This window comes from Polypterus senegalus, chromosome 14 (assembly GCF_016835505.1).
Source record: "Polypterus senegalus isolate Bchr_013 chromosome 14, ASM1683550v1, whole genome shotgun sequence".
Lineage (NCBI taxonomy): Eukaryota > Metazoa > Chordata > Cladistia > Polypteriformes > Polypteridae > Polypterus > Polypterus senegalus.
This window is the reverse complement of record NC_053167.1, coordinates 9,820,226-9,892,314: the sequence shown is the minus strand read 5'-3', so window position 1 is coordinate 9,892,314 and position 72,089 is coordinate 9,820,226. Positions and strand designations below refer to the sequence as shown.

Genomic DNA, 72,089 nt, shown 5'->3' with positions numbered 1-72,089 from the left:
ATCGAAATTCTACGCGTAATGGTCATAACTGGAAGCAGTTTTTCTCCATTTACTGTAATGGAGATGAGCTTCAACGCCGTGGGGGCGGAGTTTCGTGTGACATCATCACGCCTCCCACGTAATCACGCAGTACATAGAAAACCAGGAAGACCTCAAAAAGCGCTGAAGAAAACATGCATTATATAATTGAGAAGGCAGCGAAACAATAAGAAGCGAAGCGAAAGTGACATATACAACCATATTCATGAGTTCTGCTACTTGAAACAAAGCACGATGTAAACCTACACTTTAAATTAAGTTCATAGACAGGCTGCGCTGGCGTTTGTAATTTAGTGCCTGCCCATATAAGGCCGTCCGTCAGCGGCAATCCAATAGCAAACTCCACTAAATATTCACGGGTTAAGGACTGTGCTTATGGAGAGGAAGATGAGATGGTCAGGGTGGTGTTTGACACAAACTCAGCGAAACTGCGAGAGAAAGTTTTAAGTGCCAGGACTAAGGTAACATTAAATACAGCCACGGACATAGCACGAGATGGCACCAGCACAGCTGGGAACCTTCGATGCATGTACACCGAGCGGCTCACGTGAACTGACGCAGTGCAGAGATAAAAGGCAACAGTTCCAAAGAGCTGAACAAAACCGAATTACACAATTGAAAAGGCAGCAAAAATATGAAGCGCCTGATAAGCATATTCATAAATCCAGCTACTGCGGAAACAAAGCACACGGTGGAAAAAGTCAATGTCCCGCTAAAGGAAGACAGTGTAAAAAAAACCGTGCATGCAGTGTGTCAGGTCTCAGATAAAGAAGAAGACGAGCTGTTTATTGATGCAGTAAGAAACGAATCGATGAAAGAAACCTGTCATCTTTACAACGATTGACAAACACGGAATGTAACTTGAACACAACACATCCTACAAATACGAGCCTGATTGAAAGAAATAATGATAATCAAATCCTTGATGACAGCAACACTCAGTAACACTCACAAAACAAATACTGTATATTGACAGTCATGTTACGTTATTTTTAAAATGTTCCCTTTTCTTTTCTAGCTTTTTAACACACTACTTCTCCGCTGCGATACGCTGGTATATATATATGTATATATATATTCCGATCTACATACTCGAATAATGGATACTTTATTCGCCATCAATGATTGTTTTGGTAAAGCCATACTCAGTGTATTCATTAGATGAACGGTAAAAAGTAAGAGCGAGGGGAGGATGCAGGCTGTAGTCTTGCGTCAACTCTATCTGAATTGCGCGATCACATTTCAAAAATATATCTTTTCAAGTTCTATTTAGTCCATATTTGTCAAACTCAAGGGCCACGGGCCACATCCGCACGGCGTAATTATATCCGCCCGAGATCATTTTATATACTGTATTATTGTTATTAATGGCCCAGGTATATGAAGCGCTGGTAACACAATAAACTACAGATCCCATAATGCAGCGCTTCAGCTGCCTTGCCGAACACTTATTGCGAAGCTAGCTCACGCGATGCTGGAGAGAAAAGTTCATTCTGAAAATAGAGCCTTTAAAAGCGATGGGAGGCTGAGTATATGTTTACTGAACCCGTGTGTCTCATTTGTGGAGCTAATGTGGCTGTAATTACAGAATTTAATCTAAGACGGCACTATGAGACAAAACATCAGGGTAACCTGAATGCAATGCAGAAGATACAGAAAGCAGAATAATTAAATAAGAATCTGACACTTCAGCGGACGTTTTACCCGTGCACAATCACAAAGTGATTTCAAGTGAAGTTGCTTTTATTGGAGACACAACCACTTGCCCCACTTTCCCTTTTGCCAAGTAATGTTAAACCAAGTCGTCACTACGGTGTTCCCAAATCGCACTTTGCTGATAAACTGAGCGCACTGAGTTTGCACGGCGCTTTGGTGACTTTGAAGAACAAAAAGTCCGTCTACATGCGGCTCGAACCTTGTGCATGTTTGGTAGCACATATCTGTGTGAGAAGCTCTTCTCAGTGATAAAGACTAACAAAACAGCACACAGGAGTCGCCTCACTGATGAGCACCTGCAATCCATCCTGAGAATCTCCACAACACAGAACCTCACACCAAACAGAAACGAACCTGTGGCCAAAAAAAGATGCCAGGCGTCCAGCTCTAAAATGACATATGAGCAAAGACAACTGAATGATTTGATTTGTTATTGCTGAAAGGAACACATTTTATTTATATTTCCAGGTTTTGTTATGCAGCATGTTCATATTTGAATTTGTATAATTTTGACAGGATATATTTTTATGGAGAGCAAAATCTTTTGGGATATTTAAAATCTAAGTTTATTTTTATATAAAATTACATAAGAGTAAAGAAATTTGAATGTTTGTTCTTTTAATGTTTACTTTATTTCTAACTTGTATAATTTAGACAGGATATATTTTTATGGAGAGCAAAATATTATAAGTTGTTTAAGGTTTGAGTTGATTTATTCAGGAATAATATTCCTGTCTGTTTTTACCATTCCTACCAAAGATATTTCTGTCGACTAAATAAAAATTCCTTCTATTTAAAATTTAAATAGAACTTGAACAAATACGATAGTTCATAATATCCACGCAGACTTGCACGTAAGAGCGGAGTTATCCATTTTAACAAGCAGCGTATTGCACTGATCTGAAATAGCTGTGTGTGTATATATGTAGATATGTATGTATATGTATATATATGTTTATATATGTGTGTGTGTATGTATATATATATGTATTTGTGTGTATATATGTGTGTGTATGTATGTATGTGTGTATGTATTTATGTGTGTGTGTATATGTATGTGTATATATGTAGATATATATGTATGTATATATGTATATATGTATAGATATGTATATATATATGTTTATGTGTGTGTGTGTAAATATATATATATGACAACAACACTCATCACTCACAACAGTGACAAAACAATTACATTGACAATCATGTTACGTTATTTTCAAAATGTTTCCTTTTCTTTTCATTGCTTCTTTAACACACTACTTCTCCTCTGCCTTGGTATTTTGCTAGTATGTATATATGTGTGTGTGTGTATATATATATATATATATATATAATATGTGTGTATATGTGTATATATGTATATATAAGTATATACTGTATATATATATGTGTATATATGTGTATATATATATGAAGCATGAAGTTGGGTTGTTGTGTTACATGACAAAAACCACCATGCTCCACACTTTCAAATCTCACCGAGTACGCTAAATAGAAGCATGCATGATGGGGAGGCAGGGGGGTGCATTGCTGACTGCTACTGCAGCCTCATGGCTCCAGAGAGCCAAGTACAAATAGCCTGGTCATTGATCTACAATTTTGTATGGGTGCTCCACTTTCCTCCCACATTCTTAAGACCTGTCCGTTTTATGTCAGTGTAACTGAGCAATTTGTTGAGTAGCTTCCTTATATGGAAAGCAGAACAAGAAAATACATGAAATGGACTCTTAAGAATTGGGCAATGTGTCAGACTAAGTGGCAGTAGTTTGAAGAAAAGGAGATCATCAGAAGGCTTGCTGTGTTCCACTTACCTGAGAGTAGTGATGATTGAACTCCACTGAAAGCACTGCACCTCCAGGTCGGTAAAATCTTAGGAAATGTTCAGCAAAATGCATTGAAGTCAATGGGGAAGGAGAAACTAAAGTGGTTTTGAGTGGACTGTAATAGTACAACAGTGTTTGAAATATTGCAAGCTATGCGCCTTCAACACCATCCAACCTCTGCTCCTTAGGGACAAGCTGACAGAGATGGGAGTAGATTCATACCTGGTGGCATGGATCGTGGACTATCTTACAGACAGACCTCAGTATGTGTGTCTCGGGAACTGCAGGTCTGACATTGTGGTCAGCAACACAGGAGCGCCGCAGGGCACTGTACTTTCTCCGGTCCTGTTCAGCCTATATACATCAGACTTCCAATACAACTCGGAGTCCTGCCACATGCAAAAGTTCGCTGACGACACTGCTATCGTGGGCTGCATTAGGAGTGGGCAGGAGGAGGAGTATAGGAACCTAATCAAGGACTTTGTTAAATGGTGCGACTCAAACCACTTACACCTGAACACCAGCAAAACCAAGGAGCTGGTGGTGGATTTTAGGAGGACCAGGCCCCTCATGGACCCCGGAATCATCAGAGGTGACTGTGTGCAGCGGGTACAAACCTATAAATACCTGGGAGTGCAGCTGGATGATAAATTGGACTGGACTGCCAATACTGATGCTCTGTGCAAGAGAGGACAGAGCCGACTATACTTCCTTAGAAGACTGGCGTCCTTCAACATCGGCAATAAAATGCTGTAGATGTTCTATCAGACGGTTGTGGTGAGCGCCCTTTTCTACGCGGTGGTGTGCTGGGGAGGCAGCATAAAGAAGAAAGACGCCTCACGCCTGGACAAACTGGTGAGGAAGGCAGGCTCTATTGTAGGCACGAAGTTGGACAGTTTGACATCCGTGGCAGAGTGACGGGGGCTGAGCAGACTCCTGTCAATCATGAAGAATCCACTGCATCCACTGAACAGGATCATCTCCAGACAGAGGAGCAGCTTAAGTGACAGACTACTGTCACCGTCCTGCTCCACTGACAGACTGAGGAGATCGTTCCTCTGCCACACTATGCGACTCTTCAATTCCACCGGGGGGTAAACATTGACATTATACAAAGTTACTGTCTGTTTTACCTTCATTGTTATCACTCTTTAATTTAATGTTGTTTTTTATCAGTATGCTGCTGCTGGAGCATGTGAATTTTCCCTTGGGATTAATAAAGTATCTATCTATCTATCTATTATATATTACTATTCATATCCTATCTATCTATCTATCTATCTATCTATCTATCTATCTATCTATCTATCTATCTATCTATCTATCTATCTATCTATCTATCTATGTTGGACTGATGATCATTGAGACCAAAAATGTGACCTGAGCTGTGAGGCAGCAGTGCTAACCACTGCATCACTGTGCTTTCCCGAGATAACATTAATAGAATTAAATATAAGAACTGTGCAGTTTCTTGCAGACAGGAAGCACAAACTCACTAAGGCTTGCCATTCACAGATTTGATAGCAACTACTCATCTCTCTCAAACTAAAAAGTAGTTTGTTTGTTTTTTTTGTGTGCTGCTTTTATCCAATCACTGCCATTTGCCATCAAATGCACAACACTGAAGCACATGGATTCTTCAGTCATTCTGTTTGCATCAACTGCACAGTACTCTGGGTATTACTATTAAAAGGGGCAGGCAAATATATTATACACAGGTCACCCACAAGTCCATGCGAAAAGACATTACCTTTAAGGCACAAATACACCGACACATTTTCAGTTTACTTCTGCATGTGTTTAAATGTGTTTTCCACTAATTGTTAGCTCACTGTTAGGATCAGTATTACGGTATATACTTGGGGGGCTGTCCCATCCAACATTTGCTGCTATAGCTCTGTGATGCAATAATGGCCTCACAAAGCATCACTGGGTGCTAGGGAAAAGTGTTCATCTAAGTTGGTCACACGGCAAAATTCCTGGAAAATCTTTGGCAAACAACGTCAACAGCGAACACAGTATACTTGCTTCGAAAAGCCCTTTGGTGAGGTTAGTTGATCAGCACTACTTGAGACTTTTCATAGCTGTGTGGTCTTAGGGGCCAGATATTAAATATTACATTTATCTTGACTTGTCCACCCCACCCAGGGATGGTTTCACCTTTGTAACTGATATAATTGTGATAGTATTCTTTAAATGTGCCAAGCTTGTTCAAAAGAAATAGATAGATAGGTCCACAGAAGTCTAATCTACAGTTGCGCTTGAAAGTTTGTGAACCCTTTAGAATTTTCTATATTTCTGCATAAATATGACCTAAAACATCATCAGATTTTCACTCAAGTCCTAAAAGTAGATAAAGAGAAACCAGTTAAACAAATGACACAAAAATATACTTTGTCATTTATTTATTGAGGAAAATGATCGAATATTACATATTTGTGAGTGGCAAAAGAATGTGAACCTCTAGGATTAGCAGTTAGTTTGAAGGTGAAATTCGAGTCCGGTGTTTTCAATCAATGGGATGCCAATCAGGTGTGAGTGGGCACCCTGTGTTATTTAAAGAACAGGATCTATCAAAGTCTGCTCTTCATAACACATGTTTGTGGAAGTGTATCATGGCACGAACAAAGGAGATTTCTGAGGACCTCAGAAAAAGAGTTGTTGATGCTCATCAGGCTGGAAAAGGTTACCAAACCATCTCTAAAGAGTTTGGACTCCACCAATCCACAGTCAGACAGATTGTGTACAAATGGAGGAAATTCAAGACCATTGTTACCCTCCCCAGGAGTGGTCGACCAACAAAGATCACTCCAAGAGCAAGGCGTGTAATAGTCAGCGAGGTCACAAAGGACCCCAGGGTAACTTCTAAGCAACTGAAGGCCTCTCTCACATTGGCTAATGTTCATGTTCATGAGTCCACCATCAGGAGAACACTGAACAACAATGGTATGCATGGCAGGGTTGCAAGGAGAAAGTCAGTGCTCTTCAAAAAAATCATTGCTGCTCATCTGCAGTTTGCTAAACACCACGTGGACAAACCAGAAGGCTATTGGAAGAATGTTTTGTGGACGGATGAGACTAAAATAGAACTTCTTGGTTTAAATGAAAAATGTTATGTTTGGAGAAAGGAAAACACTGCATTCCAGCATAAGAACCTTATCCCATCTGTGAAACATGGTGGTGGTAGTATCATGGTTTGGGCCTGTTTTGCTGCATCTGGGCCAGGACGGCTTGCCTTCATTGATGGAACAATGAATTCTGAATTATATCAGAGAATTCTAAAGGAAAATGTCAGGACATCTGTCCATGAACTGAGTCTCAAGAGAAGGTGGGTCATGCAGCAAGACAATGACCCTAAGCACACAAGTCGTTCTACCAAAGAATGGTTAAAGAAGAATAAAGTTAATGTTTTGGAATGGCCAAGTCAAAGTCCTGACCTTAATCCAATCGAAATGTTGTGGAAGGACCTGAAGCGAGCAGTTAATGTGAGGAAACCCACCAACATCCCAGAGTTGAAGCTGTTCTGTATGGAGGAATGGGCTAAAATTCCTCCAAGCCGGTGTGCAGGAATGATCAAAAGTTACCGGAAACATTTAGTTGCAGTTATTGCTGCAAAGGGGGGTCACACCAGATACTGAAAGCAAAGGTTCACATACTTTTGCCACTCACAAATGTGTAATATTTGATCATTTTCCTTAATAAATAAATGTGCAAGTATAATATTTTTATCTCATTTGTTTAACTGGTTTCTCTTTATCTACTTTTAGGACCTGAGTGAAAATCTGATGATGTTTTAGGTCATATTTATACAGAAATATAGAAAATTCTAAAGGGTTCACAAACTTTCAAGCACAACAGTACACTGGAGAGCACAGTAACACAACACATAGGGTGCCTTCATGTAGGCTTCATTTTGCTCATGTGGCTTTCCTCCAAGGACTTAAAGTGTTTTCCCTCAGTAAAACAATTTGATGTCATATCTGTTGTGGAGATGAAATAGCCTTGATTTGAGTGCTTTGCAATGAAAAATCATATAACCTAAAAGACAAAATGTGAGAGAAGACAGGAAGAAAATGCAACTTCCAGAAGTGACCAGGCCTAGTTTAGAGCCCAGGAGTCTGGAGTTGTGAGGCAGTCATGCCAGCCAAGAGTAGTGAAATATTTACAGCGAATTCAGATTAGAAGTACACCTTTGCATGCCAAAATTTACAATAATTAAATACACATTTACCGTAGGCCCAGTGCAGAAATGGGACATTTATTTTAACAAGTGGGACCTGGCATCTAGCACCCCACACAGCCTGCTTCCTTAATAAATGCTGCCTCACACGTTCTGCTGCTAACTCAGACTTGTCTCCCCTGAGTTTCCCTCATCCATGTTGCCAACACCTCTCTCTGTCAGGCACACTCAGTCTTTGATTGCCCACCTTTGCCCTGCTGATGACACACTTTTCTTTCATCCTGAACAAACAGATATGAGTTTGTGCTATCAGTCTTACATAACTTGTTGTTAGTGTAATTAAAATGGTACTTTCTCCTTTAACCTTTAGACACCTTTCTGTGATCTATCCAGTTTAATCCATTCCAAACCAGGTGGGTCTGGTTTTGGGCTTCCAGTACATGTTATCCGGTCTATGGAGAAGAAGACAGGCGTTAAAAGATAATTTAGAATGAGAGATGGCGGCAAGTATGGTGGCTACTAGACACACTGATTTGTCTGTCGACTGCTCCATTGTGAGTGAGTTTCCTGTTGCAGTGTGAATGGTGTCCCATTTAGTTGAAAAAAAAAACATCCTGAGTTAACTTAACTGGGCCAGTTACTTGACACCGTCTGGCCTCAGACTGAATGCCATCTGCTCAGCAGACCAACAGGCTGGCTGGCTGGCTCTGAATGAATGACATTTATTGTAATTGTAATGTATAGAGATGCGCTGTATATATCTATATCTATATATATATCTATATATATATATATATATCTATATATCTATCTATATATATATATATATATACTGTATATATCTATATCTACATATCTATATATCTATCTATATATATATATATATATATATATATATATATATATAAACAGCTCAAAAAAATTAAAGGTACTCATTGAAAACACATCAGATCTCAATGGGAAAAGAAATCCTGCTGGCTATCTCTACTGATATGGACTGATATGGTAATGTGTTAGGAATGAAAGTACGCCACATCGTTTGATGGAAATGAAAATTATCAACCTACAGAGGGCTGAATTCAAAGCCACCCCGAAAATCAAAGGGAAAAAATTATGTGGCAGGCAGGTTAGTCCATTTGGCCGAAATTTCATTGCAGCAACTCCAAATCGCACTCAGTAGTTTGTGTGGCCCCCACGTGCTTGTATGCAGGCCTGACAACATCCTAATGAGATGACAGATGGTGTCCTGAGGGATCTCCTTGCAGATCTCGACCAGGGCATCACTGAGCTCGTGGACAGTCTGAGGTGCAACCTGGCAGCGTTGGATGGACAGAAAAATAATGTCCCAGAGGTGTTGTATTGGATTTGGGTCAGGCAAGTGGGCATGGGGGCCAGTCAATGGTATCAATTCCTACATCCTCCAGGAACTGCCTGCATACTCTCACCACATGAGCCCGGGCATTGTCGTGCACCAGGAGGAACTCAGGACCCACTGCACCAGCACAGGGTCTGACAATGGGTCCAAGGATTTCATCCCGATACCTAATGGCAGTCAAGCTGCCATTTTATAGCCTGTAGAGGTCTGTGCGTCCCCAGACCATCACTGACCCACCACCAAACTGGTCATGCTGAATGATGTTACAGGCAGCATAACGTTCTCCACGGTTTCTCCAGACCCTTTCATGTCTGTCACATGTGCTCAGGGTGAACCTGTTCTTATCTGTGAAAAGCACAGAGCGCCAGTGGTTGACCTGCCAATTCTGGTATTCTATGGCAAATGCCAAACAAGCTCCATGGTGCCAGGTGGGCAGTGAGCACAGGACCCAATAGAGGATGTCGGGCCCTCAGGCCACCCTCATGAAGTCTGTTTCTGATTGTTTGGTCAGAGACATTCACACCAGTGACATGCTGGATGACATTTTGTAGGCTCTGGCAGTGCTCGACCTGTTCCTCCTTGAGCAAAGGAGCAGATACCAGTCCTGCTGATGGGTTAAGGACCTTCTACAGCCTGGTACAGCTCTCCTAGAGTAACTGGCTATCTCCTTGGAATCTCCTCCATGCCCCCGAGACTGTGCTGGGAGACACAGCAAACCTTCTGACAATGGTGCGTATTGATGTGCCATCCTGGAGATGTTGGACTACCTGGGCAACCTCTGTAGGGTCCAGGAATGGCTTCATGCTACCAATAGTGACACTGACTGTAGCCAAATGCAAAAAAAAATGAAAAAACAGATGAGCAGGGAAGCATGTCAGTGGCCTCCATCTGTTAAACCATTCTGGTTTTGGAGGTTGTCTCATTGTTGCCCCTCTAGTGCGCCTGTTGTTAATTTCATTAACACCAAAGCAGCTGAAACTGATTAACAAACCCCCCTGCTCATTAAAAAGTTTTCCTTTAATTTTTTTGAACAGAATATATATATACTGTATAAAAAAAAGATTGCATAAAAATATGAGGCAACTAAATCATTTCTTAACACAATCCCTTCATTTCAGGGGCTCAAAAGTAATTGGACAAATTAAATAACTGGAAATAAAATGTTCATTTCTAACGCTTAGCTGAAAACCCTTTGCTGGCAATGACAGCCTGAAGTCTTGAACTCCTGGACATCACCAGATGCTGGGTTTCCTCCTTTTTAATGCTCTGCCAGGCCTTTACTGCAGCGGCTTTACTTTCAGTTGCTGTTTGTTTGTGGGCCTTTCTGTCCGAAGTTGAGTCTTCAACAAGTGAAATGCATGCTCAACTGGGTTAAGATCAGGCGACTGACTTGGCCATTCAAGAATTTTCCACTACTTTGCTTTAATAAACTCCTGGGTTGCTTTGACTGTATGTTTTGGGTCATTGTCAATCTGTATCATGAAACGCCGCCCAATCAATTTGACGTCATTTAGCTGGATTTGAGCAGACAGTATGTCTCTGAACACCTCAGAATTCATTTGGCTGCTTCTGTCCTGTGTCACATCATCAATAAACACTAGTGTCCCAGTGCCACTGGCAGCCATGCATGCCCAAGCCATCACACTGCCTCCACCGTGTTTTACAGATGATGTGGTGTGCTTTGGATAATGAGCTGTTCCATGCCTTCTCCATACTTTTTTCTTGCCATCATTCTGGTAGAGGTTGATCTTGGTTTCATCTGTCCAAAGAATGTTTTTCCAGATCTGTGCTGGCTTTTTCAGATGTTCTTTAGCAAAGTCCAATCTAGCCTTTCTATTATTGAGGCTTATGAGTGGCTTGCACCTTGCAGTGCACCCTCTGTATTTACTTTCATGCAGTCTTCTCTTTATGGTAGACTTGGATATCGATACGCCGACCCCCTGGAGAGTGTTGTTCACTTGGTTGGCTGTTGTGAGGGGGTTTCTCTTCACCATGGAAATGATTCTGTGATCATCCACCACTGTTGTCTTCCGTGGACGTCCAGGTCTTTTTGCGTTGCTGGGTTCACCAGTGCTTTCTTTCTTTCTCGGGATGTGCCAAACTGTAGATTTTGCCACTTGTAATATTGTAGCAATTTCTCGGATGGGTTTTTTCTGTTTTCACAGCTTAAGGATGGCTTCTTTCACCTGCATGGAGAGCTCCTTTGACCACATGTTGTCTGTTCACAGCAAAATCTTCCACATGCAAGCACCAGACCTCAAATCAACACCAGGCCTTTTATCTAGGACATAACAACCGACTTGCCCACACCTGCCCATGAAATAGCCTTTGAGTCAATTGTCCAATTACTTTTGAACTCCTGAAATGAAGGGATTGTGTTAAGAAATGATTTAGTTGCCTCACATTTTTATGTAATCTTTTTGTTCAACCCACTGAATTAAAGCTGAAAGTCTGCACTTCAATTGCATCTGAGTTGTTTCATTTCAAATTCATTGTGGTAATGTACAGAACCAAAATTAGAAAAGAGTTGTCTCTGTCCAAATATTTATGGACGTAACTGTATATACTATATATACTACTCAAACATTAAGTGAACACTCAATCATCAGAGTCTAACACCAAGTCAATGAAGCTTAAGGGGTATCAATCTGTCCATTTAATAACCATAAGTGATTGTGAATCAGCTTCACCTGCTTTAGTGCAAATGAAAATAACAACAGGTACACCGGAGAGGCAACGGTAAGACAGCCCCCAAAAGGCTGTTTAAAAGGTTCAGGCCATGCACATCTGATCATATGAGATTGCGGATAGTAAAAAACAAATTATTTTTGTTGGTGTGTGCTTTGATTTAACAATTCTGTTAATGATCCTTTGCTTTGATTTTTTAACTAAGATTTATGGTTAGCATTAGTGTTTTGACAGCAGGTAGGACTGACTTGGTTTAGAACTTTTTGTTCAAAATTTAACTACATTTTTCTTCTGATTGTTATTATTTCTATTAGCTTTTCAGGTCTGTTAGTATGCACTCTACTCTGATGAATACAAAACATTATTTCTTTTGTGTTATGTGCAATATGATAGTTTATGGTGGATCCGTTTTGCGAAGTTTTTGAACTTCCCTTCTATTTATGTGGACAAAGTTTAATTTTATTTTTGACATTACCGTCTTTTGTTTATGGGACACACAGTTATGTGTCAGTGACCACAAGTGGTGCTTTAATGGCCAGTGTGGAAGTTTTGCTATTAATTCGTCAGATCAGAAATGTATCTTCATTCTGTGGTGAATGATTATCAAGTAGGCCTAGGGCTAGGGTTCATTTAGTTTTTTTTTTACTTCCTTCTGTTCCTGACTTCTCTTTCGATTTGCCTTCATGTTTTATTTGCTGATTATTTACAATATTTTCAGTTCTGACCTTTGTTTGTCCCTTATTGCAACTCAGCTTAATGTGACCTGTCCTGGTCTTCTTGTTCCACACAATTATTTCTGGGAATGCTCTCTCTGTGCTTATATTTAGTATTATATGTACAGTAAATGGTAATTGTGTTTGATGGATTGTCGCGGATTGTGCCCTACTGGGAGACCTGGAGGAACAGAGAACCAGGAGGAGGGCAATTTATATCCCGGGACATGAGAGAGCAGCCCCCCTGGGTTGCATCGGGGCCATGAGCTTGGATCACTGAAGCTCAAACCTGTTGGGGTCCGTGGCCACTGCCAGGGGGCACCTGGACAGCTCCAGAAACAAGATCTGCAGCACTTCGCCACACCCAGAAGTGCTGCCGGAGATTCATCGGGAAGCACCTGAAGCATTTCCAGGTGCAGTATAAAAGGGGCCGCCTGACTCCATTTGTCAAGCTAGAGTCGGGAGGCAGAGGACAGAGCTTGCAAGAGAGGAGTGGAGGCGGCAGAACAGAAGGGAGAAGAAAAGAAAAAGAAGAAGAAAAGGACTGTGTATAGTGGTGATTGGTACACCCTGTGTGCTGTAAAAAGAAAATGAAAATAAACGTATGTGCTTGGGGACAATTGGTGTCCGTGTCTGTCTGTGTCTGGGGTTCAAGTTCACACGTGGTATTCAATTGCTGTCTCACAAAGCAATTTCAACTGGACCATCAATCAATGTTCTCTATTTTTATTAAAGCATCTAATAAAATCTCATCCTGAAGATATTTAAGTTTAAGCTGTTTTCAAGTAGAATGCACGCATAGGACTACTTGTAGCACAGAACCTCCGGCATCATTTCAAACATACTGATAAATCAGATGGCTGCAGGGACTGCAAGTGCTAGTTGAAAAAGTGACCACGTGTCACACACATTTAGGAGTTACTACTGTTTATATTCCTGACAGATTTAAAAGGGGAGAATGCTGTCCTTCACTGTGATGTCGCTGACACTGCTATTAAAAGAGAACTTTCTACAATGGAGGAGGAACTGCCTTTCAGTCTCTTCAAGAATTTCTAGACATGGTGTGACAAGATCAAAATCCCAGGTGAAGTGCTCTTATTTGTCCAAAATTTTTTTCCCTGTTGCTGCTATCAGCACATGCCCAACTGCAGCCAAGACAGGTGTCACCCAGTATTGATGAGGCGTCATTCCAGCTGGACATGATTCAGTTACAGAGCAGCATTGGGATCAAAGCCAAGTTCAATGAGGAGGAACTGTGCACGTTTTGGACGCAGTCTGCATTGCAGGACATGAATTGCAACAGACTTGGCACTAACATTTTAATCACGTTCAAGTCTACTTACGTCTGTGAGTCGGGCTTTTCAGCTATGAATCCCATTAAAAATCTGAAGAGCATCATATATGAAGAGGAGCATTGAAACCAATGCATTCTCATTGCTCTGAGCTTTTAAAAGTCTGCCTTCAGCAAACACACCACAGCTCTGCAATGTTACTCAACTTACTAACAGGGTAGACCTGTAACACTCATTATGTTAAAGCCAATAATTACTGTTGCTTATTCCTCTTTCCCGATATATGTTTAAAAATGCTAAATTAAAATTTGAACTTGATGAACTATAAACTAAACAAATAGAAAAAATGACTGATGTTAAGCAGTATTTACAAGTAGCATCTAGGCTGCCAACCCCTGGCCCACCATTACTTTCCAGAAGTGGCCCTCAGGGTCAGGACTTTTGAGGAGCAGTGCCATCCTTTACCTGACATCAAGTGCCCTTCACTTCCATTGGTCTGTCTTCTAGTTCTTACCCGTAAGCGGAGTCAGGAATGTGCATTGACGTTGGTACTGTTTCATAAGACATTTGAATTTACTCTAAGATCAACATTTGTATGTATGCCTAGTGGGTGTGTGTGAAGTCTCAGTAGTGAGTGTGGTGGGTGCTTTCTCAGGTCTGTGACCTGTGAGTGGGAGTCTGTGAAGGGCCATGCTCTGAATTTTCACCTGTGATTCTTTTACTGTGCCACCAAATACAGATTCTTCCTTTGACCTATAACAGTCAGGCTGTTATAACAAATTGAGACATTTTGGACGGTCAGTCTCCTGATATGTCTAATTTTTATATAATTCGAGCGTGTATTATCCGTGGAAATTAAACAAGACCTTCTGTTCCTGTGAGAAAGAAAGGCTCTCTTATGGTGATGTCTTATCTCGTTTAGTGTTCTACTTGTGCTCGTACCGTATTTTGTGTCTTACCGCTTTAAGAAACAGCATTTCGTCGCTTGGCTGGCGTTACTACATGTCATGTATTTCTCGGGGCAGTCTTGCCTAATTTTGGTGTCCTGATTTATTTATTTACTTAATGATTGATTGATTGATTGATTGTCCCGTATTTTAAACAAGACTCATTTTTCAGTTCATAGAATGAGACGTATACATATCACTGTAGAAAGGGCAGTTTGGGGCGTACACGTGCTTTAAAAATCACCAATCATTTCAATTCCATGCAAAAGATGTAATGTCAGGCCAATCAGATGCTCTGTATTTATGAAACAAAGCTTGCGAAGAACTGCGCAAGTGCGAGTATCAAAGCGTTTCGAAGGCTGCTTGGTTGCTTTAGCCCCTTGCTCAGTCTGTCAGTATTTGTGCTCCTTTAACATTTTAACGGTTTAGCATTTGCGCTCGTTTAACGAAGAACGTCAGCGATAATGCAGATTTCTGAAAAAAAAATAATTTGCTTCTGAGAACAACAAACTTAAATGCCAAATATGTGGAGGTAGATATCAAATTGCCAGTTATTACTCAGCATATCGGTACCAAGAAGCAACATAATTCGCCAAAAAGAGACCTCGCCTACCCGCTCCTGAGTTTTGTATAAATCTGTGACATGGTATTGGGGAGGCTAAGCCCTTCTGAATGACCACCGAGCCGAGCCAGGCCGCCAAAAGAAATATTCAAAATGTAGGAGGCGTTGAGCGACCAGATTGTCCATGAAATAAAAATGGAACAGCCCCTCTGGGGAAGTAAGGGTTTACTGGGGATCGGGGACTTGGGGTATTGAAATTTTATAATGATGTATACAAACATATGTATTATGAACTCAAGATCTCTAAAGAATAGATCCACACAAAGACACTTTTCAAAGACAATTACGTAATAAGTTACTTGATTACTCGTGTACTTTACACCTAATTTACTTGATGGAGACGTTTTTCTATTTTATAAACATTTGACACTACTTGCACTTAAGATAACTCAGATCGTACTTGATTTATTTGCTGAATGATACTGTATACGACCACCAGCCCAACGCTTGCATAAATCGCACCTGTCTCATGTCTTGGCCTTCCTGGCACACTTACTTCCGGACTGTGACTTAATTTTTGACTTTCTCTTGTACGATTTTAATCTCTTTCTTTGTCAACTGATCATAGTTCATCAATTAATTAATAGATATTGCTGGGTTCCTTTTATGTTTAATCAGTTCTAACTTATTCTTCGTGTTTTTTTATTTAACAAATCTGCATATACGTATTTTTACTGAGAATTATTCACAGCGCTCTGCTCTTGCACTTAGTGAAGAGTGCTATACAAAAAGAAGTTGTTTTGTATAAGTTGTATGTCACCCACCCACACTGTCTGGCTTGACCGACACGTCGAATGAGTCAACAAGGCAATCGCTCAAACTGCAATCTATTGTCATATAAATTTTTTACATTACGAAATAATGAATAATAAAAAAATAAGTGTGAAACTTAGAGATTATATAATCATCCATTACCTTATTCACATATTGTGATAAATCCCTTCATTTTAAAAATGTAAAAAATCGCAGTACGAACTTGCAACATTTTGCCGCACGCCAGCGTCCGAGAAATCTAATCGGCGCGTGCGCATTTCGAAGCCCAGGACCGTATAATCAAGGCATTGTCGTTTGTTTTCCATATTTTTACATATAGCTCTCTGACAATTATTATTATTATTATTATTATTATTATTATTATTATTATTATTATTGTTGTTGTTGCATTTTGAATTATTATTATTATTATTATTGTTTTAGGGCGGCACGGTGGCACAGTGGCTAGCGTTGCTGCCGCGCAGTTAGGAGGCCTGGGTTCGATTCCCGTGTCCTCCCTGCGTGGAGTTTGCATGTTCTCCGCGGGTCTCCTCCAAGACATGCAGGTCAGGTGCATTGGCAATTCTAAATTCTGTTTGTGTGTGTGCGCCCTGCCTGGGGTTTGTTTCCTGCCTTGCGACCTGTGTTGGCTGGGATTGGCTCCAGCAGACCCCCGTGATCCTGTAGTTAGGATATAGCGGGTCGATGGATGGATTATTATTTTAATTAATAGTAGTATATTATCTACGTAGCAACCTATATTTTTTGCTCCCACGCTGCAATGTTTATGACAGGTTTTTACTGAGGCATACCGCGTTGTGTATATATAGTACTGATGGTGTCCTTTAGTGATATTTTGTGATTTTTTTAAATTTATTTTTAATCTGTTTAAGGTTTTAGCTAGTGTCTGTTAAGTTTCTTCAGTTCTCACCCCGCGTGTTTACGGTTGGCACTTTTTTGGTTTACATCATCGGTATTGTATTTGAAGTAGCAACGTGATGGAGGAGCAACACAGCCCCTCACGTTTGATATCGCAAAGCCATGCGGGGTAAGTGATTCGGCATTGCTAAATTTCCTCTCGTGTACTTGTGTCTGTGTGAGTGTGTGCGTCCTGTCCCGGTTTTGTTCCTTTCTTGCTTCCTTTGCTTGTTGGGATAGGCTCCTTTGCTCCGAGTCCCTGTCCTGGATAAGCTGGTTAGGAAAATTCATGGATTCAATTTTCGTATTATACATTTTTTTATTGGCAATTTTATGTTTTTCTTTTTCATTGTTTAAAGCTAAACTTTTTTATTGTTTTACATTTTTTTTTCTAAAATTTAAAAATAGTTATTGTTACTCTTGTGTCAGATTTTCAGGGAATGAACTGCTTCATGAAGCATGTGCATAAATATTTATTTATAAAAATAAAAATGTATAAGTGTGTATTTTATGAGAATTAAATTATAATCTCGTGTATAGTAATTTAGAGAGTGGGTAGCAAATATATACTGTATGTTGTTTCAAGCGGCAATATTTCACGAGTCCGTGTTAAGATTGCATTATGTACATTTTACGACAGCGGGTGCCGGTTTGCCGTAAAGTGTTCGGGGTTGGTGAAAAAGTTTTGGCGGGAATGGAGGTTCTGGAATAAACGCCTCTCTGAGTCAAGCTGCACCTGTCCGCTCTCTTAAGCACATCACTTGACATTTTACAAATCGAGAGACAGGAGGTAAGTTTTAAAAGACTCCTCACCAGCACGTCTAAGGTACTGGGGGCTCTCCAGCATGGCAAGGAAGGGAGGAGGTGGCAGAAGTGAAAATTCAGCCATCCTCGTCACCAGAATGTTTCAAACAATAAGACAGCGGACAGGTGCAGCTTGTCTCATTCCTCACACAAACTCTCTCTCCAATATCAATTACTTTACATGAAACAAACAGCCCAGTTTTCATGTATGCAGTTACATGTCGGATTATAGGACTTTACTACAACTTGACCCCCCAGCATTTCCGATGTCACCCTTTTACATTTTACCCTTGTTACAGGGCAACTTTTCCCATCGGAGGTGGGGGTACGGGTTGCCCAGCTTATTTAAATGTTTGCAGTTACTGCTGTGGGTTTAAATATAAGGTGACCAGATTTTTTTGGGCCAATCCGGGGGGACTGGGGGCTAGAGGAGCGTACAATCTACAGATCACGGGTAGGGACTTTTAAACACTACAGAGTACAAAGCGAAAGCTTATCACGTGATTCCTCGCCAAAGTTGCAGGATGTGGTAAAGCGTGACCTCCGTCAAAACACCGTGCACGCGCGCCGAATTCAAATTATCGTGGTGATGAGATACATTCAAAAAAGTGAACCAGCTGAAACCGGGGACGAAATCTTAAACCGGTGACATGTTTCAGAGTGGGGACAGTTGTCCGAAAAAAGGGACTGTCCCCGGAAAACGGGGACGGATGGTCACCTTATTTAAATACTGTACCAATACCCGCCACCACCCGCACTGCCAGACACAAACGCTGAGTCTTTATCCAAGTAATTTACTGATTTTGCACTCTTGGGTTCTTCGCTTTCATTTTGTCCTTCGGACCTCGATGTTAGTCTTGCTCTTTGGCTTCGTTGTTTGATCCCTAACCGATCTCCCGATTTTGACCCTTTTCTGTTTCTCGTCTGTCTTTGGTTTACCCCTTAAAAAAGCTTTTCAGTTCCCCAGCACAACACCACCTTGCAATGTTTCACTTGTAATTGTTCCCACATTATGTGCGTCGATGATCAAATAGTGTTTAAAAAGAGTTGTTTTGCTAATATCTAAACGATGCTTATCATATTTATTTATTACGTTTATAGCTTTAGAAAGGGGACTGCGGCAGCGTTGAATTATGAGCTCCGCACACCTTTATAGATGCATGCAAATTATGTTAGTACAATTTCTGCTGTAAGATGATATATCTGTTTGTATTTCTATTTCAAAAACTAGTTATCAATGTAACTTAACTGCTTAACTGGAGTTGTCTAAAACACTATCCAGATGACAGTGGTGCTGCCTGGCAGTAATGAGACTTGGGTTTGCTTCTTGCGTCCTCCCTGCATGGGGTTTGCATGTTCTCTCCATGCCTGCGTGGGTTTCCTCCCACAGTCCAAAGACATGCAGGTTAGGTGCATTGGCAATCCTAAATTGTCCTTGGTGTGTGTGTGCCCTGTGCTGGGCTGGTGCCCTGCCCGGGTTTGTTCCTGCCTTGTGCCCTGTGCTGGCTGGGATTGGCTCCAGCAGGCCCCATAACCCTGTGTTAGGATATAGCGGGTTGGAAAATGACTGACTGACTATCCAGATGTTGCATTTTACTCGACATCTGGTGTAGTTTAACTGATGTTTCCTTATTTAGTTTTAGCTGACAAATACAATAAATGCCATCAGAAAAAAAATGGATTTCTGTATATCTAGAATACATGCAATATACTTCCTTAGAAGGTTGGCGTCTTTCAACATCTGCAATTAGATGCTGCAGATGTTCTATCAGACAGTTGTGGCGAGCGCCCTCTTCTACGCGGTGGTGTGCTGGGGAGGCAGCATAAAGAAGAAGGATGCCTCAGGCCTGGACAAACTGGTAAGGAAGGCAGGCTTTATTGTAGGCATGGAGCTGGATAGTCTGAAATGCGTGTCAGAGCGACGGGCGCTGAGCAGGCTCCTGTCAATCATGGAGAATCCACTGCATCCACTGAACGGGATCATCTCCAGACAGAGGAGCAGCTTCAGCGACAGACTGCTGTCACCGTCCTGCTCCTCTGACAGACTGAGGAGATCGTTCCTCCGCCACACTATGCGACTCTTCAATTCCACCCCGAGGGGTAAACATTAACATTATACAAAGTTTTTGTCTGTTATACCCGCATTGTTATCACTCTTTAATTTAATATTGCTTTTTATCAGTATGCTGCTGCTGGAATATGTGAATTTCCTCTTGGGATTAATAAAGTATCTATCTATCTATCTAAAAGTATTAGCTATATTGTAGCTCTCTGTGCTCCATTGTGTGACTCTCTCATTGGAGTCTGTCTTTGAGGACTATTCCATTCAAGCTCAGCTTACTACAGTATATTTGTTAACGTTATTTTAAGTGCCATTTTTATGCTGCATATTCCTCTGTGAAGTGACTGTGTAACCCACTTCAAGTGACTCAACTTCTGGGTCTTTGTCTGCAAACAGAGTTGAAATCAGCCCCTTTTGTCCCAGGAGATTCACTCTACCACAATGACAACTCCTAAGTTAAGATGTTTTTATTAAGATCTCTTTGTGCACAATTTAAAGTTATAGAATATAGAATATAGTGAATTCCTAATAAATTAACACTAAACAATACAAAAATAAATAATAAGATAGCAGCGGCCAGTGGAGTCACTTTGGCTGCTCAGAATTCTGCCTCCTTTATCAGCGAAGCGTCGATGGTACTGATGGTGTTTTTTTGTTTTATCTCTCAGCTGTGAGGTCCAGCCTCAGCCAACAGTCATCCCTCACAAGTGTTGCACTCGCTGCTCCAGATGTTGCAGCTGTTCTTCAATCTCATAAGGAAGGTCATCACCAACTTGCTCCTCAAAATACTTCCGGGTGTCATGCACCTCCTGTTCCCAGAAGTCTTTAGGGATGCTGAAGAGTTCCTTGAGGTTAATGTCCTTCATGCCTTTTAGATTGAGAGTGCCTACAGCCGGCAGGTAACCAATGGCAGAAGGGAAGACTCCCACCTCTCCATCCAGCCTCTTGAACATCCATTCCAGGACACGGGCATTCTCACCATACCCTGGCCATAAGAAATGACCTTGTTGATCTTTGCGAAACCAATTGACGTGGAAGATCTTGGGCAGTTTGGCTTCTGGGAAGTGTTCCATGCTTAGCCAGTGGGTCAGATATTTGCCAAAGTTGTAACCGAAGAATGGCCTCATTGCAAAGGGATCATGCATGATGACCTTCCCTGTGGGCCCAAAGCAGAAGTATTAGGACGCTACGGTTCACAGGAGTGACAGATCATAAGCTTTGCCTATCTCAGGTACCCATTGACCAGCCCACCCTCTGCTTACTTACCTTTGTGCTCTGCAGCTGCTGTAGCTTCTGATCTCATGGCTGCACCGACAAAAACTCCATGCTGCCAATTGAAAGCCTCATAAACCAGTGGCACACCTAAATTAGAAAGCAGAACATAAGTATATGATTGCCAGTCTCCCTACAGTTCCAGACCCATTGTCATAGTCAGTATGTTCCTGTTTCTGAAGCTGCTACCTTTCATTAGCACCCCCGCATTACTGCTGATCTCTCTTTGTCATGTATACCATCCCTTCACTAGAACACTGTTGTTTTTCATTACCACCCCTTACACTAATGGTCCAGAGACACTTTAACTAAGCTAATGTTATTTATTGTCCTTACCCTCCGGTCGTCTTCCTCCAAAAATGATTCCTTCTATTGGCACACCTTCTGGAGATTCCCACATGGGGTCAATCGTTGGGCACTGGTTGGCAGGTGCACAGAAGCGAGAGTTGGGATGAGCACATGGCTCCTCTGCAAAAAATTGAATTTGTAGGTAAGGTGAAGACTGGACTGGAACTTTCGTAGAATGATTAGCCTGTCCAGGAAATACTCCTTACCACTTTCTGGGTCCCATGACTGGTTCTTCCATGAGATAAGACTGACACCCTCTGACAGTGGCTCATCTATGCCTTCCCAGTAGACTCCTCCATCACTGGTCTCAGCCACATTGGTGAAGATTGTGTTATGACAGATTGTCTTCATGGCATTGGGGTTTGTTTTCATGGAGGTCCCAGGTGCCACCCCAAAGAATCCGTTCTCTGGATTGATGGCTCTGAGGGTTCCTGCAGAAAATGAAGGAAGAATAGATCAGTTCAGTACAGGCAAACAAAATTAGCAAAGTTTACAGTGTGGACATTGACCTCTTTTATTGTTTTCTCTGTGAAGCAGAATCTGGTATCTCTAAGTATTCTAAGTAGGTATACTGCAATGGAGAGGAACTCAAGACTAATTGTAGGAGTACACGGGCCAAGTTATAGGAATCCAAGGAAAACTCAGTAGATACATTTAGATTTACTACAAGGGAATGAAACCCAATTTTACATTGTCAGTTATCCAGAGGGGCACAAATTCAGAGTATCTCCTCAGGTTTGGATCCAAATGACTACAAATTGTGAGGCCAGATCTGATAGGGCATTTTAATCTGCATAAACCATTGTGCAGGAACCAAATGAGACTTGACAAGCTTGTCCCCAAGAAACAAGACCTGAAGCACCAGTTTAATAAGAGGAGTCATTTGTCACATACTTCAGGTTTCAAAGCAAAGTGCAAGTTAATGAGGGTGGCGACAAAAGAATAGGACCCTAGTAGAAAGGCTTAGCCAAGCTGAATGGTCCGATTAGAAACATTCATAAGAGTCAATAAGAATGGCCTTACCTTCTTTGTCAAACTTCATCCATGCAATGTCATCTCCGACACACTCAACCTTCCACCCTGGCAGGCTGGGCTGCATCATTGCCAGGTTAGTTTTCCCACAGGCACTTGGGAAGGCTGCGGCAAAGTACTTCTTGCAGCCTTCGGGGTTTGTGATGCCCAGAATCTGATGAAAAAATCAGCATATTTAATTTAAAAAAATAAGTTCAGAATGGCCAGTAAACAGTGTGAGGCCTTCTAATGACTGGACATTTCTTACCAGCATGTGTTCAGCCAGCCACCCCTCATCCTTTGCAATCTTAGAAGCAATCCTCAGAGCAAAGCATTTCTTTCCCAGTAGTGAATTCCCTCCATAACCACTGCCAAATGAGATAATCTTTCTCTGGTCAGGGATGTGGGCCACCAGAGTAAGGTCAGGATTGCACGGCCAGTTATTGATCAATGGCTCTGAAAGCAAGAGGAGACACACAGGTTAAAGCCAGTGTGAAAGAAGACATAGGGATCTGGCAGGATGTTAAGCGTCAGCAAAGAGCCACTTACTCTTGAGAGGTAATGGGCAGCCCACTGAATGAAGGCATTGTACAAAGCTGTTGTTTCCCAAAGCCTCAAGGACTGAAGAGCCCATCCGTGTCATCACTCGCATGCTGACCACTACATATGGAGAGTCAGTGAGCTGCACGCCAATCTTGGAGAGCGGAGAGCCCAGTGGTCCCATGCTGAAAGGAATGACGTACATGGTGCGACCTGAAGGAACAGAGTGTGCATTAGCATATATCAATTACTCTACAAGTCTGCTGTTAATATGTGTTCTCAGTATAGAGTCATGCAGACCACCATCAGTGGTCCAGGGCAGTCATTTTTTACCTACCTTTCATGCACCCTGGAAAACGCATGTTGACTGCTTTCTCAAACTCCTCCTCAGACATCCAGCGGCCCAGTTGGCTGACTCCACTCTTGGAAATAGGAATGGCATCCCTCTGCTCCTGGCACACAATCACGGTTCGGCTCTCAACCCTGGCCACGTCCCTGGGGTCTGTGCGTGCAAGCCAGCTGTTGGGGTAAAACAGAAGACTAGTTAGTAACCAAGGTGTGTCTTTTCGTAAAAAACACAACTTTAATTAGCACCAGTCAGTGGCACAGAGTCAGACTTGTGAGCGGCCATCCAGCTTCCTGGTCACTCACCAGTTCTCATATTTGGGCAGTTTCTTGATCATGCCTTGCTCCTCCAGCACTGCCAGCATTCTCTTGTTCTCTTCCTCTGAGCCATCACAAATATGTAGGCTCTCCGGCTGGCACAGGGTGATGCTGGCATCTATGAAATCCCTCAGAGCTGGACTTAGACTGCTCAGGTTGCCTTGAGCAATCCTAATGGAGGCAGGTGGCTGAGAGTGCAACTGGGGTGGCATTGTCCTAAATAAAACAAACTCGGTTATAGCCAAGGCCCTTGGGTCCATATACCAGTTGAAGATGGACAGATAGAGGGCACATATATCTGAAAGCCACCCTCAGAACCCTATAGTACAACACAGGAACATTTGTTACAGCTCTACAGCAGATACTGCAGAGTGAATATTAACAGTGTCCGTAAAATGGCTACCACAGATTGACCAGTATGATGACTATAATACAATCACTGCAGATTGACTGCTACATTTTATATAGAATAGTCAACACAGATTGTCCACTTCAGTTTGCATAGAGCTGTCACTACATAGTGACCAGTTCGGCATCTATAGAGCAGTAAAGTGACCAGCAAAGTATCTTTAGAGCAGTCACCAGAAAGTGATCAGTATGGTGTGTATAGAACAGTCACTACAAAGGGACCGGCACAGCATCTACTGAACAGTCACCAGAGACTGACCAGTGCAGAATACTTAGAATAGTCTGCGCAGGGAGATTATTGCAGTGTTTATAAAGTTGTAATTATGTAGTCACCAAAGCAGTCTTTATAGACCAGTCACAATGAAGTATCTTAAGAGAAGTCACCACAAGGAACGTTTATGCATCTCGATATATGGAGTGATCACTATAGTATCTATAAAACAGACACTGCAGGTGACAGCAGGCTGATCAAATTCTGTGTCTAAATCGCAGCCACTACAAAGTGACCGATACAGTGTATGCAGCATATTGCAGTCACTACAGAGTGACCAGAGCAGTATTTTATGGCAACTATCACAGAGTGACCAGCATGATGTCTATAGGACAGTCATCTAAAGACTGATCAATATGATGTCAGTTTTGCACTCGCCAAAGAGTGACCAGTATGTTTTTTATAGAGCTGTCACTCTAGAGTTGCCAGGACAGCAGAATGTAATCACTTCAGTGTCTATAGACACTTGCCACCCGTGTTTGACCAGTACACCATCTACTGTATATAGCAACATGAAAGTTACAAGGAAAGTACAGATCAGCTACCTCGAAGTGACCAATACAATGTTCATGAAAGAGCAGCTAGAGAATTCCCAATGCAGCGTGTATAGTTTCTACAGAATGGATAACAGAGAATGACCAGTTTCATCACACCAATACAATGCGTACAGAGCCTGACACGAATAGGCAGCCAAGCAGATTTCTAAAGTATCTGTTATCTCACTTGTCCCAGATATAAATGAACGAGCTGACCATGGGGGCAGAGCCAGCACTCTGTCTACAGTGCATCTGCCAGAATGTGAGTTATATACAGAAGAGTTAAAGTGGATTGCCCACTCCAGCAGTCCTGGGCAGGATCCCAGTAGCAAAATCAGACATTTGTGTTTCCAAAGCATTTTCAAAATAATTTTCATGCAATTCCATGTATACCATTAGTGGATGCAGAATGACCCCATGCCAGCCCTCTTGATACTTACTGTGGATGCTTCTGGTTTTCTCTTTGCCTCTCTTTTGTCTTTTCTCAGTGGAGGTCAGTGTTCTCTGTGTTCTGCCTGTTCCTGGTCAGTGCCCCTTAAATACTATCTACTGCTCACCCCCCCGCCACCATTCCCAGCAGGTGCCAACTTATGATCAACTATTAACATGCACGTAAAAGGTTAATTATTCAACAGCTGATTGAAAATATTGTGAAGCTCAAACTGCAGCGTTCAGCAGCCTCTGATGCAATGCAATCTGTGTCCCCATTGACGCAAGCACTTTGGCGGAACATTCCGCAATCACACTCCACAGCCTACTGTCCCGATTGGCTCCCATCCCTGGGGGCTTGGCCCAGGTGTAAGAGTTATGAGTGAGTGAGTGACGATTGTGCTAGCAGGTGGCATCAGGAAGAGGGAGGAAAGCAGGGTGAAAAGCAGCCTTGGAAGAGATATCTGCTCCCCCCAAATTAGACAAAAAGTAGAACTGGCATAGTGGCAACCCCGATCCAGGACCTATGGAAAATTCCACTTTGGAAATACTGTCAGAAACCCTAGTAGAGTAGAAAGGCAAAATGGAAGAAGCTGCACATCACATTTTGTCATTTCTCTTTTTGTGCTCTTTTAAAATGGCTTGCTTTAATATGTTCTCCTTTATTCACTGCTCCATTCCATTATAACTGCTCTTTATGATGAAATGGAAACTCTAGCTTTTCTAAGGTTGTCCAAAGGAAGCCAACTTGAGCTGAATTCAGCTACAACTATACACAGGAAAAGGAAGTGCCCTATAGAATAAAGGTGTCCTCATGCCTAACTGAGCTCCTGGACCCAGGTAACTGGAAGCCCCTTGCAAGGCTGATCTGTCTGTGTAGAGAGGAATTGATGCTGTTAATGGAGTAAGGTAGATGGAAGTACCTGCTAGAGCAGATTACATACAGCCAGAGACTCAGAAGTGCCTTGTAGGGGAGATGGAAGAGACTCACAATCCTGCAGAGAATAGAAGAACCTTCACAGAGACGAGGCACACAAGTAGATAGACACACTGAACAGAGAAAAGCATCCACTTGGGGCAGATAGAAGCTTTTTGTAAAGCATGGACACCTACATAGATGGAAGCCGCCATCCCCCAGCACCCAGAGATCACAGATATCCAGATTTGTGGAAGCCCTTTGTAGAACAGAGTCAATTGGACAGCTGAATTGGGAGCCATTTTAAGAGTGCAGATGGCCTCATGTAGGAGAGGGAAAGTCACTATCAGAGCAGCAGCAGTAGTAGTGGTAGAATGGTCACATGTTCAGAATATGGTGAAATTCTTATTTGTATATCCAACCAGTGACAATCATGTCATCACTTTCCAGTGCCATGACAAATAAGAATGTATTTAAATGAACTCTATTTTTACTAATGGAAAACACAACCCAATATATACATTGTGTACCCTTCACCCCTGTTCATTTATGCTCCCAGTTCCCAAATCTTGTGAGAGAAAGTCCTGGCAAAGACTCCAGAATATTTTGTTAGCCAAGAAGTTCTTCGTCACCCATGAGACATGAGTTTCCTATTAGGGCTGAGAGGATCCACACAGAGTTTTAAACCGATGTCTGCATTTGTATGATGTGGATGAATGTCCAGTGGGGAGAAGGGAGGAATCACTAGCAGGACATTCCTCAAGAAAGAACTGTGCCAATCAGGTTAAATATCTCACAGAGAGGGATTGTTTGGTGAATTCATAATGGATCAGGAGGTCCCATGGAAGTTTCCCAAAGAAGAAGTGCCTAGGGTATAAAGGGTCCACATTCACAGGGGAAAGGAACACTAACAGGTTGTGCCAGAAAGTTCAACTAAAGCAAACCACAACCTGCAAGTAGAAGAAAAGGAAACCCCAAGCAATCAGAGAAGCTCATCAAGGCCCTGAGCAGACTGAAGAGGGGAAGATAATGACAGAGTATTCTAGATAGATGCCCAGTCAGTTGCCTCAGGATCAACAGTCTGATGGACCCTACAGAAGACCACAGTTATTGCTGCCTAAATAACTGGAAAGAGTCCTGAAGTAGTGACCCTAATGTATATAGAGCAATCACCATAAAGTGACCAGAGAAGTACCCAGAGAGCAAATGTCACAATACAGTGTAGATAAAACCAACAAAATGACCAGTGAATTCTGACTAATAGAGTGTCTATAAAGCAGTAATCGCATTGTGCCCAGAGCACTGTCTTTACAGCAGTTATAATGAAGTGACTGGGGCACAATATAAAGTGGCTGGTGCGGTGGCATCATTCACCATGGAGTGACAGTTTGGTAGCTATAGAGTGAACAGTACAGCATCTATACAACATACTTATAGAACAGTCACCCTAGAGTGACCATTACAGTTTAAACAAAGTTGTCAGCATAGTAGCCAACAGAGTGTCTATGAACTGGCCATGAAGCAGTTAACAGTGTCTATAGAGCAATAACAACTGAGTGACCGGTACTGTACATTTTAAAGCAGTACAGTGTCTATTAAGCAGTCACCAAGGAATGACCAATATGACAAAATGGTCACCCTAGAGTGATCAATACAGTGTATAAAGAGCAATCAACGCTGACTGACTAACACAGTGTTTATAGAATTACGACAAGAGTGGCCAGGACACTGTCTACAAAACTAGTACCATAGTGGCATAGACTGGCAAATACTATGTCTATTCAGAAACCACTGCAAAATGACCAAAACAGTTTAACATGGCCAGCAGGTCACCTCTATGACCAATCCAAACTAGCATCTAAAAAGCCCTCGAGTCTCCACACCAGACACCCTCCTGTAAAAGCATTGGCAGCGCACATCAAAAGCTCTGGGGAATCTGATCAAAGTTCTCTAAAAGCCTCTGCTGATCTCACTCTTGCTGTGCCAGAAGAGTGGCTGTGTGCCAGCTCTGACTAGTTCAGCTACTCTGGCCTTGAGGCTGCCCGGACAGAACCAGCCACAAATCCGCTACATTATTTTGGCAATCTTCTAGGAAAAAGAAGAACAAAGACTGCTGAGTAGGCATAAGTGCTAGCCCAGGGTCCAGGCCTTGTGTGACATATGAAGGGTATGAAACTCACTGAATATAACTGAAGAAGGCATGAAGGGACAGCACAGAATAAGCATACTAAATGGTACACAGGCCACCCATTTTACATGGATACATGGGATGTCAGGGAGCAAGCATGTGGTTTAGGAAGGCTTGGGCCTCTCAAAAAACATGGAAATGATTAGGAAATTGTACTATTGTTAGATCATTCATGCAGCATTTGTTTCATTTTTGTGTATCAATTGCAGTATTCAAAGGTATGGGACAGGTAACTGTGAATGCAGCTTTTTTAAAGCATTAAATCATAAAGCACCATTTCTACTAGCTGCATTGATGACATGGTGGCGCAGTGGTTGTCTGTGAGACATGAATATTCCTGTCTAAAAATACAAAAAATGGATAGAACAGAGGAGAAGCTAGTGTACCTAAATGCCCGACTGCTTAGTAAGGATGGAGCTCCTAATCTTCAGCGCAAGAACTTACTATTGATTTTCCTGGTTCTCTTGTGTTTTTCTTACCTTGACTTTTGCCAAGGCCAGCAGATAGTGCGCCTACTGTACATTCTGGCATCTGGTACTTTTATGAAATACGACTGTATCTTCTGTAAATTTGTGTTGTCTTCATATTCTATTGCAGGATCAATTATTTTCAAAAAATCATGCTGGCAATCTTTAGGAACATCCCAGAGACTGTGCTGTTCATAGAATACCAAATCTGCTGCCCAGATACATCACTTCGCACTCACTGTTCTTGCTCAGCACATATAATCAGAAGAAAACTCCATTTGCCCCTCCACATATCACCAGTTTTACTCACGAAAAACTATATAGCACACTTCTCAAGACACTCAAAGTATTTTACATGGAGGGGGGAAGCCACTCCAGCCACCAGCAATGAGCAGCATCCACCTGGATAATGTAATGTCAGCCATTTTGTACCAGTACACTCTCCACACATTAGTTATTAGGCGGTAAAGAGATGACAGAGATAATTAGCCAATCAGAGATAGGGAATGACTAGAAGGCCAGAATAGCCAGGCCTTTATGGGCAATTTAGCCAGGACTTCGAAAAACAGCATACTCTTCACTAAAGATGACCAGAGATCTTTTATGACCAGAGAGAGTCAGGACATCAGTTATGCATCTCATTTGAAGGATTAAACCATTATTATAGCACAGTGTTCCTATCACTGCATTGGGGCATTTGGTGTGTGCCCCCTGCTGGCTCACCAACACCTCTTCCAGCAGCAACCCAAGCTTTCCCTAGATGGTCTCCCATCCAAGTACTGGATGGCCCAAACATGGTTAGTTTCAGGTGGATTACCTGTTCTGAAGTGCATGACTGCTGGGCTGGAACCACAGAGGAGACCATAGAGAAAGGAACTGAGAACCCCAGGTGCCTCAAAGCACGGTCTACTCCTGTTTCAGAAAACAACCCGTAATCTCCCAAAAAGATACACATCTCAGGAAGGATCTAGAATTGTCAAGGAGTACAGCTTGAAGATGCCATGATGATCTAAAGGCTGTTGACATCAAATGGGACGAAGCTGCAATCATCGCGACCAATTGAACTTGTTGGCGAAAGTGTGCTGCCCAGCACACCAAATGGCACTGAAGGACCTAAGTCTAAGTAAATAAGCCTTCTCAGTGATATCACATCCTTACAGGAAAAAGAAGCCTTTGGAAGGCACCTACTACTCTTAGTGACTCTCCTTCATTACATCACTGTTGGCTATCTTGAGCCTCTCCAGATGAAGAAGGAGCTGTGAGCCTGGAAACAAACTGCATTGCCACTGCCATTCCTGCCAAGCTCTGTGCCTTATCATTTCCAGGGTGTATGAGTGCCATTTGGGGAACATCAGCAAGAACCCATGATACTGGGAATTTGGCTGCTGGCCCAAGATCTAGGAGAGATGATAATATAGGGACCCTTGTTGAGGACTGCAATGCTTATGTTTTGAGAAGTAAGATAAGTTTTTAGGTTCAGTGTCCATTTCAACACATAAATAACCTTCCTGAGAACAGGAATAGCTGCAGGACTTTGTTTGTGGTGAGTAACGTTTCACACCAGCACTACATTTTTCTATTTGTGATTTATAACACTTTGTTTAAAGTCACTCAAAGTTTTCCCCTTGAGCTCAATAATTTATAATCATATTTAATGCCCTGTGTAACTTAATCAGAAACCCCATATTATAGTGAGCACAGCGGAGTTACAGAGACCCCAAATTTAAAAAAGTAAGAACTGAAATTCCCAGACTGCAATGAGCATTTGAACCTACAGGAGCCGATGTAACAGAGACTCTCACTTTGTACAGAACACTGCAAGGTTATCAAGACCCCCGAAAGTATTAAGCGAGACTGGGTAATAGAGTCTTTCAGACTGCACAGACCAGAGTGAAGTAAAATAGATCCCTAACAGCACAGAGAGAGAGGCAGAGTAATAAAACCCAATGTTTCTGAAATGAATACAGAGAGATTACAGAGACCCTTAACTGCATAAATTGTGATGTGGTAACAGAGACCCTCAAAAATTGTATACAGACTGCACAGACAGCAAAAAGTGTGCAGAAGTGTGCTCAAACTGCACAGATTGAGTCGAGGTAACGGAGACCCCCACATGTGACCCTTTCAAGGAGGTGAGGGTTTTTAACCTCTTTCAGGACTCCAGACCGGGGCTTTGGTTGCACTTGTGTTGCAATCAGAGTCCCTTCCTCAGCCAGAGATAAACAACTGAAAGTCTCAGGCAGGACAACAAGTTCTCTTGTATCTGTGAGATAAGAAAAAGAACAAAAATAGACAACAACCATGGTGCGTCTGCACGTGAGCACAGAGAAACACATGTGCGTAAATATAAGACTTAGAGGTCCATGAGATGTGCTGAAGTATTTTTATTTTTATTTTTACTTTATTAAAAAAAGGAAACTTGGAATACATTGTACATAAGGTGTGCATCTCCACAGTCATGGTGTGTTACTGGCTTTATAAGCAGACTGCTGGTACCTAGTACTGTGCACACATAAGAACACACATGTGAAGGCATATGAACACCAATGTACGCATATGCATGCATCCACAAACAAAGTGCATATACCAATGTAACCAAAGGCACATGATCACACATGATATGCAAGCATGAATGGCAAGGTTATCAGAATTATGGGGTTTCAGATGCAGTCAGAGTGCTCTCTCTGTGGTGTCTGTGCATATTCCTGTATTCAGATGAGTTTCCACATCACAACCCAATGACCGGCAGGATAGTTTTACTGGCGACACTAAACTGGTCCTACATGAGTGGCTACAGGAGTGTGTACTGTGTGAGTGTGCTTTGCAATTGACTGTTGCGTCCTCCAGGTTTGTTTTCTGTAATAAAATAAACAGGTACAGAAAACAGATAAATGATTGAACACACATAAGCCAATACACACACAAACATCATGTGCACAAGTACACAACCGTACAAAAACGTATCTGCCATCGATAAGCTAATGTCCTGACACAGGTTCCTCTGCAGTATTCTAATGTGGAGAGAAAATATGAAGGGTTGCCCAGAGGCTGAAAGCTCACTAGCAGTAACTGAGTGAATGATCAGAAGAACTCGTGCATGACGCTCAATGGCAGTGTGTCTCGTTCAAGTGTTGCTCCTTGAGAAACACAGCAAACAGTTTAAAGATTAAGTGTCAGCACTTTCCCCCAACTTTCCCCTACTGACCTTTTGTAAGTAAACAACATTATTTTGATGACAAGACTTCCGACACAAAAGCAGAGGACCCTTCACCTGAGGAGAGAATGAACTCTCAACAAGGAGCAGCTCTGTTTTGTTGAACTTTTGCCTCATTGTGAAGAAACAGACAACAATCTCATCAGGGTAGGTGTTTCATTTTCCAGAACCATCCTTAATTTTTTTAAATTAATAATCCAATCCAAATAACACATCTGTATGTCCTTTTTATGCTGAATATGTGACTCCATATTGTGTTCCATACTATTAATTATTCCTTAATGTACACCATCCTTTATATTGCTGAAATTTATAGTTTACTGATATCCATCCATCCATTATCCAACCCGCTATATCCTAACTAGAGGGTCACGGGAGCCAATCCCAACCAACATAAGGCGCAAGGCAGGAAACAAACCCTGGGCAGGGCGCTAGCCCACCGCAAAGCACACACACACACACACAAAGGACAATTTAGAATCGCCAATGCACCTACCCTGCATGTCTTTGGATTGCGGGAGGAAACCCACGCAGACACAGGGAGAGCATGCAAATTCCACGCAGGGAGGACCCGTGAAGCGAACCCGGGTCTCCTAACTGTGAGGCAGCAGCGCTACCACTGCCCCACCCCAGTTTACTGATATTAACCTTAAAATTCATTATTATTATTATGTTGTCCCTATATTTTGAAAATATTAATTCTACAAGTGCTTGGATAGTCCCAAAGATTGTTCGCTTAATTCTTACCATCAACACTCCTGACAGAAGCAGCTGTACCATTGTGACTTGTCATTTGCTTAAATGAGCACATTAGCTTTGTCCATTTAGACCACAGGTGGACTTCAGATGACTTATAGCCAGTTTTAGTGTACATGATAATTCTTTAGGGCAGCACGGTGGCGCAGTGGTAGCGCTGCTGCCTCGCAGTTAGAAGACCTGGCTTCGCTTCCCTGCATGGAGTTTGCATGTTCTCTCCGTGTCTGTGTGGGTTTCCTCCTGGTACTCCGGTTTACTCCCACAGTCCAAAGACATGCAGGTTAGGTGCACTGGCGATTCTAAATTGTCCCTAGTGTGTGCTTGGTGTGTGTGTGCGCCCTGCGGTGGGCTGGCGCCCTGCCCAGGGTTTGTTTCCTGCCTTGCACCCTGAGTTAGCTGGTATTGGCTCCAGCAGACCCCCATGACCCTGTAGCTCGGATATAGTGGGTTGGATAATGGATGGATAATTCTATACCTAATCAATTTACCACCTTTTCTACCTTATTATGTTGAGAAATAATACTAATAAGATACGGAGTGAAGACACTTAGATAATAAAAGACAGAAATTGGCTTGCAAAAATGTAACTGACAGCTTAGAGCAGTTGAAGATTAAATAATGAGCTGAACACGAGAATGACAGTAGCAGAATTCTGGCCAAATTCTGCCCAGTAATCTCCACTTTTGAACTGTGAGTGTTTTTGATATTTCCCTATTAAGACCTGAACTAAGCATTTTTGTAATTTATTGTTGTAAGCAGCTTGAAAAACTTGAACTAAGTGTTTTTCAGTGTCCTGTGTGGGATTGGAGAAAAACTAAATGGCTTTATTAGTCAGATATTATGCTTTGAAATATTATTAGATTTTAAATCTTAGAAGTAAGTGTGAAGCTAGAGATATGTGTAATCAGAAGTAAATAAATATTAACAATGCAAAGACATGTATGGCTTTATAGATTGTTAGATATAAAATAGAAATTGTAACCCACTTGAACCTAAGCATGTTTGGGCCTGGACAGAACTTGGAGAGGAGACCATCCAAGAAAAGCTAGGGTTGCTGCTGGAGAAGGTTTTGGTGAAACCAGCTGGTTATGCTTACCCTGTGGTCTGAAGGTGGATCCCAATGCCCCAGTGCAGTGAATGGGAACACTGTGCTGAAAACATGGTGTTGTCGTTCAGATGAGACTTAAAATGGAGGTCCTGACTCTCTGTGGTTATAAAAGATCACTGGACATCTTTCTTAATGAGTAGGTTGCATCCCAATGTCCTGGCTAATTTGCCCATCAAGGCCTGGGCATTCTGGCCTCCTAATCACCCCCTGTCTCTTATTGGCTAACCATCTCTCTCATCCTATCACCACCTAATAACTAATGTGTGGTGAGTGTACTTGCGTGAAATGGCTGCTATCACATTATTCAGGTGGATGCTGCACATTGGTGGTGCATAAAGTGGTTCTCCCCTCATTTTGTAAAGTGCTTTGAGTGTCTTGAAAAAGCGCTATATAAATGCAATGTCTTCTTCTTCTTCACTGAATATTATACAGTCTTGGAAGGGAAAGTCAAAGGTGGGACAATAAGTTAAGTATGAAAGAGAGAGTCCATCCAAACAATATTGTGCAGTTTTTTCTTATAAAAGCTAAATCAAAATTGTAAAATCCAGAAATAATCTTGAATAGATAGGGGAAGGTCTGAGTCTGACTTGTCACAGCTGGATCTTTGTTAAGAATATACAGTTTACTATTACTTATATATTGCATTTTACATTTTAGGGCCTTAATAAATACACTAAAAAAAATTTTAATATTAGTTTAGTCAAGATGGCTATATTTTCTGGTCTCAGGGGGTCTCATATGGGGAAGGACTGTCACCTTGTGTGTTTTATTGAAAGGGTAAGCATGGTAAGGAATATTAAATACAGGTCTGTGAGACAAAGACCTGTTAAAGTATCAACACCAGGAACTAAAACCAGAGATCTGGAACTACAAGGTGAACCCTAAGGTCACCATTGCCTCCTTATCTCTCACCCCTTAGCCTGAAAAAGAAAGACGGATAACCTGGGCATCTCCCCAGGCCTGGCCCACCAACAACTCTTTTGTCTTGTTGATGTTGATCTGCGGGTGGTCCCTTCTGTACCACAAGATAAAATCATCCACCAGCTTTAATGTACTCCAAGTCATCTCCATTGTCAACATAACTTATGATGGAGGAGTTGTCTAAGAACATCTGTAGATGGCAAGATGGCAACAGATGGTACTATACTGTAAATCCATTGTGCAGTGGATAAACAAGAAGGTAGACAGGACAGTTTACTGGGGTTCCCCAGTGTTACACACCACTATCTCTGACACATAGTCCTTAAGCCTCACACACTGCTGTATGTTGGTTAGATAGTCCATGATCCAGGAGACTGTGGGGCATCAAGGTGCATGGCAATTGGCTTGTTTCCTGTTCTGTGAGACAGGATAGTGTCAGAGGCACTGGGGAAATCAAAGACTGTGATTGTGATTTTGGTTTCAGCTTTGTCCATGTGGGAGTAGACTCTATGCAGCATATAAATCAGAGCATCCTCTATGCTTGTATGGGGCTGGTAGGGAAACTGCAGAGGATCAAGCTAGTCTGTAGCCAGTGGTTGGAGATGTATCAGAACCGGTCTCTCAAAGGTCTTCATAATGCATGACGTGACTGTTCTAAAGTCCTTCTTTTTTGATACTGGGACCACACCACATGTTTTCAACAGCTGAGAAACCTTCTGCAAATTCAGGCAATCAGGTTTTACAGCCAAGTTTATGATGAATTTCCCCTAGCTCTCTCTTCACCTGGTCTGCAGACACAAACTGGGAAGTGTGGGGGTGGGGGGGTGGAAACCACAGGTATAGTGTCATCAGAAGAGAGGTCTCAGGGAGGTACAAAGGTCATGAAAGGTGGAGTGGCTGTAAGGAGTCCAATACCTCCTCAATTTGCACACAGTGGCTACCAGTATTGGGGAAGTACTGGACTGACATATGTGAGTCAAACCTGTTAAAGAAATGGTCCAGTTCATCTGACCTGTCTTTGTTGAGATTTTACAGCCTGCTTGTAATCAGTGGTATTTCTCATTCTGTTCCACACTTGTTTAATGCTGTTCTGCTGTCTCTTGCATTTCAGCTTGTTCTGGTACGGAACATTCTCTTTCTGTAGGTACTTTGTCAGTTCTGACTTCATTCACTTGATCTCCTCCCGATTACCAGACCTGAAGGCTCTCTTTTCCTTATTCAACAGAGAATTCCGGTCCTTCATAATCCATGGTTTGTTGTTAAAGATTAGTGCTAGGAATTTACAGTATGTGTGGAGTGACAAACAGTAACATAACACAACAGAACATTCTCAAATCCACCTAAACCTATTCAGCATTGCAGGAGGTCAGAACATATCTTGGAAGCATCAGGTTCAGGACAGGAATGAGCCCAGGACAGAGTCTCAGTCCATTAAAAGGTCAACTCATTTAGTCACTCATAATTAAACAATGTCAATTTACAATCTCCAATTAAACTAATACACACATCTTTGGGGATGTGAGAGAAAAGTGGAGTAGCCAGAAGAAATATCATGCAAACAGGGGGAGAATGTGTAAAATCCACATAGATAAACACCAACCAAAAGATTTGAACTCATCATGCAGGATGTATATGGCAATAGTGTCAAAGAAGGAGCTATAATGCACATCAATTATGCCTTGCTTAGGGTTGGTGTCATTAATGCAGCAGCACAAAGCATGCTTCTGGAATAGATTTAGGCAAAAAAATATATTCTTGAAAATGCCTGACACTGTTATAGCAGTTTAGTTTTATAGACTTGGGTATGAATAACCCAGTGGACAATCAAAGATGGCTGTGTTTCAAGGTAGGCAACATTTGTTACAGAAAGGCTGCTTCAGCATTTGTCCATAAAAGGGGAAAAAAGGTGAAGGTTTTTTCCATGATAAAATATAAAAAGAAAGTTACAAAGTCATTGAGCTGCTGGAATCAGGTGTATTTCCAACTGTTACGTAAAGGGTGCCAAGGGGTTATCGGAATCAGGCCAGAACTGGCAACTAAGAGCAAACATCTGTTTTTTCACAGGTCACAACCCTGAATGGGTGTGTAAGACAGCAAAAAAAAATTTCATTCATTTGAAATTCTGGAAGAGTTTTTGTAGGAACTCAATTGACTTCTTATGTTCAGAAGCTTTTTGACATTTTTTTCACAGAGACTTAGATGTATGAGTATTTCTGAATCCTCCTCTGTGTAAAGTAGTTGTTAATACTAGCCATGTTTCTATAACAAGATTTTAATACAAATAATGACAAGTTAAGAAGGTAAGGCCAGGTATAAAATAAGTTGGAGATGGCTCTAGTATGGTCCCTGTTGGATCAGAAGGATGCATGAGGATTATACTGTGGAGCAACAGCTGACAGAGATGTCCTGCTCTAGATAACAGAGTGGAAGTTATGTCCAGGTGGACTAAGCAGCCTGTAGTGGTTTGTTCCTGACATGGAGTTATTTGGAGAACCTTTGACACTTGGAATTAGGGTGGACAACCATTAGATGTCTCCCACTTTGATGTGTGCAGGCAACTATGGGAAGTTTTTCCAACCTGGAGATTGTTATACCCTGAGTCTGTATGTACCATTTTGCTGGGAGAACCCGGTTGGGTTAGGATTTGGTTTGGGGTTGTAGGGTTGGCTCAGAGGCACCACAGAGTGTTAGAAGGACTTCAGGCCACAGAATTTTATGAAGACATTCCTTATCTTGGAAGCAGCCTTGGCAGGATACAAAGCAGCCACTTTACCAGACAGCCTATGAATTTAAAGTTTTTTGGTATTCATTCCAGGAATGGAAACTATAATTATCAGTATGTTTTTAGAATTATTAATAAAAGTTGATCATGTAACAAAAGCCATCATCCATTGCGGTAGGTCAATGCACATTTGACGTGCTAAAGCTGAAATGCAAGAAATGAGCATATATGAATTTCACAGTTTAAAAAAGAAACTCTATGATTCAGAAACAACAAAATAACAAGCAAACCTACTTAAAACTGTTCACGTCTCCACAAAATCTCACGTTTTACCTTGCTGTTCCAGCTATGCATAAACAGAAGCCATCTCTTGGACCAGGAAACACTATTCACATTTCTGTGGTTGTCAGGAATCAAATCTCTCTGATGCACTCATTGATTTTTTATCTTTATTACTCTGATTAGAAACAGTTTGTATCAACCAATACAGGGTTGATGAGTGATGTTGATTGTTCCCATCATCTATTTCAAAAGAAATTAATCTATTGGACGTTTCTAAAAAGACACATAATTTTCATTTGTTTTTTTCCCCACTTAACTATGAGCAAGGATGTTATTTTTCACTGAGATCTGAAACTACAGCTAGAACTATTTAGATATAGTGTATTACAGTATTGTTAGCTATTGCTTGGTTATTCCAATAAGCTTATAAATCTTAGTTCAAACCATATAGTTCAAACCAATATGGCACAGTAGAGTGTGGAGTTTTGGAGTTTTGCATTAAAAAAGATGTCCAACATCTTGCGTGTGCAGTCATCAGAGAAATTAAATAAATAAATCCTTATCTGAACCTTACAAGCTTGAAAAATACACACAGTAGCTTACAAGATTAAGTATGAGTCAAGCTGAATTATATACTGCAAAGCACAGCCAGGTCCCAGATGGAAAATATCCCATTTAATTCAGAAAAGAATGAAGGGAAGGGAAGTCTAGGAATACACAATACTAAAAGAAACAAGGCTTTCATTCTCATACCAGAAAGGAAGTGAATGTTATGAAGATCCTTAAAAGGAGTCCAGAGGACAGAGTTGCAAAAGGCTGGAGAGCTGGGCTAGGTGAACTGGTCAACAACTATGGAAATGAAAAGGAAACAGAAAAAGAAAAATCACCTCTCTGGCCTCTTCTGAAATTTTCACATGTGTTCCCTTTGGGTTAATCATGCTGGGCACTCCTTTGAATTTACTGATATTGGTAATGGTATAGAACAGTGGAAAATACTGTTATCCAGTCTTTTGCTATTATACTAGAAGTAAATGAAAGTCCAGATACATAACTTTTATACAGAAACCAAAGCCACTATTCTTCACTTTAGACAAACATCAGCAATGAAGCAAGAGCTATTATGGTAGAAACTGTAGTTCATGACACAGTAGAACTACTGGTCAATCATGCAAGAGGCATTGTGCCTAGTCTGAAGAGAGGATGCACTGGTAGCCATGATGTGAGAGCTTTTGCTTCCACAATTACATGGCCAGAAATAATATGGGTTAGCTGGACTTGTCTCTAAAATGTTCTGTTAAGAAGAGGAGCCTACAATCCTCCATGGCACAAAGAAAAACAATGAGAAATGAACAGACACAACTCCAAGAAATTGTACCCCCCAGAAGCAATGGAGCGTAATGTGTGCTGTGCTCACAGAACACAGGAGGAAACAAATCAGACTTTGTTAGACACCTAAGCTGAAGTAAAAGGAAAGACACACCTCTTGTAGGGCAGAAGTTACCTGTGATTCATAAACAACTGAGTGGCTACACTTCAGTCTGTGATAAAACTGACAGTTTTGGGCCATGTCTGCAATAGGGTTCCATAAGGAACCATCTTCAGGGTTTAAAGTAATGACCCAAAGTGCCCTAGTCCTTATGGAATGCAAAAATGAGCAACCAGACTGGCTGAGCTAAAAGAATTCTGCTGTTGCCTGGTAAGCTAATGTCAGTCTACTTCATTACAGGAGAATGATGACACTGCACTGCCTGTTTAACTGCACAGAGTCTCTCCTCAAATCTGTCATAATATGCCTCTCTTTGTCAGGTCATTGTTTTGCTTAAAAGATCGATTTTTACAGCAGGTGGAGATAAGCAAGTTTGATGTTGTGCCATAATCTGGATAATTGTATGCTGCAGACTTGCCAGAATCAAGTTCAACATCGAATTTCTTATCATGTGTACATAGTAGAGTGATTTTTAAAATTGTATTATACAATTAAATCAGAATACAATAGTACAATGAACAAGACACAATAATCTGACATATTGGAATTTACATCAGTTTCTCAAGATGATTGGATTGATTCCATCAATATGCTTTTGGCTATGTTTTACAGCCAGATGCTCTTCCTGACATTAACCCTCTTTATTTATCCAGGTATGGGACCGGCACCTGGTTGGGCTTTTTTGCCCCTATCTAGAGTGGAGGAGCAGGACCAAGCTGTATGGAGAAGGTTGACATTAACTCCATATAGTAGTGGGAAAAGATGAAGATGACGAAGAAGAAGAAGATCTAACTCACATCAGTCATATGTACTGTAGGTAATACACACGAGTGATATTAGCAGGTCAATAATAAGTAAATCAATAGTGGGTAACAGTCTGTACAGTATAATAATTCAATTTAATGCAATTCTTTTTATATAGTGCACATCATTGAGTACAGGTTCAGAGAACCTGCCTGTATTTACAGCTGTAACTTTAAATTACTAACCACAAAACATTTACTTGCATAAACACAAAAAATATATTATGCATGTGGTAAAACAGCAATTTCAATAACAGAACACATTTAACATAAATAAAATCATGGCGGTATAAATTCCATTAACATTATATTCTTTGTTATTCTTTTATATTCTTTGTTCAGCATGCTGACTGACAGAAGAATAGATTATTTGGGACTCTGGAAATCAAGCAATGGCCAAAAGGAAACCAAAAGTTAGCATGCCTTCTTGAGTTTGGTGCTAAATAAGAAAGATTGTGGGGCTGTTATTAGACTTTCTAATTCCAGTCAGAATTGTAGTTTTTAATGAACAAAATTAATATGAAAGAAAATATAAGAGGAAACATTTAAATTCCAGACTTTTTCCATACCACAAAATCTATAAGAGGTATTTGATCTTTGATGTCAGGATGGGTGTGTGAAGCGTTTAAGCAGCATTGTTAAGCACATCTTAAAAAAAATTAAAACACCTTGGGTCATATTTTGGATTGTTTGGTGTAAAAGTAGACGGATAATCCAATTAATAAAGGAGTGTCTGAAAATGCAGAGGCCTAATTTAACAGCTGATAAAAACTCTTAGTGTAATCGCAGGCTCTGATGCCATCTAGTGTATACTTCAATGGCGTTTAAATTTGTAATAACCTTACCAAGATGGCGGTAGCTCTGGTCTATTTTTTTTTCATACGGCGGCGTGACGTCACATATTGTCCACTGTCTCTGTATTCCGTGCGGATACGCTGCCTTGACTCGGTGTTCCGGCAGCTTTGGATGTAGGATTTGCTGCAATATGAGCGACTCTTCGGGTAACTTAATACCGCTACGCAACCTGCTGAACTCCGTACAGAGTGTCCGAGAGCGAGTTCGAGGTGGGTATCCTCGGGTACGGTGATTAGATTTGTCAGTGGTTCTTTTAGGTTACGGGAACGTTGGCGTGTGTTTGTAAGGGGTGACGATTTAGTCATATGTTTGTTACCTGGTTATGTTGGGTTCTGGACTGTGGATGATCATAGCGTGAAAAAATGTAACATGCATTTGAGATGAAAGAAGAGAATTAATATATCGTATACCGGATTATGAATGTAAACAGGACTTTTAGTTAAGCAATGATTTAAATGAGAGGCACAATTTCATTAGAACAGGACATGCTACATTGGACTGAGCTGAGCAGGACTGATTCTATTCAAAGAACCCCCAAGCTCAACTTTTGGGGGTTGCTTCAAATATTGTCGTAAACAGATAATAATTTCAAGCTTTAAATTATTTTGTTTAATTAGATAGTTCCTTTCTGCTCTCGGCTATGGCAGAAACATAAAGCGGTGCCTACTTTACATTTTAAGAAAGGCAGAAGTTAAGCAAAATGACACCATTTATTGGCGAACTAGAAAGATTACAGTATGCAAGCTTTCGAGGTAACTCGGGCCCTTGCCTGAATGACGGGGCCTGAGTTGCCTCGAAAGCTTACATACTGTAATCTTTCTAGTTCGCCAATAAATGGTGTCATTTTGCTTAACTTCTCACTACATCCATAATAGCTAACACGGTGCAACACCATAGTACTAAAGAAAGGTAGAATAAAAGTACTTTTGTTTTTCATACAGCGGTCTCTTAGTTCACAAGAACTTTCATATTCAGATGTTGGCATCTTATTTTCTAAATATTTTGTAAACACTTCTGTTTACTGATAACCTTATCTCAAAATGTAAGACACATATTGGCTCAGTGGATAACTGATACAGTAAATGGAAATACCAAGATAGTAAAAATTAGGGTAAAGTGTAAATTAAGAAAAATGATTTACTATGGTGTATCCCAAAAGCAAATGTATTATCCAGAGCATTGCTAAAACTACCTTTTGGCAAATGGTACAGGACCACTGGTATTAGGTATAGTTTCTACCCAACGATCTTCAAGTTTTATTTATATATATATATATATATATATATATATATATATATATATATATATACAGGGTGTCCATAAAGTCGATGTGCAATTTAAAATAGTTGTAACGTTGTAAGTCTATATATATATATATATATATATATATATATATATATATATATACAGTGGTGTGAAAAACTATTTGCCCCTTCCTGATTTCTTATTCTTTTGCATGTTTGTCACACAAAATGTTTCTGATCATCAAACACATTTAACCATTAGTCAAATATAACACAAGTAAACACAAAATGCAGTTTTTAAATGATGGTTTTTATTATTTAGGGAGAAAAAATCCAAACCTACATGGCCCTGTGTATTGCCCCCTTGTTAAAAAATCACCTAACTGTGGTGTATCACACCTGAGTTCAATTTCCATAGCCACCCCCGGCCTGATTACTGCCACACCTGTTTCAATCAAGAAATCACTTAAATAGGAGCTGCCTGACACAGAGAAGTAGACCAAAAGCACCTCAAAAGCTAGACATCATGCCAAGATCCAAAGAAATTCAGGAACAAATGAGAACAGAAGTAATTGAGATCTATCAGTCTGGTAAAGGTTATAAAGCCATTTCTAAAGCTTTGGGACTCCAGCGAACCACAGTGAGAGCCATTATCCACAAATGGCAAAACATGGAACAGTGGTGAACCTTCCCAGGAGTGGCCAGCCAACCAAAATTACCCCAAGAGCGCAGAGACGACTCATCCGAGAGGTCACAAAAGACCCCAGGACAACGTCTAAAGAACTGCAGGCCTCACTTGCCTCAATTAAGGTCAGTGTTCACGACTCCACCATAAGAAAGAGACTGGGCAAAAACGGCCTGCATGGCAGATTTCCAAGACGCAAACCACTGTTAAGCAAAAAGAACATTAGGTCTCGTCTCAATTTTGCTAAGAAACATCTCAATGATTGTCAAGACTTTTGGGAAAATACCTTGTGGACTGATGAGACAAAAGTTGAACTTTTTGGAAGGCAAATGTCCCGTTACATCTGGCGAAAAGGAACACAGCATTTCAGAAAAGAACATCATACCAACAGTAAAATATGGTGGTGGTAGTGTGATGGTCTGGGGTTGTTTTGCTGCTTCAGGACCTGGAAGGCTTGCTGTGATAGATGGAACCATGAATTCTACTGTCTACCAAAAATCCTGAAGGAGAATGTCCGCCATCTGTTCGTCAACTCAAGCTGAAGCGATCTTGGGTGCTGCAACAGGACAATGACCCAAAACACACCAGCAAATCCACCTCTGAATGGCTGAAGAAAAACAAAATGAAGACTTTGGAGTGGCCTAGTCAAAGTCCTGACCTGAATCCAATTGAGATGCTATGGCATGACCTTAAAAAGGCGGTTCATGCTAGAAAACCCTCAAATAAAGCTGAATTACAACAATTCTGCAAAGATGAGTGGGCCAAAATTCCTCCAGAGCTGTAAAAGACTCATTGCAAGTTATCGCAAACGCTTGATTGCAGTTATTGCTGCTAAGGGTGGCCCAACCAGTTATTAGGTTCAGGGGCAATTACTTTTTCACACAGGGCCATGTAGGTTTGGATTTTTTCTCCCTAAATAATAAAACCATCATTTATAAACTGCATTTTGTGTTTACTTGTGTTATATTTGACTAATGGTTAAATGTGTTTGATGATCAGAAACATTTTGTGTGACAAACATGCAAAAGAATAAGAAATCAGGAAGGGGGCAAATAGTTTTTCACACCACTGTACACACACACACACAGAAACGAAATTCTTCTGACCAGTACACTAATTAATTCTTTGCATTTATATAGCGCTTTTCTCACTACTCAAAGTACTCAGCGTTTGCAGGTTAAGGGCCTTGCTCAAGGGCCTAACAGAGCAGAGTCCCTTTTGGCATTTACGGGATTCAAACCGGCAACCTTCTGATTGCCAGTGCAGATCCCCAGCCACAGAGCCACCACTCCGCCTGTAATTCTGGGTAGGGCCTCCTTTTGCTCCCATAACGGCCTCTGTTCATTGTGGCATGAATTCCACAAGATGTTGGAAACGTTCCCTTGATATTTTTGTGCATGTGGACATGATTGCAGCATGCAACTTCTGCAGGTTTGTCAGTCGCACATTCATGTTAAAAGTTTCCTCTCCACCACATCCCAAAGGTGTTCTACTGGGTTCAGATCCGGTGACTGGCATGTTCATGAAACCAGTTTATGATGACAATTGCTTTCTAATGTGGTGCATTATCATGCTTGGAATGCATCACATGCATCATGCATTTGAAGATGGGATGTGACCATGAAGTGATGCACAAGATCAACAATACTAAAATAGGCCGTGGCATTCAAGCAATGACTAATTGGTAGTAACACGCCCAAACTGTGCCAAGAAATCATTTCCCCACAGGCCCACACCATGACTAGCCTGGACTGGCAGGTTGGGTGCATGGATTCATTCTGCTGGTACTAAATTCTGACCCTACCATCATTGTGCTTCAGCAGAAATCGAGATTCATCAGACCAGGCTATGTATATTTAGGCCTGATCTTTGTAAGGGGGAGCCTGTGGAGTAAGATACGGGGTTTTAAAGTCATCTCTTATTTTCTTTGGAAGTGTACTGGTACAGAGGTCCGAAAGCTGGTATCTTTATTCTAGTCAAAATGTTGGTAACAATGCAACGCTACATGGAAGTAAAACTTTTGTTGCGTTATATACCCATGGCAATAAACCTGGACTGGAAATTGGATTCTTTTCTGGGTACTCTGGCCTTAATTCGACATCACCCAAAAATATATGTAGTGTTTGGCTCTGGTGTGAGTGAGTGTGGTTTGCAATGGGCTGCCACTTGGCCCAGAATTCTTCCTTCATTGTGTCCTACACCACTGGGGTAGGTGCTGACCAACTTTCCCGCTATAGCCGTGAATTTAAATCAATGGAGCATGTTATGTTTTAAATGTGTGACAAAACCCTAAGAATAGGAAGCTATAGAAAAATATGGCATTTTGATGATTTGTTCTGTTTTTCCATTGCAGATGGAGAGCCAAGAGATTCTGCTGGAGGCTTTGACGTGCACCATTTTTGGGACACTCTAGGTTTGCCTTATCTTTGTGCACTTAATATTACAGTACATGTTAGCCTAATGTAGCAGCGCAGTTGTTGACGTTTGTAGTTTTTCTTGCCAGATTCTTCTACAATTTTGTTTTGTTTCAAGGAATGATTTAACTACAAAAAACATAGTTTCATTTTATATGTGGTATGTTATGACCTTCAGCTTTGTCAGTGCAAACACAGAGAAGGTAAAGAATAAATAATGCAGTTATATGAAATCCTGGTACATTGTCTTTCACCCTACTTAGTGTTCAAGTCTATAGCAACTGTGATCATGCTGTACATGTAGGATAACATGCACAAGGCACTGAATTCCCTGACAATTAATACAAAAAGCATACAAGCACATTCAATCCTCTCCACAATTTTTGGAACCCCGGTAAAGATGAGTAAACAAGGTTATGAAACAAAAATCTTCCTTTGGTGAATTGCCTTAATCTAACACTGACAAGAAATGAGACAAATTCAGTCTTTAACTGAAGTAAATGAATTCTAAAAAAAAAAAATTATTGTGTATCAAGAAATAATTCATCCATCCATCCATTTTCCAACCCGATGAATCCAAACACAGGGTCACGGGGGTCTGGAGCCAATCCCAGCCAACACAGGGCACAAGGCAGGGACCAATCCCGGGCAGGGTGCCAACCCATCACAGCCAGAAATAATTATTTTTCAAAAAACATCATGTGTCTCGATTTTTGGCACCCCTCCATTTAATACTTTGTACAGCCTCTATTTGCCATTAAAATGGCACTGATTCTTCTGCTATAGCATCTTATAAGACTGGAGAATACAGAACTGTGAATCTGAGACCATTCTTCTTTACCGGATCTCTACAGACCATCCAGGGACCCAAGTCCTTTCTTGTGCACTCTTCCCAAAGTTTTCAATTTGGGTTTAAGTCCAAGGACTGAGACTTCCATCGGAGAAGCTGATTTTGTGGTCTTTTAACCATTTTTTGGACATTAATTTGGACATTTGTTTTGGATCATTGTCCTGCTGGAAGGTCCAGTGACGACTATGTTTCAGTTTTTTGGCAGATGCAACCAGATTTAAATTTAAAATCTCCTGGTATTTTTGAAGTCTTTCATGCCATGTACCCTAACAACACTCCCAGGGTCTTTGGAGGAAAACAGCCCCTCAAAATGAACAAATGTCCGCCATACTTGACAGGTGTAATCAGGTTCTTTCCAGTGCAGTCGATTCCAGTTAATCGGACCACATTGGGACGCGATCATTTTGGTCCTAATGTGCAACCAACGTGCTATAAGTAACATACTAAAATGTCATTATGACATTTATTGTGCTGCACACGCGTTTGATGAACGTACAAACGAAATATGTACATGTCCATGTACGGTTGCTTACAACTTTTGTTTATTGAAAAAGAAATCTACAAATCCTTCGAAACAATCTACATGACACTCAGCATTCGAAGCACAATAAAAAAGGTTACATTACCAAATTCCAGTCAACGTTTGAAGATCTTGTCTAGTCTGATCTGACGCATTTTGTTGACGCACTGAACTTGTTTACACTCGACTTCATGTCGCCGGCTACTGGGCGATCCGTTTTAGGAAAGAAAGGGCAGGCATGTTCACCCCCACTGGTTTGCACTTGGTACAAATTTTCCGACTTCCTGACCTTTGATAAAAGTATAAATTCTCCTGGGGAGCCCAGGGATCCTCCCGATATCGCTGACCCGCTTTACATCCGCTTTCCGCGGGCGACTTGTGGCTTCTTTTTCTTATTCTCTGTCACGTTCTTTGGTCCGATTAAACAGAATTTTGGTCCAAATAAGCGAACAATATTAGGCTTATGTAATATGATCTGTTTCGGTTCTTTAGCCGGTGGTCCAATTAACCGGAATCGACTGTATAGCCAACCTTCTTCTTACACCAGACCCACCTCAAGTGTTTGTGGCCAAAAAGCTCAATTTTCATTTCATGAGAATACAGAATATGGTTCCACTCAAAAGTATTTGAATTACGTGTTCTCATATCTTTCCCATGTTGATGAATGAATAAGGGAATTTAGCCTCTGCGCCACCTCATATTTATACCCCATATTTATACAGGATGTCATAGATTACTGCTTGAAAGTTTGACTTAAAGTCAGATATAAATGGAAAAGTTATATTTTGTTCATAAGAATTTCTAGAGGTGCTGATAACAGTGACACATTTTGTTTTATTAAAATCGTCATTTACTGATGAGATTATACTGAACTTCATATCCTTTTTGACTTTGTGATTTGAGCACATAGTGTAAAAATGTGTCAGTGTGGAAGAGAAACATAATAGAACAAATGTAGCAATAAACCAGTGCTGTTTATCTGCCAGGTTTCCATTTAAAAAGATCAAACCACAAACATGATGCCTGTGGTCATCCTTGTTTATACACCTTTTCCTAAATCCTCACTCCTTATTTGGGGTTGTCAGTTGAATGCTATCACCTGGGAATTTAACAGGTTGTTTTGGTAAGTGTTGTGAATTAACCCTTAATGGTTAATAAAGTCTAATAATTTAATAAATCAAGTGTTTATTTTTACTATTGTGATGTCAGAACTGCTTAGTCTCAATAGTCTAACCTTCACTAAATATGGCTTTCCTTCTCATTTTAGGCCATACATTCAAGGCTACATCGCAGGCAGCAACTAAGCTGAGCATTACCTTCTCAAAGCCTCCTCTGCCTTCAGCTCAGGTACCAGTCCTTCATTTGCTGAAGGCCTCTGTGCACTATTTGGCATTTCTGACAGCATATGTCTAGCTTTTATTATGCAATTAGAGACGACCAATAGACCAGAGATTAATCAGTGCTTGTAATCACTAGAGTTTTAGTTTTCTTTCAAGTTAAAACCTACTCTATGGACATTCAAATTATGGTTTTGTTGTCTGCACATTTAAAATAAAGAATAGAAAAATAGTGTAGAATTGTATAAAGGTAACATGTTTATTCTGGTCTAGTTTTTCTTTCTAATTTTAGTTTTCTAGTTTTTCTTTCTAATTTGTCTAGTTTCTGACAGTCTTTTTACTGGCTGTTTCTAGGAATGTGATGCATTGGCTGACCATATCCAGGACAGTATGCTGGCACTAGCCACCGTTTACTTCTGGCTGCCCAAAAGTCATGGTAAAAGCCTCTTAGTGATCAGTTAATTCAGTGTTTCTGTCATCTGAGTGCTCTTGTCACTAACAGCTCTCTCTTGGTAAGCTAGGTGTGACGTTGAGACGAATGGTGCGTGATGCCACACTTGAGGTTCTGGATGGTATGCAGCAGCTGACTGAAGTCATTCTGAGCACACCCTTGCAAAGGTGAGACGACTGACCCCACACACCGTCCAAAATGTATTGATAACAGTTTTGGCATCAGGTATGAGCAGTCTGTGTGTTATTAAACATGTGCCTTTTCAACATGATATGAAAGAATGACTGTTAACACGTTTCAGGAGTCTTGTTATTTTTAATGATCACACTTTATTGTTAACACCATAGCTACTAAAATATTTATAGATCGTTAATAGCTACTTTATCACGGAAACCTAAAATAAATTGTGACTAATTTCAAGACTAACTACTATTGTAAGGCATAAGTTTAACTGACTGTCTACAGAATGTAACTGATATAAACAAAGTTGTCTTACATAGGCTTTAGTATTGTTAAATGAAGCAAAACACAAAGCACCAACATTTAAACTTGCTTATTCAAATTAATAAATAGCTATATATTACCTATGGAATTTGAAAAGATTTAACCTAAAGAAGTACTTGCATTATATTGGATCCCAATCTAATTAATTGCTCATTAGATGCTACCAAATACGAAAAGTTGCTTTATGCCGTAACCCCAAAAAGCTTTTTAACTTTGCATCTGTATTGTTGCACATTTTCTGCAAGACTTTGCTCATAAGGTGAACTGCAAAACGCAGCACTGCTTACATGCAAATGAAAAAGTAGAAGAAATAGTCTTCCTTGGCCCACTGAAACTATCTGATGTGATCTGAACCTAATATGAGCTCCTAATGTGAAAGGCTGGTTCTAATAGAGTTCAGTGACTTCATATTGTGCATTAAATGAAAAACAATACTGTACTATATTTGACCTTGTGTATGTGTGTAAACAGTTTGCATAGTCTGTTTTCCTGCCTCAGGTGACTAACCTGTCCCCAGGTATTTTCAGTGCAGGTTCTAACTTGTGGCCCAAGTTTAAGAAAACAAGCCACCATAATATGACATTTTGGCAGAGTGGTTTTTCACTTGTAACTGGTTTACAGGCAACAAGGCCTAGACTTCTAGGCTTTATGCAAAACTGATCACAACTTTAGTTTTAAATGCAAAATACACAAGCTGTAAGCACAATCATGACCCCGTTTGGTGATATGTGAAGGTGATTAAAAATCTGATTACATACTTGCTTCTAAGAACTATGCCAATCATAAGAATATAGCCTGAAATTAAAATGTTGTTTACTTTTGTGATAATTTTGATAAAGGCCCAATTACTTATATGCAATTCTGACTTTTAGTTGTATACATTTAATTATTGATAACTGGGTAATTACGGGCAGGTTAAAATAATCTAGTAGTGACTTTTATACTAAAGTAGTATGTGATTATCCAGCTTTAATTCTGTTAGAATGTAGCACTGTTCATTCCACAATATGGCGAATTATTTTTCTCATTCATTCAGTCATTTGTATCAAAATGGTAAGATTCTCAAATACAAGTTAAATGCACACAATTTCTTTCTTTCTTGTATAAAGCAGATAAAGAGCTATAACATTAAAGCTTAGGGTTCAGTTTCTGTCCACACTGCTTAACAACCCCCATGAAGTTCCTTCACCTGCTTTTGTTCATGTTGTACATTGTACAGGATGTGTTGTTATTGCCTTCATTGCAAAAAATACAATATGAAGTTAGAATTGATAAAAGGTCATTTCCCCTGACTGTGCTTAATATACAATTAATCTGTCTGATGTTGCTTCTAAAAGTCTTTGTTTATAGGTCTCCTGCAAAAAAAGTCCAGCACTGTCAAAGTAGTTTTCAAATGCATGTTTCTGCTCAGGCTGCCTTTTTAATCTTGTCTTAGCCACTTGTGTAACTTTTTCTTATCAGTCTTACACAGGAACAGCTGACTTCAACAGCTGGGGTATGGGCTTCTTGTGATCAGTTTCCTCATCTCCCAAAAGGTAATTTTTACTGTTTGGCACAAAACAAGCCTGTAAGATTGAGTCAATTTGTTGTCAATTTGTTCAGAACTATTTATTAGAAAATTTTAGAGGCATAGATCTGGTCATCCAAAGTATTACATATGTCTGTTTTTTCATAGATCCATAAAGTAGCTCCATCACAAAATATGTAATGAATTTACTTGGCAGCTTGAATGAGATGGATGCATAGCTAGAAGTATCATCTAGAGAAAATTCTTTTCATTCTGTCACTACTTTTTTTTTTTATGTTTTCCATGATTAATTTATATCGATTTTTATGATGTGATGTCTCTTGTTTCAATTTAATAAAATTTAATCACAAAAAAGTTGTGACAGCCTGTTTTGTTCCTTCAGATAACCAAGCTGCAGTCCTGTCACTTTTGGCCACCTACTCTGGTGTGGTGAAGGATGCTATAGAGGAGATGGAGCAGGTAGATAGATATGTGTTATTCAACTATTTGATTCACTGTAACGCTAAAGGTTAAGCACTGTGCCCTACCAGACTAGACAACACACAATTGTCAGATGATACTAGGCTAACATTTAGGTGCCAAATATGTCTATATATTTTAATTTTCTCTTTACAAGAGAATTTCTTTGGCAAGCTAGTAGCAAACATTTGAAGTGATTTCACTGGAGTCAGAAATGCAACCCTGTATTTTTACCTGCACTTGTGTATACACTGTCCTGATCATGTGCTGCTTCTTTCCACCACACAAGGCATATTTTATAGAAGAGTTAAAAAGAGTTAAAGGTCTTAACATGTGCATTACACATTCATTATCAAGCTTCACTGTACTGTATCCTGCTGATTGCCACATTCTGAGGAAAAAGACATAATAAGCTATAGTGCAGTGCTTTGAGATGTTACGCATGGTTATTGTTAACTTGATTAGGATTTGTATTGTTGACAGGCTCAGTCGGACAGCCAGGATCCCTACAGTGATGTATTAGAAGATGATGACCTGGACTCCAGGGGGAATCAGGACACTTACTGGTCAGAGGCTGATAAGCAGCTCATGGCGCCTTGTCACGGTCTAATGAAGGCAGCACGTGCATGTTTGAAGAAGCTTTCAGCAGCTGTAAAGAACAATGGAAAAGTGGACACTCCTGCTTGTTGTGCACAGTTAGATGACATTGCAGATTCAACCAAGGAAATCAGCCCCAGGTTAGTACACTTGGAGTTCTCCTTGAATTCAGCAATTCATGTAGACTGGTTTAGACATGGGTCTAAAACTGAAAACATTCTTTGAAGTAGCTCTTAGTATTAGTAATTCTTGATAAAAGCAAGTGTTACCTGTCACGGTATATGCAACTGATTTCTTTCTGGAAGGCCACCTGAAAGTGCAGGCTAGATTGGTGTTCAGAGTCACTAATTTTGAATTCATGTATTAAGTGGCACATATGTAACCATCTCCTTTCGAAAATTGACATCTGTCTAAACATTTAAGATTTTCACTAATCCAGTTTTTTTCCTAACTGTAACCCTGTGTGCCTTTAGCCTTGAAATTGCTCAAAGTTTAGTCATAGTTTTCATATTTACGTGTAATCTCGGGCAAATGCAAAGAAACACAGACATGTTGTCTGGTATTACATTGGTATATAATTCATTGCCAGCCTGTAATGTCAATTTCTGAGGAAATGTCATTGTATGTTCCAACATTGTTTTGTAAGGAAAAATCCTCTTCTGAAAACTAGTTACATATCACTGCAGTAGCCATAATGTTTTCCCACTTTTTATCATATTATCTATAAAAAATAAAAGATAGTTGGCAACATAGAAGCCTTGAACTGTTACACATCTCTCTATCTCTCTATCTCTCTATCTATCTATCTATCTATCTATCTATCTCTCTATCTATCTTCAGATATTTCTTGGCCCAGTTTTGACGTTTCAACTTATGTTTCTTGTTCAGTGGTGGTTGGGTTTCAGCCCTCCTTACCTTGGCCATGTCTTTGAGCACTGAACACCTTGTACTTCTGGGCACTCCAGGTAGGTTGCAGCTCTGGAATATGAAAGTACTGGAGGATAATGGGTTCCTGGTAGCTTCACGTTTGATTCTTCTCAAATCTTTGGCAGCTAATTTGCATCTTTTGTTCTCAACACGTTTCTTGCGACCCTGTTGACTATTTGCAACAAAATGTTTGATGGTTCTGTGATCACACACCAATATCTTAGCAATTCCAAAAGTGCTGCATCCCTCTGAAAGACTTTTTACAATTTTTGACTTTTCAGAGTCAGTTAAATCTCTTTTTTGGCCCGTTTTGCCCGAGGAAAACTAGCTGCCTAATAATTCTGCACACCTTAATATAGGGTGTTGATCTCCTTAGGACACAACCCTCCCTCATTACACAAATACACATCATCTGACGTGCTTAAATCCAATAAGCATTCAAGTTAATACAGCTTGGAGTTGGAATATACGCATAAAAATGATGATATGGTCAAAATACTCACTTGCCTAATAATTGTGCACACAGTGTAGATATCTCGATTGTATTCCTCATACACTTCTGCTGGAGGGCTTATTTTGTTTTGGACGTGCTCTGCCTCTAGGTATGTCGGAGGACTGGGACTTTGGGAAGTAGGGTCCAGCCTCACGTGGGGAGGCAAAATAGGCGGGTGGGGGGACTGGGAAGGAGAGAAAGAGAACAGTCTCTAATCTATTCTTTTAATCTTTATAATTATAAGTGCCAATGTAACAATAGGCTTCATGGCAATAACTCCTGGGAAAATTGGAAATTAAGGTCAAAGCTGTCTTATTTTCAGTTAAGACTAAAAAAATTACAACAAAAGTTCAGAAGCAATGTCTCCAAGACTAGACAGTTAACTTTGTGAGCTGGAATGTTAAAGGCCTGAATCACGAATTAAAGGCATAAAGTTAAAGATGACACATTTCTTTAATATTTTAAGCAAGGTTACATTTTTATTTCCATCATTCACAGGTACAAAATATCAAAAAAATGAAAAGGGCCAAAAGCAAACGTTTGTGCATCCGACATGGTCAGTACTTAGTAACAAACCCCTTTGGCAAGTATTACAGCTTAGGGTTTTTCAGTTCTTACTCGGGATATTTTCACCCTTTCATCCATGCAAAAGGCTTCTATTTTGGCAAGATTCTTGGGCCATCTTGCATGCAATGCTCTTTTGAGATCTATCCACAGTTTTTCAGTGATGTTTAGGTCAGGGAACCATAAGTGCCATGGCAAAAACTGTGAGCTTGCTCCTCCTGGGATATTCCATTGCAGATTTTGAAGTGTGTTTCAGATCATTATCTTGTTGTATAACCCATCCTCATTTTAACTTCAACTTTTTTACAGATGGTGTGATGTTTGCTTCCAGAATTTTCTGATATTTATTTGAATTAATTATTTCCTCTACCAATGACTTGTTCCTTGTGCCACTGGCTACAACACAAGCCCAAAGAGTGATCGATTCATCCCCGTGCTTAGTAGTTGGAGAGGTGTTCTTTTCTTGGAATTTGGCACCCTTTTTTCTCCATGCACACATTTATACATTGTGGCCAAAAAGTTCTACATGTATTTTTGACTTGTTTCCAACGTGTTTCAGGCTTGTTTAGGTATTCATTTGCAAACTTCAGATGCTAAATTTTGTGGCTAAGACTCGGGAAAGGATTTCTTCTGCTGACTCTACCGTGAAGGTCATACTTGTTCAGGAGTCGCTGACAGTAGAGAAGTGCACCACCACTCCAGAGTCTGCTAAATGTACATGACGGTCTGTTGCAGTTAAAAGGGGAGTTTTATCTGCCTTTCTAGCAATCCAAAGAGCAGTTCTTTCAGAAAGTTTCCTTGGTCTTCCAGACCTTAATGTGACCTCCACCATTCCTGTTAACTGCCATTTTTACTAATATTACAAACTGAGGAAATGGCTGCCTGAAAACACTTTGCTGTCTTCCTGTTGCCTCCTTCTGCTTTGTGAGCATCAATTATTTTATTTTTCAGAGTGCTAAGCAGCTGCTTAGAGGAGCCAATGGCTGTTGATTGTTGGGACAAAGTTTGAGGAGTTAGAGAGTTTATACAGCTTTACACTTTGCATCACCTTGGGTTTCCTAAAGATGACTGTGAACAAGCCATAGCTGTAATGAACTAATTAAGGGCTGAGACCTTGGTAAAAGTTATCCGAGACCTCAAATATCTTGGGCTGCCCAATCATTTGCATAATGCTCCTTTCCTTTTTTCACTGCACAGTCGTACAAAACAAAAACAATACGTTATTCTTGCATAAAATGCTGAAAAGAAATATGTCATGCCTTTTGGTGATCAGTTCATCTTCTGCTCACTTAACTATTGAAAATAACAGACATATTAAGCAAGACATAAAATCTATCCCAATATAAAGTATTTAAGAAATTAGACATAGTAGACATTTTAGAAACCTAACATTTTGACTTCTCAGAATTTAATGAAGGCTACAACAGGTTTTTACTTTCAGCATGGATGTAATGGCCGCATGTTTTTTCTTGCTTCTTTTAGAATTTATACTGAAGCTTGCATTAAAAAAAAAAAAGAGCAGCTAGCTGCATACAAAATACATGCTGATGTGTGCAATCATTTCTTAAAAGTTGGATCATATTGCCTGTCTTTGAATTGTGTTTTCTGTCTCCTTTCGCATTTTTAATTATTTTTTGTTTCTGAAAGCACCTAGTGTACTTTTGAAAAAGGGAAAGAAAATGACATGACAAAAAGATAGAAAGCTGGAGATGTAGAAATCTATAGATTTTTATTATAAAATTATTTTAAGTTGTAATAATATTTACACAAATTTAAACAACCAACTAAATGTGAGTCATGATTTCAGATAAAACTTTCACATTTTCTTTGAATGAAATCAAAAACTTGCCAAATAGTTTAAATTTCATTGGTTTATGCCTCTGAAATATAATTCAAGTTTGTATTAAGTCCATCCATCCATCATTCAACCCGCTATATCCTAACTACAGGGTCACGGGGTTCTGCCGGAGCCAATCCCAGGAAAACAAACCCTGGGCAGGGCACACACACACACACACCCGGGACAATTTTTAGAATCGCCAGTGCACCAAACCTGCATGTCTTTGGGAGGAAACTGGAGTACCCGGAGGAAACCCACACAGTCATGGGGAGAACATGCAAACTTCACGCAGGGAGGACCTGGGAAGTGAACCCAGGTCTCCTAACTGCGAGGCAGCAGCGCTGCCCACTGCGCCACCGTGCCACCCTTGTATTAAGTCTCTAATCTGAATCAGAATAAAACAAAGGTGCTTATAGTGGGTTCATCAGCTAAAGCCCAAATTGGTCTTGGACATCTCGGCTCTTTCTCTGTCTTTTGCAAACCTCAACTCCGCAATCTTGGTGTTATTTTTGACAGTAACCTCTCTTTTGAGAAACAGATTAATTCTGTAGTCAAGAGTTTCTTTGTCCAGCTTCATCTTTTAGGTAAGATCAAGTCTTTTTTATCTTCTAGGGATCTTGAGAAAGCTACTCATGCTTTTAGGTTACAGTTGGTCCAAAATGCTGCCTCTCACTTTCTAGTTTGGGCAAGAAAGTCTGATTCTGTTTCTCCTATTTTAGCTTCTTTACACTGGCTGGCTGTCAGTTTTCGAATTGATTTTAAAATCTTGTTGCTAGTTTTTAAATCTTTACATGGGCTTTCTCCTGCCTATTTATCTAAATTGTGTGCTTTACACCAGCCATCTAGAGTGCTTAGATCTTCTGGTCAGTTGTCTCTTGTTGTCCCTCGTACCAAGTGTAAAACTAAGGAGGACAGGGCTTTTACAGCTGCTGCTTCTCGCCTGTAGAACTCTTTACCTCATCACATAACATCCCATAGCATTTTTACTATGCTGTATTGAGGAATTGTTCTGTTGTGTATATTGTATTGTATTGACCCCCTACTTTTGACACCCACTGCACGCCCAACCTTCCTGGAAAGGGGTCTCTCTTTGAACTACCTTTCCCGAGGTTTCTTCCATTTTTCCCTACAAGGTTTTTTTTGGGAGTTTTTCCTTGTCTTCTCAGAGAGTCAAGGCTGGGGGGCTGTCAAAAGACAGGGCCTGTTAAAGCCCATTGCGGCACTTCCTGTGTGATTTTGGGCTATACAAAAATAAACTGTATTGTATTGTATTGTATAAAGAACTTGTCTACAATTGAACTGTTCAAAACGATATTAAAGACTCATTTCTATTCACTTGCTTTCCGTGAGCTTCAGTAATACTGATGGTTTGCTCATTGTGATTATGTGATCTTACTTATATTTATTATTTATTTTATTTATGTTCATTTATTTTATTTCTGTTTATGTTATTTATTTTAATTGTATGTTTATTTTTCTTCTTTTATTGTAAAGCACTTTGGCCACAGCATTCCTATGTTGTTTTAAATGTGCTATATAAATAAATTGACATTGACATTAATCTGCTCAGAATTATATTCTTCATATTTTTCAGTAGATTCAGTTTTTTTTCTCATCTATACCCCTTTTATTCAAAAAAGGTGTTTTAGTTGGGCTTAGTGGACTAAACTCAATTTGAGAATTTGGATAAGGTTAGCATTTGAGGAAAGGTAGCCTAAAAGTCCAAAGTAAAACTAGTCTTTGTCAAAGGCTTCCTAAAAGGTTGATGTTTTCTTCCCAATATGTCCTATTGTAATGCTATTTTAATGATTACAACTTATCTGGGTGCTTTGAAATGTTTGAAGACTTCTGTTTTTGTCCCACAGTGTGGATGATTTGGCCCTGAGTATGTATCCTCCTATGAACCATATTGATGTGCACCAAAATGTAAGTATGCCTTACCCTAACCCTAACCATACATGTTCTATGTATCCCAAACTAAGCTTAGTGTTACTGAGAACTGGTATTTTTGTGCTCACCTGCTTTATACCCAGCCTTGATGTATTCTAGTGATCCATGTCTGCATTTGATCACTCACAGCCAGTGTCCGCAATCTCTTATTTATGATGGAAAGTCTACAGCCCTGACATCATTAAGGATGTTTTGTCTGGTGGCAGTCCTTTGTCTGTGAAGTTGTAAACATTTGTATCTGTAGTACACCTGCATTTCGGAAGCTATAACAGGCAAAAATTACCTTTCTTTTTCTTTTACAGGCTTCAAGACTCTCCTCTGTTCTAAAAAAAGTTTTGGAAATTACAAAGCAAGTATTTCATATTACATTGTCTGGGGTTTCTGCATGGCACTAGGGAGAGTGTATGATTTGTGTAAATATATGTGTAGGTTTAAAATAAAAGTGAATCAACTGATTAAGTATTTGAAATTTATGACACAATACCTGCTGGCCTATTTCCTCTTTAGGTATAAATACATCCTTTGTTTAACTGCAATTTTGTGTGTAATTTAAAAGAAAATTGTAGTGTAAATTTTGTGTTTACTGAAAAATATTAGTTCAAATTTTCAGATGGCAGGAATTAATCTATTTGTTCTCATAAAGGTCTAAAATTGATACAGTATTAGCCCTTCTCTGAACTCAAAAACAAAAACAGTGGATTACATTTGAAGGTTGGAAATCCTGAGTTATTCTTCACATAAGGATAAATTATTGCAGTACTTGTGTCATGTAGCAACATTAAGTGGGATCAAAAATGGATGATATAATAAGTAGAGCATATCCATAATAAAAGTTAAAAGTTCTGTGCAGTGAAAATGTGTTGCTGCCATTCACTTTTTCAGAGACTGATTTCCTATTACTGTTATTTTCTAAGTAAATGTTTCTGTATGTCTGCTCTAGCTCTTGCACGTGGTGGTTAGGTGTTCATCCTGATTCACTAGAACGTGTAGGGTAAAATCTAAGACACCAATCCCTCCAGGGTCAATGATATTAATAAATTTAGTGACTTAAATGCTGCTGATGACATTTCTTCCCAATAAGAGTTTTGTGTGAACACATCTATTGGAAAGAGATATAAAGAGAACTTGTATTTGTCCCCAGGGAGAAATGAAGCTCAATTTATCGATCTACTATTTAATAAATTGCTAAAGTCTGTGCATGTCTGGTCCCTTAGAGCAATCTGATTGGTCAATTTGGCTTTGGTGTGATTAGTTTGTTTGACTTTGGTGATGTGATCAAAACAGGAAGTGTGAAACACACAAGGGGTACGGCCATAGGATACATTCTGAGATTTGCCTTCAAAGATGGAAAGTATAAACGTGGACAAGTTGCAAGCCAGGCAAATCAAAATGAGACGCATCTTTAAGTTAATCCACTTGACAGGGACTGCCAGTCGAGAGAGGTTTAGACACTACAGGATTCAGAGTCAATGCGCTGAAGGTACATATAGGGAAAGAGATATCAAATATTCTTTTAGTTTGTTCCATTACCCGTCTTTGACAGGTAACGTGGCTAGTAATAAATAAGTAGATATTTATTATATTATGACAACAAACCCCTCTCAAATATGCACAAGAGTGACTCAAAAGGAAGAAAACTTTTGATTTGGCAGTTACAGTCACAGAGAGGCATTATGCAGGCATAAAGGAGCCACAGTCACATTTCTTGACACAATCCTGCTGAATAATTCATTGGCTGAGAGTCCTTAGCGTTTGTGTGTCAGGGAGACCGTGTGCAGCTTTGTTCATAATGGCACTCAGTTTTGGCTTAATTCTCTCTTTCACTACTACCTCTACAGGGCCGAGAGTGCATCCTATAACTCCATAACTGAGCCAGCCTTCTTAATTGCTAATTCAGCGGGGCCCTCTTGAAGTGACGTCACTGTCTCAACACACCACAATGTAAAAAATCGCACTGGTCATAACAGAGTTATAGAATATGTAAAGGATGTCGCTATACACATGAAAGCAGTGCATTCCCTGAGAAACAACCTGCAGCCTCATATTTTGCACTGGATTTCAATTTCTTTGTTTAGATTTCCAACTTGTTTCTCAGAGTTTAAAACTTTTTAACATATAGTAGTGGTATCTGTATAAAGTATGCTATAATCTATAACAGGACAGGAATTAATTTTCTGTCGTGCTTTGAGCTTCTGTGTAAGGCAGCAGTTAGTCTAGTTTTTGTCGTTCTTGACATAGTTTTTGCAATGCGGCTATAGACTAACTTTACCTAAGGATCCATGAGCTCATCCCCTCTTATTAGATCAGCAGTCCTACAGTGTTGTAAAATAGCAAAAATAACAAGTTTCCTAATAAACTGCCAATGTTGATAAATCTGTGTTCATAATATTACTAAACTGAACAGATATGAAGACGTTAATCTCCCAAATGATGCAGATGTGCACTCTTTGCACTTTTTTTTTAATCAGTTACAGATAAATACAGCATGCAAATAAAATAACCCTCAATTTAATCATATAAGCCTAAAGTTGTCACTGGCCTGGAGAAGCTGCAGCAACAGGCCTTAAACTACCTTTGCCCTGCTGTGAACTGCTTACAACCATCAGCTAATCCTGCATACCATTAGCACTCAGTATTTCCCCTAGTGGTTTAACTTTTTCAGGGCTGATGTTGACTTTTGTCAAAATTCAGGGGTAGATGACGGTAATCAGCTGTAAAACTGTGATAAAACTCGCCCTTACGTTTTAGTTCGACTCTCTTTGCTGGAAGGAAAGTTGCATAGCTTTGTTGATTTGACCTTCATTCCCTACGCGTGCATGAGTAGCAAAGAGCAAACCCCCTCTAAAATGGCATCGGCATGTGGCGAGAGACCAAAGCGAATGTGCAAAGCAAAATACTCCATGGACGTTTTACGTAATTTCGTTGAATAGGACTCTGACTTGTCAGACTCTGAGTTTGATACAAGTGATCTAGAGATGGATAAAAGTGAGGTACCAGCATCATCTGATCGGTCCCCAGCTGATCGTGGTGCTGAACACTTGCATGTAGCCGATGTGCCTGGGAGAACCACCACATATTGCGTTACACTGCGACCACCACTAACCAGCCACCTGCTGTGTGAAGACAGCCAGGCAGCAGGCCCACCGTGCATTCCTGCTGTCCATCAAGGTGCCCCTCACACAGCCATTGCTGCCAGAGATACAGAACATGCGCCAAAAGTAGCCATTGCCACGTAGCAACTGATGTTTTATGTTGATTTATGTGTGAAACAATTGCTTTGTGTGCTTTTCACAAAAAATATTCAGCCCTCAAAGAGTTAATAAAGTTGGATAAAATTAAGAGTCTGTATTTCCCGAATTAAAGTAACATCATCTTAATTTTTATTTTCTGTCTCATTAGGTCTAGCCATGTATGTCTTGAGCCAGAGGTCAGCTGGGTGAAATTTTTGGATGGAGCCGTTGATCACAACATGCAGAAGGTGACAAATTTGGCCAATTCAGCTACATAGAGCACTTTAGTTGCAGCGCTCAAAAACCTGCAAAATAAAAGACTTCTACTGCAGTGGACAAAATCGTGAGAGTTAAAATTTGGACATTTTACATAAGAATAGCAAAAAAAAAAAAAAAACTGTGCCTTGAAATGCACATGAAGCCAGGATGTTTTGGCCTTTTACTGATATAAGACAAAACTCATAGAGAATAGTAATGATGAATTGGCAGAAACGCAGCAAATTAAACAATAAATTGACTGTCTGTCTGTGTTGTTTTTTTAACCTACTTTATGAGATAGAACAAGCTTAGGTTCTACATTGCTTGCATGCTGTACTGTGCAGTGGTACATTATTATAATAAGTATGCATTATATTGTTCAAAAAGGGACTTCTTGACCCATATTTGGGGAAAAAAAAAAAAAATCACTCCTGACATTCATGTAAGAAGAAAAAAAAAAACAGATTGAGGAATAAAAACATATTTCCTAATAACATTATCCATGGATCTAGTATTGTCATTTTACTAGTTTGCCAGTGTTAATACCGAGTGGCTTTTTTGAAATTGTGCGAGAAATGTACAAGACAATTCAAAGAGTTAAATAATACAGTATCATTCAGTCTAAAAAATAAACTGGAATCTTTTTTTGTTTCGCAATTTTATATTTAAACTGGTAAATTTTATCAAATGTTAAAAAAAAAATTGAAATCCTCAAAGATAGGCATGTATATTCTTAATTGCATGCATGTAAGTTATCTGAAGCTGGTTCCACTTATATAACATGTATATCACTTTAAAGGCAGGAGTATTAAAGGTAAGTGTTGCGAGATTTGTACTTTTTAACATTATGGGAATATTAAACTAATTAAAACCATACAACATATAGTGCTTCAAAAAGTGAGAGTAACGAGATAAATGGAACCCAATTAAACAAATAATACAAAACCATTATACATGTTAATTTTTTTTTTTAAGAAAATGATCAAATGTTACAGATTTGTTGAGGAAACAGTATTTGAATCTTTTCTTTCAGTAACTGGTGTGACACCCTTGTGCAGCACTAACGTCAGTGATGCGTTTCCAATAACTGTTGATCATCCCTGCAGATCAGCTGGAGGAATTGTAGCTCATTGCTCCTTACAGAACTGTCTGATCTCGGGAATGTTGAATAATCTGCTTGCTTCAGGTCCTTCCACCGCATGTCTACAGGATTAAGGTCAGGGCTTTGACTCGGCCATTCAAAGGCGTATTTCTTCTGCTAAAATTGATCTTTGGTAGAATGACTTATGTGTTTAGGGTCGCTGTCTTGTTGCATGACCTACTTTCTCTTCAGCTTCAGTTTAACAATGCATACCCTGAAATTTGCCTCTAGAATTTGCTGGTATAATAAAGAATTCATAGTTCCATCAATAATGGCAAGTCGTCCTGTGTAGATGTATATTTTTGCTGGTCCAGATCTTCCTTTGAGCTTAGTGGTGCTCTACATTAGCTGCATGACCCTGTGATTTGGACTGGAGCACTGTTAGTTTCTAAACTAGATTCCTCTACATCAATCCTCACTGGGGTTTTCCTGTGTCTTCTGGACGGTAGTGCCGTTGTGTTAAATGTGTTGTCTGTCTGGTCAGTTCTTGAAAGTGATGTTTGTTTGAATATCTCAATTGAAATGAATCTGGTTAGCAAAATATCTTTTGTCACTACCTATTTCATTCACCTTACCCTTTGTCGATGAATGATTATTTTCACGAATATATCCTCTCTGATAAGCCCAGGAAGGATGGATGGACTACATCACTTCTGTTTGCTTGGAACATCAGCTAAAAAGCCGCAGGACTTTGCACCCTTGATACAAGCCACCTTGCTTACCCGTTCCTCATTCAGAATGAGGAGATTTAAGATGCCAAGATGGTGGTGTCATTTAGATATACCAGTGCTCTGGATCCATACATAAATTCTCAAACCTCTGTTTTTTAAGTGCAGGTTCAGTCTAAGGTAACCAGTGCTTATCCTGACAGCATTGGGCATAAGGCCATGGCAGCGCAACTGTGGTTGCCAGTTTACTAAAAACTGCTCAGGGAGGCAAGGCCTAAAATGTTTATTTAATACAAAAGCAAGGTAAACACTGTAAAATAAAATATAGCTTGGAAAAATCTCCATCCTACGTGCAGAAGAGGTAGAGGTTCTACTCCTAGGACACTTGCCAGTTCAGCATTTGACCCTAAGTCTCTCTGCTTTGTTGGGAATCTTTGGCACGTTAGAAGGTGCACTTAGACTTGTGCCTTGGAACTCACCAGGCTTCTGGAGGTTGGCCATATAGATCCTGGCTAGAGGACTGGTGTGCCATGTCTTCAGCTTAGAGTCAAACCTCTGGTGTGCAAAGAGCTCATCCACGTCCAAGTGGGTTTTGACCCGGACACCCGCTGCTCGCTGCTTCCACTGGAACAAGTACAGCTGGCGAGAACTCTTCTTCTGGCCCTTCTGATTGGCTAGCTCCAGAGCGGTGAGTCCTTCCTTGTCTCTTGCGTGGATTGGTGCTCCATGTTCCAGCAGTAGCTCAATACACTGCCCATGGCCCATAGCTGCGGCTGCATGCAGTGCAGTTCGCCCCAATGGTGTTGTATATTTCATACTGGCACCTGAAGGTACAAAAAAGCAGTCAGTCAATTTGAGGTGGGAAAAGAAACTTTGGTAGATGTAACATGCCATGCACATATTGTAACAGCAATTTAGGATGCATGGTGTGGTGTTGATGTTATACTATTGTCACTAAGCTGCTGGAGACCAGCAAGTAAGGATCTCATATGTACAATATGTGCATGGTAAAGAACTTGTTTTTTATTTTCATATATTCAATGACGAGCTAGGCCTACCACGCTGCAGAAGGAATTTGACAGCATCTTGGTGTCCACGGTGGGCAGCAACATACAGAGCAACTGCGGCCCTTTCAGCAATCCATGAAGTCCACTGTGGTCCACTCATCCGGGAAGAATTGGGGGTAGCATAGGACGTGTCTGGAGTCACTCCTAAAGCAGATAGCTAGTGGTCAGGAAACAAAGCAAAATATAATAATAATAATAAATAAATCTTTACATTTAAATAGCTCTTTTCTCGCTACTCAAAGGACTTATAGTAAGTGGAGAGCCACTTCAAACACCATTATAGTATAGCACCAAGTTAGATGATGCGACGGCAGCCATTTCTGCGCCTCAACACTTACCATCATGAGCTGTTAGGTAGTGTAATGGTGAGAGAGAGAGAGCACCAATTAGAGAAAGGGGATGATGGATGGGCAGAATGACTAGGCCATGGAGAGCAATTCAGCCTGGACATTGGGATATACCCTGTCCTTTACGAAGGATGCCCAGGGATCTTTTATGACCACAGAGAGTCAGGACCTTGGCTTTATGTCTCATCCAGAGGACGCTGCCATTATACAGCACAGTGTCCCAGTCACTACACTGAGGCGTTAGGCTCCATACATAGACCAGAGGGTAAAAGCCCCTCAGCAGCAACCCAAGCTTCTCCTAGATCACGGGTGTGGAACGCCGGTCCTGGAGGGCCTCAGCGGCTGCAGGTTTTCATTCTAACCATCTTCTTCATTAGGGACTAGTTTTTGCTACTAATTAACTTCTTTTGTCTTAATTTTAATTAACTTCTCTCTGACCCTTTAGTTGTATCTGTGTCCTTAATTAATAGCCAAAAATAGTGAGACACAAACCAAGCCACCACATGACCAGCTCACCCGTGCCCACCACGCAATATCTGAAAATAAAGAAAGGAGGAGATTTCGGTAAGGTTTGATCTCTCAGGTCACCAGAACATTTTGACGGTGTTCTGAGAAAAAACAGAAAATCAACAATTTTGGAAATGTCTGCTGTAGCAGAATGAGAGCAGCAACAAGCCATGGAATTCAATAATGAGTTTAATTAACAGCAAGAATCGGCTTCTCATTAAGAAAGTGATTGGAGTGAAATTGGTTGGAGTTTGAAACCCCAGTTTAGCTGGTCATCTGTTGGCTCGTTTCATGTCTCATTTCTTTTTGGCTGTCATTTAATGAAGAAAAGAATCACTTGAGAGGACTGAGTCCTTAAAAACAAAGCAATTAAAATCAAGGGAAAAAGAGTTAATTAGCAATGAAAACTGCTTGCTGATTAGGGAAAGGGTTAGAATGAAAACCTGCAGTCACTTTGGCCCTCCAGCCCTGGAGTTCGACACCCCTGTCCTAGATGGTCTCCCATCAAAGTAGTGATGAGGCCCAAACATACTTCGCTTCAGGTGGGCGACCTCATCTGAGGTGCACATGGTATGGCGAGACATTCGGAAATATAGAAAAAGCAAATTCAGTTAAGACCTCCATGAGTCCCCTGCCTACTGACCCAGTGACTCTTGCTTACATATCTTTATTTGGCAGATTTTTTTTAATTTACAGATTCAAGAAGGTGATGCAGCGGTTAGCCTTTCGGCTTCCGTTCCCAGGTTAGTCTGGGCAAAGTTTGCATGATCTCCCCACTGTATTGGTCTCTCCATACCCCAGACAAAAGTGTTTATACGAGTGTGGGGGAGCCATCTGGTACCCCGTTCTTGCATTGCAGCTCCCCTGTAATTTCACTCAAGTAAGAGACCTTGAAAATGTATGAATGGACAAATTTTCTGGAAAAAGGCACCAAAAACACTAAAGAAGACAGTCCTCTATCTAGACATACCCGAGTTAACCAGTACAACGTTCAGGCAGCAGAAATCGGCCACTGTAGTATTGGGTACAAGGCAAACACCAGCCATGGTTAAGGTGTCAGTCAACATTTATTTGAGTAGAGGGATCTTCCTTATAATTCAAATAAAAAACAAACACATTACACAAAGGAAGCATCCCAACAAGGACCTCAAATTGGGCACCATTAAAATGGTGTCACGGAAATGCCATAGGGGAGCCATTTTTTGTTTCCAAAGGACCCGTCCACATGAAGGTTCCAGAAAGAATCTTTATTTATTTATATCCGTAACAGACTCCATACTGTAAGTAACCATGAATAGATTTATAAAATCCCAGTAAGTTCCTGGTTTTAAAATTGCTTTTGCTGCATATACAGTACAGTAACACAGGCCAAGTCCAGGTTTCCTTAATCTGTTAGTGTCCTTCTAGGTATATCATACGTGAAAGATTTCAGGTTTTTTTTTCCTACACGTTAGGATTTTTTTTCAAAAGCATAAAGAGGACCAGCTTGAAATGCAAACCACCCTTCCCATAATGAAATGGGGCTTTGTCAAGCAAACATTCATCATGGAGCCACACAACTCCGTAAAGAACCATTATTAGTAAGCGAGTGCCTGAGCACTGAGATGGAACAACACGACATTTATTGCTAGCAGGCCACCCTGTCTATGGTACAACATCCAAATTATTGCATGAATGCAAGTCAGGTAAGTGAAAAATGCTACAACTGAGCTTTAAGTTCATAGTGCCAGTGTTCTTCTAACACCTCGAGGGATGATTGTGAACCACTCCCTGGGATTTTGGAGGATTATGCCTACCAGCATGGGTAAATCACTATGGTTATACCCTCCAAACGTTTGGAAACAGGCAATCCCTACACTTGTAGCCTTTAAATACCCACCAGATGGACGTCTCCTTCTGCTGCAGCTTTCACTAGCTTCTGGTAGCCATCATAGTGCCACACCTTGAGGGTTACGGTCCCACCTGGCACAATGTCATAGAAGCGGAGAGTTGAATCTGAGAGCAAGTCTCCTGCAGGGTGAATTAAGAGAGAGAAAACTCAAGTGCGAACTTCAAGCCTTGTCATTGCCATACATTCAGTAAGCACACTGCTGCCTTTGGATCATTTCAGTGTCCCACATCCACATGCCTTCTGTTCTCCTGTCCTAATCTCCCTTCACAATTAAAGTCCCCATGCTCCTGTGCCTATTACAGGCGATGTACATGTGATTGCATTAGAGTGTACCATGTGAGGTAAATATCCCCGCTATCACCAACAGCCCCATTCAGTTAATTGAAATCCTATGTCCTTTGGACCCCCAACCTCACTTTTCTGTATCTTTCACGGATCCATCCATTCTTTTCTATCTACTCTCCTAAGTCATCTTTCTCTCTAATGTGTCTGCATTTACACGCTCAATCTATGTACGACTGGCCTCCCTGCGCTGCCCTCTGTGTTCCGCTCCACAGCCCCGGTCACCTCGGTCCAGGTAGCACAACCTCTGTAAGTTCATGGGCACTCCGGCCAGCAGCTCCAGGCCCTCTTTGAGCTCTTTGACGGTCGTGTCTCCGCGGCATTTCCGAACGGTGAACGCTTCGCCCGTCTCCTCAAGGTGGACCTTAAGACTGGACTGCGGAAAACCCGGTCTGCGTTCTCCTTTCGGACTTTTCTTTTGGGTTCTTCGTTCAGTCGAAAAGGCCATTGCCGGGAGCGGCAGCGATGTTGAATATTTTGTTTGGAGTTTCCATAGAAACGAAGTTCATCCCGAGCTGCCACTCTCCACGAAACTGCACTGCAGTGCGCTGAATGGGTTGTAGTCTCTGAGCATTCGCGTTAGAACCGAGTTTGAGTGCACATTTATCAAATTAATCAGACACGGGGAAGGGGATCAAGAGCCTCACTTTTGTGGTGACCGATTCTACTTCTTGGGTGAAATAGGAAGGACTTTCAAACGAAAAAAAGAAACTTTGTTTACTGGCGTGATCATAAATCGTAGAATAAGATCAGAGTTGATAAAGCAAGTGCAAGTACACCAACATGCAGTGGCGTAGCTCGAGTTCGTGCCGCTCTGAGCGGGGCGGTGCTTCAATTTGCCCCCATCCAACATATCTGAATATGATAAACTATCCATCCATCGATCCATTTTCTAACCCGCTGAATCCGAATACAGGGTCACGGGGGTCTGCCGGAGCCAATCCCAGCCAACACAGGGCACAAGGCAGGAACCAATCCTGGGCAGGGTGCCAACCCACCGCAGTATGATAAACTATTTAAACAGAAAATTAAAAAATGACGTATAGAGAAAAATTAAGACATATTTTGCATAGATTCATTCATATATAAAGAAAAAACAATAATTTATATTATTTATAATATATTTATAAGCATCAACTAGACAAGAATATAGTATAGACGATCTGATAAGCCGTGTTCTAATTATTAGTTTAATTACGCTACGAAAACCAGAACCAAAGTAGGGTACAAGTGATAGGTGGGGATGTTTTCTGCGCAGAGCAAGAACGCATTCGGATTAATAACGAAACGAAATTATAAACTGTAAATTAGTTGATTATCTTCCTAGAAATTATTATCGGTGTTATGTTTATTTTTGTCATTTCCTCATAAATTTCAGCTGCAGTGTCTGATGCAGAAGGACAGTCTGAACATTATTTTTCAAGCATTTGTGGTGAAAAATTAGAGAATTTGACTTTTTTCATATCTGATATTTTTCCGAACCCTGCTGCTTACACACGAATTGTACTGAGCCTTTTGGCCAATAATGCCGCCCCCAAAAATGTGCCGCCCGGGGCGGACCTCCCCTCCGCCCACCCCATAGCTATGCCACTGCCAACATGCCAAGTAAACCGTAAAAGGAGATGGTAATTTAATAGTGTCTATAAAGTCGAGCAATTCGAGAACACGTTAGGTTTTTAGGGCAAGCTTCATTCGCAAATAGAAGATTTAGAAACCTTAAAATGTGGTTTGTGTTGAAAGCACGGTGCACGTGCTTTAGAAATTGACCCCATCTTAAAGTGTGGTAGTAAACCTGAATTTTTAATTATTTAATGCTCATCGTACAGCTTGCTGTTCAATGACAGGAGGTCACGCACGTACAGGGCAGTAACTGCTGCTGCGTTCATTGCTAAAATGCTAGCGTGCACGAAGTTGCTTTTTGCAATATCAATTGAGCCATTATCCATCCATCCATTATCCAACCCACTATATCCGAACTACAGGGTCAAGTGGGTCTGTACGAGCCAATCCAAGCAACAGGAAACAAACCCCGGGCAGGGCGCCAGTCCACCGCAGTGAGCCATCATCATTATTATTATTATAATTATTATTTAGTTGGTAGATACCTTTATCCAAGTCGAATTACAAAGCAAAGATACTTAATAATGTGACATAGCACAACAGCACCACGGCGGAACATTATGGAGGGCACTACATAAACACACTGAGCTGACTACGCTCCATAGCTCATGAGAAACACCTGCATGTCAATTTTTTTTCCGCCAGTTGAACCGATTTGTCGTGATAACACAGTTTTGGTTTTTACAATCCAGCTTTTTCGATGCAACATTTGAAAGGCCTTAAAATATAAATCAGTGGTCCTCAATCTGCATACTCGTGCCAGTAAGGGTACGTGAAGAAAGCAAACAAATCTCTCTATTTTAAAAGAAAATCTTGAGACGAGACTATTGCCAAGAGATTTTGTCAAGTCCCGCCGTCCCCTCAACCATTTTCAACAACAGTCCTCTCACCTCTCATTCGTGTGAATGCTTTTGTCAGACACAGTTCCTGTGCTCTCAGCTCTTATAAATTTATATTTTTTCCTCACTTTAAGTGCCCAATCAAAGAAGACGTATTATGTCCAAATCTTATTAAAGAATTTTATCCCAAAGGGTTATCAACAGAAGAAATGAGTACATGGGCAATCCTAGCACCAAGAAGCGATGATTTCAAATAAATTAACGTGAAAATTGACGATCGGTTACACTGCAAATTGGTTAAATGCTTATTAATAGACTGTGCTGAAACAGTGATGGTGCGGAAAACATCAATATGTAGAATATCTACAACCGTTAACACTGTCCAGTCTAGTCGAATTACTGTTGAAAGACAGATGTAACACAATGTCATTGCGTAATTTATGTATGAGTAATGGGCTATGCAATAGGACAAGATTAGTTGTATTCAAAGTTGGTCGAAAAATTCTGACATGTAAAATTTTAACCGGCGACAAGAAAGGTAACGTAGTACATATTTCAAAACAACATTTATTTATATAGCACATTTTCATACAAAAAATGTAGCTCAAAGTGCTTTACATAATGAAGAATAGAAAAATAAAAGACATAGTAAGAAATTAAAATGAGTCAACATTAATTAACATAGAATAAGAGTAAGGTCCGATGGCCAGGGAGGACAGAAAAAACAAAAAATAAACTCCAGACGGCTGGAGAAAAAAAATAAAATCTGTAGGGATTCCAGACCACGAGACCACCCAGTCCCCAGTCTACCTAACATAAATGAAACAGTCCTCTTTGTAATTAGGGTTCTCACGGAAGGACTTGATGATGATGGTCACGTAGACTTCTGGCTTTCAGTCCATCAATGATGGAGCATCATGAAGCTTTGAGTAGGTGGAGGTGGCACAGGCCGCCACCACAAAAAAAAACGGAAAAAGAAACAGAAGAGAGAGTAGGGGTCAGTATGGATTTTAGAGCCACTATGAATAGTTATTATGATGAATTGAACATACAGAGTATCAGGATTAAGTTAAAGTGAAGTTATGAGAAGGCCATGTTAAAGTAATGTGTTTTCAGCAGTGTTTTAAACTGCTCTACTGTATCAGCCTGGTGAATTCCTATTGGCAGGCTATTCCAGATTTTAGGTGCATAGCAGCAGAAGGTCGCCTGCCTCACCACTTCTTTTACGTTTAGCTTTTGGAATTCTAAGGAGACACTCATTTGATGATCTAAGATTACGATTTGGAATATAAGGTGTCAGACATTCTGATATATAAGATGGAGCGAGATTATTAAGGCTTTATAAACCATAAGCAGAATTTTAAAGTCAATTCTGAAAGACACGAATAACATTAGACACCAAAGGAGATCTTGATATGCCATTCGTATTAAAACATTTACAATTTTTAGTTAGAATAGCTTTTGTTATAACAATTAACGAATCACAGGGACAAACATTTGAAAAAGTCAGTTTATTTATTAGAGAGAAAAATGATATTCACTCACCGGCAGTTATACGGTGCAATGTCACGATTTAAGTCCAAACACGGAATCAAACTTCAATGCGATATTGACGAAAAGTTAATTCAAGAAATTGTTTTTACTGAAGTTTTACAGTAAAAGTGTAAGTTTAAAAAGTGTTAATTGCGTGTTAATTTCAAAACCAAACAAAACAAAAATGTATAATGCAACAAATACCTTTAACGCAACATGAAACATAATTTTATTTCAATTTATTACGTTTTACTATTTTCTACTATGGTTAATTACTCACTGTAATGTAAAATAGTTAATGCTATTATGCATATGTAACAATTCTCATGAAAATAACAATCTGTTTAAATTGTACATCCGCCTCCTCATCTGCAAGCAGCAGATCCGCGACGTGGCTAGTGGAGGTTGGCAAGCAAAGCGAACAGGCGGCAGAGCCCCCCAGTTTTATTTAATCACATTTAAGAACAATACAGTGTTGATGAAAGTACTGTACATAATAAGAGATAGAAGGCAAGCAGAAGGACAACAAAGCTACGAAATGATACTATCATAAGCATACTGCATGTAGGCACGTTAAAACAAAAAACAAACACACACACTAAAAAGCGAATGGAAAAGGTGTGTTTTAGGTCAGCATTTTAAAATAGCAGTAGAAGGAGCAGTTCAAACATTGGCTGCTCGTTGGTGTAGCTACTGCGAAGGCACGACCCCCTTTAAATTCTAATGGGGGTCGAGGCACATACCTGACTTGATGATGTTATAATAACCTGCATGGTGGCGGAGTTGGAGCCAAGTCATTTAAAAGTTTAAAAACGAAGAGTAGTACTTTAAAATGAACCCTAAACCAAACCGGGTGCCAATGAAGGGAAGCTAAAACTGGAGTGATATGATTAATAATCTTGTCGCAGGAATCCATGCTAACTGAAGACGATCATCAGCTAATGCCATACACAAAATGTTAGAATAATCTAAATGAGAAGATATAAATGCATGGATCACTTTCTTTAAATAAGAAAATTATCATATTGACTTAAATCTTAGAGATTATTATAAGATGGAAAAGCTGCTTTGACAACCGAGTTAACTTGTTTGTTAAATTTGAGGTCTGGAAGAAAAAGTCACCCTGAGAATTAGGTGTGTGGTACCCGAAGG

At 40.4% G+C, this 72,089-nt stretch overlaps 3 protein-coding genes across 3 annotated transcripts; 1 reads left to right on the top strand and 2 right to left on the bottom strand.

The window, feature by feature from the left end:
- Positions 1-20,390: 20,390 nt before the first annotated feature.
- pck1 (phosphoenolpyruvate carboxykinase 1 (soluble)) lies at positions 20,391-25,507 on the bottom strand. Its single transcript, XM_039735828.1, has 10 exons — positions 25,425-25,507; positions 23,758-23,985; positions 23,444-23,625; positions 23,116-23,319; positions 22,835-23,022; positions 22,579-22,741; positions 21,762-21,986; positions 21,544-21,675; positions 21,202-21,297; positions 20,391-21,091 (listed from the first exon to the last, which is right to left on the bottom strand). The coding sequence occupies exons 2-10, from the start codon at positions 23,979-23,981 to the stop codon at positions 20,637-20,639; spliced, it is 1,869 nt and encodes a 622-aa protein (XP_039591762.1). The 5' UTR covers positions 23,982-23,985; positions 25,425-25,507; the 3' UTR covers positions 20,391-20,636.
- Positions 25,508-41,197: 15,690 nt separating this feature from the next.
- Positions 41,198-61,407, top strand: ccndbp1 (cyclin D-type binding-protein 1). Its single transcript, XM_039734972.1, has 11 exons — positions 41,198-41,340; positions 45,414-45,473; positions 48,112-48,191; positions 48,536-48,617; positions 48,703-48,799; positions 50,598-50,671; positions 51,047-51,123; positions 51,607-51,860; positions 57,410-57,470; positions 57,797-57,843; positions 60,894-61,407. Exons 1-11 carry the CDS (start codon positions 41,262-41,264, stop codon positions 61,000-61,002), a joined length of 1,020 nt encoding a protein of 339 aa, XP_039590906.1. The 5' UTR covers positions 41,198-41,261; the 3' UTR covers positions 61,003-61,407.
- Positions 61,408-62,271: 864 nt separating this feature from the next.
- LOC120514541 (ankyrin repeat domain-containing protein 60-like) lies at positions 62,272-67,410 on the bottom strand. Its single transcript, XM_039734974.1, has 4 exons — positions 67,171-67,410; positions 66,592-66,722; positions 63,850-64,015; positions 62,272-63,615 (listed from the first exon to the last, which is right to left on the bottom strand). The coding sequence occupies exons 1-4, from the start codon at positions 67,391-67,393 to the stop codon at positions 63,185-63,187; spliced, it is 951 nt and encodes a 316-aa protein (XP_039590908.1). The 5' UTR covers positions 67,394-67,410; the 3' UTR covers positions 62,272-63,184.
- Positions 67,411-72,089: the final 4,679 nt, after the last annotated feature.

Bases quoted from the DNA above. Each gene is read 5' to 3' on its own strand.
- pck1 (XM_039735828.1), bottom strand. From the start codon at position 23,981: ATGCCACCCCAGTTGCACTCTCAGCCACCTGCCTCCATTAGGATTGCT. The intron at 23,626-23,757 runs GTGAGTGACCAG...TTACCCCAACAG, and splicing joins CTGCCCAAATATGAGAACTG to CTGGCTTGCACGCACAGACC. The intron at 21,298-21,543 runs GTAAGGACAATA...TTTCTAATTTAG, and splicing joins TGGAGGAAGACGACCGGAGG to GTGTGCCACTGGTTTATGAG.
- ccndbp1 (XM_039734972.1), top strand. From the start codon at position 41,262: ATGAGCGACTCTTCGGGTAACTTAATACCGCTACGCAACCTGCTGAAC. The intron at 48,800-50,597 runs GTGAGACGACTG...TTTTCTTATCAG, and splicing joins CTGAGCACACCCTTGCAAAG to TCTTACACAGGAACAGCTGA. The intron at 57,471-57,796 runs GTAAGTATGCCT...TTTCTTTTACAG, and splicing joins ATATTGATGTGCACCAAAAT to GCTTCAAGACTCTCCTCTGT.
- LOC120514541 (XM_039734974.1), bottom strand. From the start codon at position 67,393: ATGGCCTTTTCGACTGAACGAAGAACCCAAAAGAAAAGTCCGAAAGGA. The intron at 66,723-67,170 runs GTGACCGGGGCT...TTCACCCTGCAG, and splicing joins GTTGTGCTACCTGGACCGAG to GAGACTTGCTCTCAGATTCA. The intron at 63,616-63,849 runs GTAGGCCTAGCT...TTGTACCTTCAG, and splicing joins CAAATTCCTTCTGCAGCGTG to GTGCCAGTATGAAATATACA.